Below are 72,089 nucleotides of genomic sequence, written 5' to 3'. Positions count from 1 at the left end.
TAGAATATGCATATAATTGACAGCTTAGGATAGAAAACACTCTAAAGTTTCCAAAACTGTAAAGATATTGTCTGTGAGTATAACAGAACTGATATTGCAGGCAAAAGAATGAAAAGAATCCAATCAGGAACGCAGCGGTTTCTAAATAAGAGTCCCTTCCTATGCTTCCCTATTGAGCAGTGAATGGGATATCAATGAGATTTCTTTTTCTATGACTTCCTTAATGTGTCTTATCACAAGACATAGTTTCAGGCTTTTATTTAGAAAAATTTGCCTGAGCGACAACATTGCGTCAGTGTCCACCTGATGGCTCTTTGTGTATTTCTTGCGCAAAAGACAGTACCCTGGGTACAGCCGGGAGAATATCGCCTCCCCAAGGTAGAGCTGGAGGCAGCGAAAGCTCAGTCAGGTAGGAGACCTACGCCAACTCCCCATGCTTACCGTGGAGAGAGGTGGACCAGGCAGGCATCGTGTTATGCCGTGAGGCACACGGTGTCCCCGATGCGCAGGCATAGCCCGGACGATACGAGGCACTGCTATGTAACGCACCGGGCTATGCCTGCGCACCGGGGACACCGTGCGCCTCACGGCATAACACGGTGAGAGTGGGCATCAAGCCAGGTGCCATGAAGCCGGCTCAGCACATCTGGTCTCCAGTGCGTCTCCTCGGGCCAGGGTACATGGCACCAGCCCTGCGCACGGTGTCCCCGGTTTGCCAGCACTGCCCAGTGCGGTCGATTCCACCTCTACGCACTGGCCTGGCTACGGGGAGCACCCAGCCAGGTAGGGTTGGGCAGGCTCGGTGCTCGGTGCTCGAGACCTCCAGTGCGCCTCCACGGTACGGTATATCCGATGCCTCCTCCACACACCAGGCCTCCGGTGGCAGCCCCCTGCACCAGGTGCTCCCGCTTGTCCAGAGCTGCCAGAGTCGCCCGTCTGTCCTGAGCTGCCAGAGTCGCCCGTCTGTCCTGAGCTGCCAGAGTCGCCCGTCTGTCCTGAGCTGCCAGAGTCGCCCGTCTGTCCTGAGCTGCCAGAGCCGCCCGCCAGTCAGGAACTGCCAGAGCTGCCGGTCAGTCAGGAGCTGCCAGAGCCGTCGTTTACTCCGGAGCTGCCGGAATGGCCCGTCACTCCGGCACTGCCGGAATCGCCCTCCACTCCGGAGCTGCCGGAGTCTCCCGCCTGTCCGGTGCTACCGGAATCTCCCGTCCATTCGGGACCCGTTGCTAGGGTCCCCAGTCCGAGGTAGGCGGCGAGGGTCGCCGCTCTAAAGAGGCCACGGAGGCGGGTTAAGAGGCGGACAAAGACTATGGTGAAGTGGGGTCCACGTCCCGCGAGAGCCGCCACCGAGGACAGACGCCCACCCAGACCCTCCCCTATAGGTTCAGGTTTTGCGGCCGGAGTCTGCACCTTTGGGGGGGGGGGTGTACTCTCACGTTCTGACCTTAGCTCCTTTGTTTTGTCTTTGTTTTAGTATGGTCAGGGCGTGAGTTGGAGTAGGCAGTCTATGTTCTTTTTTCTATGATTTGGGATTTCTGTGTTTGGCCTGGTATGGTTCTCAATCAGAGGCAGCTGTCAATCGTTGTCCCTGATTGAGAACCATACTTAGGTAGCCTGGTTTCACCTTCGAGTTGTGAGTGATTATTTTCTGTTCTGTGTTTTGCTTCACCGTTCAGGACTGTTTGTTTTTGTCATTTTATTATTTTTGTTCAAGTGTTCAGTATTCGTATTAAATACAATATGGACACCTACCACGCTGCACATTGGTCTGACATTTCTTACTCCTCATCTGAGGAGGACGAAGACAAGCATTACACCACGAGACAGTAATGAGTAATGTGATTGGATGTTCATTATTTGACTAGGCTGCCTGCATTTGACATTGTATTGTTATTTTTGCTGAACACTAGATTTGATTTTTGGCAGTGAAACAAGGCTACTTAGGCGAGAATGAAACCTCAACCAAATGTATTGCCCCATTGGAAAACATAAATGTACTGTTTGAAAATGTGTATTGTTATTTTTGCTGAACACTAGATTTGATTTTTGGCAGTGAAACAAGTCTACCTGTATTTGACATTGAATTGTTATTTTTGCTGAACACTAGATTTGATTTTTGGCAGTGAAACAAGGCTACTGTATTTGACATTGTATTGTTATTTTTGCTGAACACTAGATTTGATTTTTGGCAGTGAAACAAGGCTACTTAGGCGAGAATGAAACCTCAACCAAATGTGTTGCCCCGTTGGAAAACATAAATGTACTGTTTGAAAATGTGAAGACTTTTTACAATTAATTATTTTCAAAATGTTAATCACATTTTTATTTGGTGTACCACCGATGGCATTGCGCATATCCATGTGCGTCCCCCAGTTTGTGAATACATGCTCTAAGCCATTCTGGACAGGACCAGGACTGTATAAGAGACAGTCAGCCTGGCTCTGGGCTCTGCTGGTGGTTTGGCATTGTGAACGAACCAGAAGGTGGTTGGACCAGAATGCTGGTGTGCTGATCCAAATAAAAAATAAACTCAACTTGCAACGTCCTTTTTCCTTGTGTAACTAACCTTAAGGCACATGCCGTTCTTATTCACGCAAACATTTCAATCCAGTCGTCAGTTAGGTAAAGGCGGGCCGAACAGGCCCCCATTAACATCGACTGGGCTGTAGTGGAGGGGGTCAAGAGTCAACTTCCTTGGTGTCCAAATTGGCATGGGTCCCAACATCCTCAAAAAGTTCTACAGCTGCACCATCGAGAGCATCCTGACCAGTTGCATCACCACCTGGTAAGGCAACTGCTTGGCCTCTGAGGGTAGTGTGTACGGCCCAGTACATCACTAGGGCCAAGCTTTGTGCCATCCAGGACCTATATTATAGGCGGTGTCAGAGCCCTCAAAAATGTCTCCAGACACCCAAGTCTTAGACTGTTTTCTCTGCAACCACACGGCAAGCGGTACTGTAGCGCCAAGTCAAGGACCAAAAGGCTTCTAAACAGCTTCTACCCCCAAGCAATAAGAATGCTGAACAATTAATCAAAATGGCCCCCAGACTATTTACATTGACCTCCCTCCATTTATTTTCTTTGTTTTCAACCTTTGCTTAACCAGGAAGGGCTCATTGATATTTGAAATATCTTTTTCCAGAGTGTCCTGGCCAAGATAGGCAGCACCAAGTCATTACACAATTGAAGACCGACAACATGAACAATGACATGTACAGTGCCTTGCGAAAGTATTCGGCCCCCTTGAACTTTGCAACCTTTTGCCACATTTCAGGCTTCAAACATAAAGATATAAAACTGTATTTTTTGTGAAGAATCAACAACAAGTGGGACACAATCATGAAGTGGAACGACATTTATTGGATATTTCAAACTTTTTTAACAAATCAAAAACTGAAAAATTGGCCGTGCAAAATTATTCAGCCCCTTTACTTTCAGTGCAGCAAACTCTCTCCAGAAGTTCAGTGAGGATATCTGAATGATCCAATGTTGACCTAAATGACTAATGATGATAAATACAATCCACCTGTGTGTAATCAAGTCTCCGTATAAATGCACCTGCACTGTGATAGTCTCAGAGGTCCGTTAAAAGCGCAGAGAGCATCATGAAGAACAAGGAACACACCAGGCAGGTCCGAGATACTGTTGTGAAGAAGTTTAAAGCCGGATTTGGATACAAAAAGATTTCCCAAGCTTTAAACATCCCAAGGAGCACTGTGCAAGCGATAATATTGAAATGGAAGGAGTATCACACCACTGCAAATCTACCAAGACCTGGCCGTCCCTCTAAACTTTCAGCTCATACAAGGAGAAGACTGATCAGAGATGCAGCCAAGAGGCCCATGATCACTCTGGATGAACTGCAGAGATCTACAGCTGAGGTGGGAGACTCTGTCCATAGGACAACAATCAGTCGTATATTGCACAAATCTGGCCTTTATGGAAGAGTGGCAAGAAGAAAGCCATTTCTTAAAGATATCCATAAAAAGTGTTGTTTAAAGTTTGCCACAAGCCACCTGGGAGACACACCAAACATGTGGAAGAAGGTGCTCTGGTCAGATGAAACCAAAATTGAACTTTTTGGCAACAATGCAAAACGTTATGTTTGGCGTAAAAGCAACACAGCTCATCACCCTGAACACACCATCCCCACTGTCAAACATGGTGGTGGCAGCATCATGGTTTGGGCCTGCTTTTCTTCAGCAGGGACAGGGAAGATGGTTAAAATTGATGGGAAGATGGATGGAGCCAAATACAGGACCATTCTGGAAGAAAACCTGATGGAGTCTGCAAAAGACCTGAGACTGGGACGGAGATTTGTCTTCCAACAAGACAATGATCCAAAACATAAAGCAAAATCTACAATGGAATGGTTCAAAAATAAACATATCCAGGTGTTAGAATGGCCAAGTCAAAGTCCAGACCTGAATCCAATCGAGAATCTGTGGAAAGAACTGAAAACTGCTGTTCACAAATGCTCTCCATCCAACCTCACTGGGCTCGAGCTGTTTTGCAAGGAGGAATGGGAAAAAATGTCAGTCTCTCGATGTGCAAAACTGATAGAGACATACCCCAAGTGACTTACAGCTGTAATCACAGCAAAAGGTGGCGCTACAAAGTATTAACTAAAGGGGGCTGAATAATTTTGCACGCCCAATTTTTCAGTTTTTGATTTGTTAAAAAAGTTTGAAATATCCAATAAATGTCGTTCCACTTCATGATTGTGTCCCACTTGTTGTTGATTCTTCACAAAAAAATACAGTTTTATATCTTTATGTTTGAAGCCTGAAATGTGGCAAAAGGTCGCAAAGTTCAAGGGGGCCGAATACTTTCGCAAGGTACTGTAATCTAGTAAGAAAACAGAACTCACAAGAGTATAACAAAATCATAAAACAGCTAATTAAAAACATTACAGGGCAGAGAATCAGCCTCCAAATCATTCATCAATGATTTAAAAATGTGTTTTGTACACATTTGCTCTTCATTATCTATGCATAGTCACTTCACCGCTACCTACATGTACAAATTACCTCGACTAACCTGTACCCCCACATATAGCCTCGTTACTTTATTGTGTTACTTTAGTTTATTTTGTAAATATTTGATGTATTCTGCGCATGTAACAAAAAGTTTGATTGGAAGCATCAACTGCTTGATGACCTTTGCCTCACGTGACACCCAGGTTATGATTGTAACACACACACACACCCCTGACTGTCTCCCAAACAAGTGACCTGGTCCAGCCCTCCATCAGCCCAGCAGAATAGCAGCCCAGGGCCCGGTTATTCAATAACCCTAATCCCAGGGATTATACACACCATTTAATCTAACCCCACAAAATGTTTGTCCCCCGGCACGGCTAATCAGCCCAGCTAAGCACATGTACTCACTCCAACAGCCCTATTGTTTTTCTCCTCATCTCTTTCTCACACACACACACATACACACACACACACACACACACACACACACACACACACACACACACACACACACACACACACAACCCTATTCAGGGAAGCCCTCTGGGGCTCATGCACCCGTGCTCATGAGTGTACAGACAGATACAAAGTCAGTAAAAGAGACTGATACACACAGTGAGCATGGGCTGAAATGACGACTAGCATTTTCTTCATCCCCTCCATTGTTTGTGAATAGTGAGAAACAATCTGAGAGAAGACAGAGAGGGAGTGTCACACCCTGATCTGTTTCACCTGTTTTGTGTTTGTCGCCACCCCCCCGAACAGGTGTCTCCCATTATCTCATCTGTATTTATTTGTCTGTGTTTGTCTGTGCCAGTTCGTCTTGTTTTTTAAAATTTTATTAACCAATCCACCATCCCCTCATCAGAGGATATAGATATATGATTTTCTGCCACACGTACATTTGCATACATGGTACTTTTATATAAAGCAGTCACATAACAATACATTACCAAACATAAACTCTTTAATCCCAACCCGTCTTGTCAGGTTTTACCAGCATTTTTCCCGTTTCTCCTGCTCTCAAGTTAGTTTTTCTAGTCTTCCCGGATCTGACCTATCTGCCTGTCCTGACCATGAGCCTGCATGCCGTTCTGTCCATTTGACCATGCCTCCGCCTACCTCTCGACCTGCCTTTTGCATAATAAATAGTCTGCGTATCGAACAATCCGCCTCCGACTACCGGGGCCTAAATGATATCACGGTTAAAAACCCGTTACCACTCATCTTCTCAGCTTTTGAGCCTCTCCTGGGGGCTACCATCTTTTCAAAGTTCGTCCTTTGGGAATGCCTACCATTTGATTCAGACACAGGAAGGAGGCAAATGGAAGACATGGCATTCGGACTGACCAGCGCTCCCGCAGTGTTCCAGTCCCTGGTCAACGATGTGCTCCACGGCATGTTAAACCGGTTCGTGTTTGTCTACCTCAACGACATCCTCAGGGGGGGGGGAGGGGGCGGAACATCCATTCTTAGTCTGGACTGACCATAAGAACCTGGAATATCTCCACACCGCCAAGGGCCTCAACTCAAGGCAGGCTCGATGGGCCCTGTTATTCACTCGCTTTAATTTCACTATCTCCTACCGCCCTGGGTCCAAGAACGTCAAACTGTCATGTTCTCACGCCTGTATAGCCCCGCTGCTATACCGTCTGACCCCGATACTATCCTCCCTACCTCCTGTCTGGTCACTGCACTCATCTGGGGTATAGAAGGCCAAGTCCGTAAGGCACAGCGTTCCCAGCCGGACGCCAGGAGGGGGCCCGGTTAACCAGACTCTGCCCATTCTCCAGTCCTGGAATGGGCCCATTCCTCTAGACTTGGACCATGGCTTTCGTTCGACAATGTTTTTTGGTGGCCCACCATGGTTCCTGACATCTCCGAGTTCATTGCCGCCTGCACCATGTGTGTCCGCAGAATAAGACTCCAGCGGGCCTCCATCAACAACTGTTCCTCACCACCGTTCTGTCCCTGTTTGACCCTGCCTTTGAATACAAACCTCTGCCTGCCCTCGACCTTCCTTTTTGCATAATAAATATTCGGAGTATCAAACTATCCGACTCTCGTCTGCATCTGGGTCATGATAGGTAGAGACGTACACTTGGAGGGAGGGGAAGGTGGGACAAAGAGATAGGTCACAGGAAGACAACGTGACAAGGGTGAATCGAGAGACAGAAGGACGGATAGATGGAGGAGTAGTGCAGAGATTGCGGGAGAGAATGTGTAGAGGATAGACAGTGAAAGTGGGAGGGACACAAACTTCCAGTCTAATGAGGTCTGTAGGAATGCTGTCCAGCTGCCATCTGAATCCCATCCAACACCAGACAAAAAAAACTGCTATGTTATTGTCCCAGTCCCCCTCGAGCCCCTTATTCTCTCACTGACCTCGTTCACTCGCTCCCTAGTTCTTTACAGTTTGCACAATCCTCTTCCTGTCGTAGGTTCAGAGGCCCGGTAATGACGTGTGTTAGTGAAGGGGGGGGGGTTAAATAAGTTAAATAAGCGCTCAGCTTGCATGCTTCGTTTGGCAATGACAGAGAGTTTGAGACAACCGAGCATGATTTGCCATTCCACCAATCTTGGCAGTAGTAAAATCACTAAGAAACATACAGAGTATACAAAACATTAACACTGACCAGTTCAATCCAGGTGAAAGCTATAATCCCTTATTGAGGTCACTTGTTAAATCCACTTCAAATCAGCATAGATCAAGGGGAAGAGACGGGAAAAAAAACTTTAAAGTCTTGAGACATGGATTGTGTGCCATTCAGAGGGTGAATGGGCAAGACGAAATATTTAAGTGTCTTTGAACAGGGTATGGTAGTAGGTGCCAGGTGCACCAGTTTGTGTCAAGAACTAACACTGCTGGGTTTTTCACACTCAACAGTTTCCCTTGTGTATCAAGAACGATCCACCACCCAAAGGAAATAAAACAGAGGTGGTAACTCAATATTAGGAAGGTGTTCCTAATGTTGGGTATACTCAGTGTATACCCCTTCAACTGTTTCAGTGAATCAACTAAACTCCCAGCTAACAGCAAACATTCCCACAACTTTAAAGAACGTTCTTGTAAGAGTCTCATTAGGTCATTACCTAACGCTTTCATAGGAATGTTCCAGTGACATGCAAGGACAGTTTCCAAGAGACCATGTTTTCAGAATATATATTATTAATGTTCTAGACACGTTTCAAGAACATCACTGTATCCAGTTCTCAGGACAATGTTCCATCAACATCCCACCAAACTTACAGAATTTTTTTAATATTTTTTTTACCAACAACAAGACAGCCTACATGGGAGAGGTGAGTGTGGTGTCAGGAAAAGAACCTCACTCAACATCAACAAAACAAAGGAGATTATCATGGACTTCAGGAAACAGCAGAGGGAGCACCCCCCATTCCACATCCACGGGACCGCAGTGGAGAAGATGGAAAGCTTCAAGTTCCTCAGCTTACACGTCACTGACAAACTGAAATGGTCCACCCACACAGACAATGTGAAGGCGCAACAGCGCCTCTTCAGCTGTGTCTTCGTCTATGCCGCTCTGACGTTGCTCGTCCATACATTTATATATTCTTTAGTACATTCCTTTTACTTAGACTTGTGTGTATTGAGTATATATTTGGTGAAATTGTTAGCCATTACCGCACTGTCAGAGCTAGAAACAAGCATTTCGCTACACCCGCAATAACACCTCCACAACACGTGTATGTGACCAATAAAATGTTATGTTCGACACTTTCAGACCATTGCAAGAACATTCATGTGTCCAGGGTTAGGAGAATATTCCATCAACGTACCACCCAACATGATTGCCACATTCTCAGAATAAGATAATCATGTTCTAGTTGCGCTGCGCATTTAACCGAAATGTCGCTTATTTTCCAGTTTTTACAATTGACCATCATCAGTACAATTATTTGTGTGTGAGCTCGATGTGCAGCTCGATGTGCAGTTACTGTAGAGATAAATCAAATCAAGCCTGAACTGTGTGATGTAGTAGGGAGTTGTAGTTTCCAACAGGCCAATATTCTACATGGTTTAGCACAGGCAAAAAATTGTTATTAACTACAATGACCATAAACCATTGCGCGCCTGCTTAAACTTGTCCGGTCTGTGCAGAGCAGACACGGAGAGATAGAAAGCAGTTGAGGCAGTTGAGAAAGCAGTTGCTTCGTGATCATGAAAATGCATGATCTAAGTGATTGATTGTTGATATTCAGCAGTCATAAAAGTATACCTTATTTACTTTGAAGAACTACTAAAAGTCATTTTGTGAGACAGCATAGGCAACAGCTCTCTTTTATTCATCAAATTAAACAAATATTTTATTAAGTAAAGAAATGTGAATAAATTATGGTTAATAAGTGATACGCAGTAATGGGCAATATTCCCAGTAATGGAATATTGTCCTAACCCTCATAACGTTCCCCTAATGGAAAACTGGACATTCAAACATTACGGGTAACATTACAAAAATGTTCTCGCTCCCTGGAATTGAGCTCGGCTTAAGCCAAGATAAGTGAAAAGGCATTTTAGATTGCATTTTCAGTGGAACATCCATATGATAAATTAAATGAATAATTTGGGATTTTGGCAATGATGCCTGTTATATACTTCCCCAGAGTCAGATGAACTTATGGATACCATTTGTATGTACTGTATCTGCGTCCAGTATGAAGGACGTTAGAGGTAACTTCACCAGTCAACCCTAACTAGTGTTATCCAGTGGTGTAAAGTACTTAAGTAAAAATACTTTAAAGTACTACTTAAGTAGATTTTTGGGATATCTGTACTTCACTATTTATATTTTTTACAACTATTAATTTTCTTTAGGGATGTAGTAAAGTAAGTACTTTTTACTCCATACATTTTCCCTGACACCTAAAAGTAGTCGTTACATTTTGAATGCTTAGCGGAACAGAAATCGTACAATTCACGCACTTATTAAGAGAACATCCCTACTACCTCTGATCTGGCGGACTCACTAAACACAAATGCTTTGTTTCTGAATGATGTCTAAGTGCGCCCCTGGCTATCTGCAATTATAATTTTTTAAACACGAACAATTGTGCGATCGATCTGGTTTGCTTATGAATATAAGGAATTTGAAATTATTTACACTTGATGCTAAAGTACATTTTTGCAATTATGTTTACTTTTGATGCTTAAGTATATTTAAAACCAAATCATTTACAACTTTTACTCAAGTAGTATTTTACTGGGTGACTCACTTTTACTTGAGGCATTTCCTATTAAGGTAGCTTTACTTTTACTCAAGCATGACAATTGGGTACTTTTCCCACCGCTGGCGTTATCGCAATGACTGAAAGTCTACTTCCAGTCATTGCTCTAATGCTCGTTAGCAATTGCGCAAAAGCTAGTTAGCAACGACCTAAAAACTGCACGCAGATACACAAATGGTATTCACGAGTTCATCTGACTGCAGAAGTAGATAAAGCCAAAATCCCAAACTATCCCTATATTTGATTTTTATCATTCAAATTGATGTGCTGTGTAGTAGTCAGTGAACAGCTTAGTGGAAAGTTTTAGAACATCAGCCATTGGTCTGTACTCAGTAATACCCCATAGTCAGTGTTGTACAGTGGTTAGCAATATCACAAAAGTATTGAGCAGCAGCCTTATACTATACTATCACTGAAAACTAGCGATCAGTGGATGCTGGTAGTAGCCAGTTGAATCATGTTTGTGCAGCAGCCTGTCAGAGCTCCATTTTACAAAAAAAAAAACTTCCACGGGAATCCCCAGGCTTTGATCCCCTTTACTGTAGGTTGTGACAGTCTTACAGTAATGTCCATGTTGTTATGATGATATGGGAGCTTTACTGGAACTTCAACATGACTGGCTGGTCGGGTCTGACTGAGGGGAACTTGGATCGATCAAATGACTGCCCCTGCCTGTCCCCAACCCCCACCGGCCCCTAACCCCCACTCAGCTCAGCTGCCCTGATGTGTTACTGGGACAGTGATGTCTGAGTGAAATGTGTCTGCCCATCTGGCTGCTTTGTGGTACATAAGTGTTGTACTTACTTCCATCTATCATTTCATCCTTCTTTTCTTCCATCAATCACTCTATCCATCCTTGCTGATGTAGCTGTCAGATTGATAACGGTTGTCAGTGGGGTCAGCAGCAAGTCACCAGTCTCCTGTGGGATTGAGTAAAGTGGAACCTGTGGGATACAAAAGGAAAGATTGATGTAGCAGGATGTGGGTATGGAGTGTAAATGAAGGGAAAGGGGTAGCAGGAGACACAAAGAAAATCTAGTTGTATTGGGGATATGGCCTGGTCACCCCGTTACCATTGAGAAGGCCATAGACAGTACAGCTGCATCAAAGCTGAGACCGAGAGACTGATCATAGTTTAGGAGAGGTCAGACTTAAAACAGCAAACAACAGCCTGCCTAAGCCCAGTACCCTGCCCTGAACATTAATCACTGTTACTAGCCGGCTACTCGTACTCTACCTTACACCATAGAGACTGCTGCCACTATGTGCATAGAGTCATTGAACACTGGTCACTTTAATAATTTCTCATCCTACTGCTGTATGCACTTTTTCTATTCATATACAGTATGAGATTATATCTATTGGCTTTTTCAAGGGATATGAATACTTTCTGAAGGCATCACTGCTGTAACTTTATTATAAGAGATGCCATGAACTGTGGTGTCATAAATAATCAAACAAATCTGAATGACATCACCAACCTGTGACAAAGTTACCCCTGTCTAGTGTTCTACAGATGCCGTATCTTAATTTGATCATCCTGAATTCTCCTGCACCACAGGAAATGCAAACTTGTAGTGTATTCAAGGTTAAAAAAGTATTCTAAACGTTGTAATGTCCACTTTAAAATATCAGATATGATTTGCCCTTACGGAAAATGTATTAACACCTACAAAAAATATATATATATACAATCCGCATAACAATTCACATTCATGTTGCTGCAGGATTCTTTTCCTGCTGTGTGAAACTGTCTCATGGGTATTTTTTTCTAGTTTAAGTGGGGTGGCGCTGCTCTCTTCCCCCTCACACTTCAACAGGCCTGTGACCTCATGATCATCATGACCTCATAACAACTGGTTGATCTCTCTAGAGGGCGATGACAGCCTGGTCAGGACCACACAGACTCGACCGCAGTCCACTCACAACCACTCAGACCTCTCAGAGGGCTTACTGAGTTACACAAAGCACAGTTGCACTCCCCTAAAGGGACTTTTTTTAATGTTCACATCCAATGTATCTCCATCTCTTCTATACTGTATTCCCACACACACACACACACACACACACACACACACACACACACACACACACACACACACACACACACACACACACACACACACACACACACACACAATATTTAGTACTTAGTAGGATCCCCTTACTCTTCCTCAAATCAAAAGTTATTTTATTTGTCACATGTGCCAAATACAACCTTTCTGTAAAATGGTTGTAAACAACAATACAGAGTTTTTAAAAAGTACAACAAATTTGCTAAATATATTAAGTAAAAATAACAAGGCTATATACAAGGGGTACTGGTACAGAGTCAATGTGCAGGGGTACGGGTTAGTCGAGGTAATTGAGGTAATATGTACAGTAGATAGGGGTAAAGTGACTATGCATAGATAACAAACAGAGTAGCAGCAGCGTATATGAAGAGTGTCAAGGAATGTGAATGTGTGTTTTGTGTGTGTATGTCCGTGTGTGTGTTGGAGTGTCAGTGTACTATGTATGTGTGAGTGAGTGGTTAGAGTCCAGTGAGTGTACTTCGAGCCTGTGCCAGAGAGACATTGCAAAAAATATGAATAAAACAGGGAGGGGTCAAAGCAAATACTCCAGGTAGCCATTTGATTAACTGTTCAGCAGTCTTACGGCTTGGGGGCAGAAGCTGTTTAGGAGCCTTTTGGTCCCAGACTTGGCACTCCGGTATCGTTTGCTGTGTGATAGCAAAGAGAACCGTCTTTAACTTGGGTGGTTGAAGTCTTTGACAATTTTTGGGGCCTTCCTCTGACACCACCTGGTACAGATGTCCTGGATGGCAGATGTCCTGGGCCATTTGCACCAGCCTCTGTAGCGTCTTGCGATCGGATGCCAAGCAGTTGCCATACCAAGCGGTGATACAACCCTCTGTAGGATGCTGTCAATGTTGCAGCTGTAGACATTTTTGAGGATCTGAGGACCCAAGCCAAATCTTTTCAGCCTCATCAGGGGGAATAGGCATTGTTGTGCCCTCTTCACCACTGTCTGTTGTGTTTTGACCATGGTAGGTCCTTAGTGATGTGAACACTAACGAATTTGAAGCTCTCGACCCGCACCACTACAGCCCTGTCAATGTGAATGGGGGATGCTCGGCCCTCCTTTTCCTGTAGTCCACGATCAGCTCCTTTGTCCTGCTCACTTTGCGAGAGAGGTTGTTGACCTCATCCCTATAGGCTGTCTCATCGTCATAAATGATCAGGCCTACCACCGTTGTTGTGAAGTTGGTAGACTTAATGATGGTGTTGGAGTCGTGCTTGGCCACGCAGTAGTGGGTGAACATGAGAGTACAGGAGGGGACTAAACACGCACTCTTGAGGTGCCCCCATATTGAGGGTCAGTGTGGGGGATGTGTTGTTGCCTGCCCTCACCACCTGGTGGCGGCCCGTCAGGAAGTCCAGGATCCAGTTGCAAAGGGAGGTGTTCAGTCCCATGTTCCTTAGCTTAGTGATGAACTTGGAGAGCACTATGGCATTGAACACTGAGCTGTATTCAATGAACAGCATTCTCACGTAGTGAGTGTTCCTTTTGTCCAGGTGGGAAAGGGCAGTGTGGAGTGCAATAGCGATTGCGTCTGTTGGGGCGGTATGCTAATTGGAGTGGGTCCAGGATTCCTGCGGTCCAAACAGAGTTAAAACAGTTACATCACAACAACAGCCCACATCATAAATAAAACAATATGTTACATTATTATTCTAATATTACACATTTACAGTATAAAATCCATAATACCACAACATTACAGTGTGTGTGTTAGAGTGTGTGTGCGTTTGTGTGTGTGTGTCGTCACTGTCCACGTTGTGCCGTGAGGTGTTGTTTTATCAGATTTTACTGCTTGCTTGAGTTACTTGATGTGGAAGAGTGTTCCATGTAGTCATGGCTCTATGTAGTACTGTGTGTTTCCCAGAGTCTGTTCTGGGCTTGGGGACTATGAAGAGACCCCTGGTAGAATGTCTTGTGGGGTATGCATGAGCTGTGTGTTACCTGTTTGAACAGACAGTTTGTTCAATGATGCATGGTATGAAGGTTCAGAGTTTGTTGTTGGCATGTCATGCCTAAGCTTGCTAATCTTGCCAATTAAAAAGTCATTCAAGTAGTTAGCCATATCAGAGAGTTTTCAGAAGAATGAGCCATTGTATTGTGTAACATGAAGTCCTATGAGTGTCATCTGATGAAGATCATCAAAGGTTAGTGATTCATTTTATCTCTATTTGTGCTTTTTGTGACTCCTCTCTTTGGCTGGGAAAATGGCTGTCTATCCCTCTTCCTTTCTCGCTCTCCCACTTCTCTATCTTTCTATCTGATGAAGCATGAGGACCAGGAATATCTGTTGTGGGTTTTGTGGCCTGACCATTCATGCAAGGAGTAATCCTTGTGTATTCAAACACACACACACACACACACACACACACACACACACACACACACACACACACACACACACACACACACACACACACACACACACACACACACACACACACACACACACACACACACACACACACACACACACGTTGGTCAGCACAATAGCTGCAGGGCCTGAGGCTTGCAGCCAATGTAGGACATGAGGGGAGGATGTGGGAAGGACAATGGAGCTGAACCCACCAGGCACCTGTAGACTAGAGGATACAATGGCATCGTACTTCATTATTGCAGCTTCATTATTACATTTTTTTATTGTCTATAAGTCTATGTGCATACTACACACTGGGTTTCTTAGATCCCCCAGGGACAGTGTCATTTCCTCAACTTTATTTTGCTGACTTCTCTGTGTTTGAGATAGTAATAGCGTGGAATATTTTTCAAAAGGTCCATAAATTACTAAGGTAAATTGGTTATTTTAACCACAATAAACGATGGTGGTAAGACCATGAACTTCAGAGTGGGGATGTGAGAAAGAGGGGAATATACAGACAGACTCAACCATAACAACTCAGAAACCCTCAGACTTATTTTGTATATTTCCACTATATTTAGAGCACCCGAGATGATGGTTCCATTAGCTGAATCTTTTCATAAATATTATGGTCTGCCATTGCCTAATAAGACTGGTGTCCATCACTGCTGATGCCAAAGTGCTGTACAGAAACCCAGCCTAAAACCCCAAACAGCAAGCAATGCAGGTGTAGAAGCATGGTGGCTAGGAAAAACTCCCTAGAAAGGCCAGAACCTAGGAAGAAACCTAGAGAGGAACCAGGCAATGAGGGGTGGCCTGTCCTCTTCTTGCTGTGCCGGGTGGAGATTATAACAGAACATGGACAAGATGTTCAAATGTTTATAGATGACCAGCAGGGTCAAATAATAATAATCACAGTGATTGTCGAGGGTGCAACAGGTCAGCACCTCAGGAGTAAATGTCAGTTGGATTTTCATAGCCGATCATTCAGAGTATCTCTACTGCTCCTGCTGTCTCTAGAGAGTTGAAAACAGCAGGTCTGAGACAGGTAGCACGTCCGGTGCACAGGTAAGGGTTCCATAGCCGCAGGCAGAACAGTTGAAAGTGGGGCAGCAGCATGGCCAGGTGGACTGGAGACAGCAAGGAGTCATCCGGCCAGGTAGTCCTGAGGCATGGCACAGATGAGTGCCAGAAGAGTTGGTCCAGTTTTAGCCCAGTGGGCCTGTCTAACTAGTTTTTTTTGGCACAAAAATATAATTAAGCCAATAATGGGGCCTCTGGGCCTATGTGGGTGCCTCAAGAAAAAATATGGGCCGGTGTGTTAGAAATGCCAGGGCCAATTTGTGGTCCCAGTACGCCCCTGTATCCTTTAATTAATTCTGACACAGAAGACTCTTTGCTAATCCTCGCTTTATCATGTCAGGGAGAGTGGAAGAAGCTCAGAGACAAATACTGCCATAGGGTCTCTATTTTTGTTATTGTTGCCGTCAAAAAATGGTGACCATCTAGTCAATCTGTGCCTTCTGTTGTTTTCAGGTCAGCATACTTCACTTTGGTCCATTCTGTTCCCTTGCCAGTGTAATATTAAACTAAAAGGTAGAGAGCTCCAAGTCATTCGCTCATCAGTCTATAACCTTATAAACTTAACCTGGCCTGAACCCGCTGGCTTGTTTGACTTTGTTCCATGGCAGTTTTGCAAAAAGGATCAATGATTTATCATCTGCACATTCTGCTGTTATACCCCCTCCATTACCATGCACACACATACAGAAACACTAAACGCATGTACACACACACACACACACACACACACACACACACACACACACACACACACACACACACACACACACACACACACACACACACACACACACACACACACATGAATATAGGCACACAGACTCAAAAATACCACACAACAATGACCATAAACTTTACACCCTTCCAGGCTCACCACTATTCTAGAATCCTAACCAATAGTCCTACCACAGCAAGCACTCATCAAGGAGAGGCCATGTACAAGGGCAGGTGTCTTGAATACTGACCAGCAGTGGTATGCAAATTTCCCCAGGCACTGCATACGCGTGTCCTATCACCCCTCACACATACTGTATACTGTAGGCTTACATTATAAAGCAGTCTACTACCTGGATTGCTCTGTGAAGCAGTCAGTTTAGGACTACAAATCAAATTGTATTGGTAGCGTACACATATTTTTCAGATCTTATCGCAGGTGCAGTGAAATGTGTATGTTTCTAGCTCCAACAGTGTAGTAATACAAATCAATACACACAAATCCAAATTAAATAACTAAAGGAATTAAGAAATATCAGAATGAATACGATTACTCAACACTGGCAAACGCTGCTTTCAGGAGAACTGGGAACTCTACAAAAGAAAACTGGTCTAATAACGACGTCACCGATCTTTATGTCGGAGAAATCAGAGCTCTAAGATGATGCCTGAGTTTCTGAGTTGGATGACCGTTCAAAACGATTTTTCACAGTCGGAGCTCGTTTTTTTCCAAGAGTTCGCAAAATGCCTCGAACACACTGAAGTCTTGTACGCGGCAAAAGATACTAATCCATCTTTGAAAAGGGAAATGTCTAAACGGTATTGATATGTGTGGTACGACGTGCTGTTCGTCGTACTGTACGTTGTTGTTTACGACAGTTTGCTGCTTTATGGATGAATGGGTTGTCAGAATGAGTGACACATGTCATTAAATGAGAGAGTAATGTACAATGTGAAACTGTGCAGATGTGCGTTCTTTGACAGCTAAGCTATATATAACAGGTAGCCTTGGGACGTCCCAACACCGACGTCACTCCGTTGAATTTGACATTTAAAACTGTTAAGGTAAGGTTTAGGGGTAGGGGTTAAGGTTGTCCACTGCCCACTCGCTGGGGATTGTGGGCAAAACCAGTGTTTCAACAGGCAGGAGTGAATATAACTAGTTAACAGGTTCAAATAAAAAATGTAATGTTGGCCTACACAGTTTACGGCATGTATAAAAAGTGCAAGCCTCATTTGCTAGCTGCAAGGCTATGCACAAGACTAGCATATAACATCACATAATGTTCACAGGCCTGTCTCAATCAAACCTGTATAAATGTTCAATATGAGAGATCTTATTCAACAAAAAATTACAATAACAAAATGGCAGAACCCGTAGGGGAAAAAAAGATGCTTTCCTTTCGAGTAACCTTGAGAGTACACACACAAGTCCATGGGCACACCTTGTATCGACCGCGTACGTTCACAAAGCAGCAGCAATAAACAAGAAGAAAAACACAAAAAAGGCACACAAAAAAATGCACAAACTGAAGGAAATTAAACTGATAACTGGATCATTTGTAAGCCATATGGGTAGTATGTAACAGTCATAACACATGTTTAAAATTGGTATTCAAATCGGGGAACTTTATAATTTAGTGGAGAGTATAGCAGCACACAAGGTTGTGCGTGGGCCAATGTATGGCCTTGGGCCAATTGGCCTCGGGCCAATGTATAATTTGTGAACCAACTGTTTTAAACATAATCTCAGCCATACCGTCAAAACCAGAGGAGTGCTGCTATTGCACCATCACCACTTAGCTACAGTTTCAGTTGGTTGTCCATTGACTGTACCGAGGGAATTCATTTAACCTTTTTTTTCTGGAAAATTCTATAAGTAGAATCTGCTGAACATGAGCAGAATATAATCTTTAAGGGTCTATTGTAATACTACCATTCCCGTCATTTGATATTCAAAACTTTTCATAGAAACATATTTGCTTAATTTCAATAGATTAGACCTGATGATCATATATAAAACAATTACTTTTCATCCATCATAAATTGTTACATTTCCCATCCCAGCTGGGCTTTTACCTCTGTCGACATCACACAACAACGACAACACTCCTAAAAGAATGAGGGGTGATATACTAACTAATCACTTCATCAAAAAAAGTAAAGAGTGATCAACTACCCAGTATGTGTGGAACACAGATCATTAATTCCAGCTCCAACAAGCCCGGTTTCCTCCATGGACAAAGGCTACCTGGCTGTATTGAAGGAAGAGCATTGAGACTAAAAAGCTCATTAAGAAAACCACAGAGGAATCAGAAGAGGCATGGATGTATCGACAGCTAAACAGTACGTGTAGTACAATCAGGACCTAATGACACTAAGCACAGCGTTTGTCATCATTGTGGTGCACATTTTGAGATGTCAGACACATACTGTAGTCGTAAACCACTACATTTAAAATGGCAAATAACACTGGTTCTTCACTATGCAAGGCCTCAGTATGAATGTGTAATGTTGCCTATGTGTAATGAATGTTTTATAAAGTCTAACAATACTGAGATCTATCAAGAGAGAATCCCTCAGAGATGGCAGGATTCATTTCTACTTCTAAGTTCCTTTGATGTACAACTTAGTTGTAATTTCTTTCAGCTCGATGTGTCCCCTCAACCTGTTCCCTATTCAGCCAGTTAACACACAGTTCAAAAACCCATACATACCCCACAAGACACACAATTAGGGGTCTCTTCACAGTCCCCAACTCCAGAACAGATGCTGGGAGATGCACAGTACTGTATTGAGCAATGACTACATGGAATTCTCTTCTACCTCAGGTAACTCAGGCAAGCAATAACATCTGTTTAAAAAAACTGATAAAACAACACCTCAAGGAACGCGGAATGAGAAGAGACACACACACACTGTAACACACACACACACACCCACACATTATTCTTCTAAATTTTCTCTGTCATATTTTGTATTATCTGTTAGTCGTAGTGTTCTTACTTGAAATTTGTGTTGCTGTTCCTGTCCATTAGGGTTCTGTATTTTGTCATGTTCTATGTTTTGTGTGGACCCCAGGAAGAATAGCTACTGCTTCTTCCAAAGCTAATGGGGATCTGAATAGAATCATAAACCTAGTTTTACTGTTCCTGTGGTGGCAAACTGGTCCCATTGGGCTGAGGTATCTTAAGCTACATGTGGAACCACAGAGAGAGTTACAGAGTAGCCATACTGCTTTTGATGTAGTGTGAGTTATGAATTGTTTAAATGGTTCATGCACTATTAGTAAAAATTGTTTCAAAAGTTTTTGTAGGCTTTCCGCATAGGGTTCTACATGTAACCCAAAAGGGTTTTACCTGGAACCAAAAAGGGTTTGACAAAGGGTTCTCCTATGGGGGCAGCCCGAAGAACCATTTTATCGGATAGCTTCTATCTCAAGGCCATCAGACTGTTAAACAGCCATCACTAACATTGAGTGGCTGCTGCCAACATACTGACTCAACTCCAGCCACTTTAGTAATGGAAAAATTGATGTAAGAAATGTATCACTAGCCACTTTATACAATGCCACTTCACATAATGTTTACATACCCTACATTACTGATCTCATATGTGTATACTGTACTCTATCCCATCTACTGCATCTTGCCTATGCCGTTCTATACCATCACTCATTCATATATTTTTTTATGTACATATTCTTATTCATTCCTTTATACTTGTGTGTAGAAGGTTTTGTTAGGTTAGAAGTTTGTTAGGTTAGGTTTTGTTAGGTTAGGTTAGATTACTCGTTGGATATCGTTGAATATTACTGCATTGTCGGAACTAGAAGCACAAGCATTTCGCTACACTCGCATTAACATCTGCTAACCATGTGTATGTGACAAATAAAATTTGATTTGATTTGATAGCACCTTTTTTTCTTAGAGTGCGGGAATATTCTTTAACTCCCTGTTTGGGCTCCCGAGTGGTGCAGCGGTCTAAGGCACTGCATCTCAGTGCTAGATGCCTCACTACAGGCCCTGGTTCGATTCCAGGATGTATCACAACCGGCCGTGATTGGGAGACCCGCAGGGTGGCGCACAATTGGCCCAGCGTCGTCCAGGTTAGGGTTTGGCCGGGTAGGCCGTCATTGTAAATAAGAATTTGTTCTTTACCTGATTTTCCTAGTTCACAAACTGAATTATATACGCACCTGTACAAGTACAAAAAAAACTCTACATCACCTTTACTCCACACAAAGATACTGTATGCATACAAAGCCCTCCATTAGCCAAATCTGACCATAACTTTATCCTCTTGATTCCTGCTTACAAGCAAAAACTCAAGCAGGAAGTACCAGTGACACACTCAACACGGAAGTAGACCGATGAAGCGGATGCTGAGCTACAGGACTGTTTCGCTAGAACAGACTTGAATATGTTCCGGGATTCATCCGATGGCATTGTGGAGTTTACCACATCAGTCACCAGCTTCATTAAAACTTCCTTTGGACCACCTCAACAACATCCGGTGAAATTGCAGAGCGAAAAATTCAAAATACAAAAATCGCAATATTAAACATTCATGAACATACAAGTGTCTTACATCATTTAAAAGCTTAACTTCTTGTTAATCCAACCGCATTGTCAGATTTCAAAAAAGCTTTACGGCGAAAGCATACCATGCGATTATCGGAGGACAGCGCCCCACCCACAAAAGCATTAAAAACATTTTCCAAACCAGCAGAGGCGCCACAAAAGTCAGAAATAGCAATAAAATAATTCACTTACCTTTGAAGATCTTCCTCTGTTTGCAATCCCAAGGTTCCCAGCTATACAACAAATGGTTGTTTTGTTCGATAAAGTCCTTCTTTATATCCCATTAAAGTCAGTTTAGTTGGCTCGTTTGATTCAGTAATCCAACCATTCCACTTGTTCAACGTGCATACAAAGGAATCCCAAAAGTTACCAGTAAACTTTGTCCAAACAAGTCAAACAACTTTTCTAATCAATCTTTACGTACCCTAATATGTAAATAAACAATAACATTTTAGACGGAATGCAGTATGTTCAATACCGGAGATAAATAACGAAGTGCGCACCCTCATCCACGTGCGCCACAAGGCTACAGTCCAAAATGAGAGCCACCTTGAAAAACTACAATTACTAAGTCATTTTTCAAAAAACAAGCCTGAAAGCCTTTCTAATGACTGTTGACATCTAGTGGAACCTATAGGAACTGCAATCTGGGAGGTATTCCTTTGAATCTCCCATAAACAAGCATTTGAATGGGCTGTGACCTCAAAAATAAATTCTGGATTCAGGTTTTCACCTGCCATATCAGTTCTGTTATGCTCACAGACATCATTTTAACAGTTGTAGAAACTTCATAGTGTTTTCTATCCAATACTAGCAATCATATGCATATCCTAGCCTCTGGGCCTGAGTAACAGGTAGTTTACTTTGGGCATGTCATTCATCCGAATTTCCAAATACTGCCCCCTAGCCCTAAAAAGTTATTAATAAGTGCATCTACGACGTCGTCCCCACAGTAACTGGTCACGTGCACAGTGTATATCCCAAACAGAAGCCATGGATTACAGGCAACATCCGCACTGAGCTAGAGCTGCCGCTTTCAAGGAGCAGGACACTAATCCGAATGCTTATAAGAAATCCTGGTACTCCCTCAGATGAACCATCAAACAGGGAAATCGTCAATACAGGACCAAGATCTAATCCCACCACACCGGCTCTGGTGCTCATCAGTTGTGGCAGGGCTAGCAACCTATCATGGATTACAAAGGGAAACCCAGCCGCAAGCTGTCCACTGATATGAGCCTACCAGATGAGCTAAATACCTTCTATGCTGGCTTTGAGGCTAGCAACACTGAACCATGCATGAGAGCATCAGCTGTTCCAGACAACTGTGTGATCACGCTCTCTTTAGCTGATGTGAGTAAACAGGTAAACATTCACAAGGCTGAACTCAGAGCATGGCGTCCCTGTGACCAAGAACGCCAAGGTAACCAGTCCTAATTACCTCTGCCCCATAGCACTGTTTTGAAAGGCTGGTCATGGTTCACATCAACACCATAATCCCAGACACACTGGACCCACTCCAATTCGCATACCGCCCCAACAGATCCACAGATGACACAATCTCTATTTTACTTCACACTACCCTTACCCACCTCGACAAATGGAAGACCTATGTCAGAATGCTGTTCACTGACTACAGCTCAGCGTTCAACATTATAGTGCCCTCCTAACTCATCACTAAGCTAACACATGGGACCCTCAGGGGTGCGTGCTTAGTCCCTTCTTAAACTCCCTGTTCACCCACGATTGCGTGGCCAATCATGACTCCAACACCATCATTAAGTTTGTCGACGACACAACAGTGGTAGGCCTGATCACCGACGACGATGAGACAGCTTACAGGGAGGAGGTCAGAGACCTGGCAGTGTGGTGCCAGAACAACAACCTCTACCTCAACGTCAGCAAGACAAAGGAGCTGATAATGGACTACAGGAAATGTAGAGCCGAGCACACCCCCATCCACATCAACAGAGCTGTGGTGGAGCACATCAAGGGCTTCAAGTTCCTTGGTGTCCACATCACTAAGGAATTCTCATTGTCCACACACATCAGCACAGTCGTGAAGAGGGCACAACAACGTCTCTTCCCCCTCAGAAGGATGAAAAGATTTGGCCCTCATATCCTCAAAAGGTTCAAAAGCTGAACCAGCTGGCCGAGCTCCCTGCCATCTAGGGCCTCTATTCCAGGCAGTGTCGGAGGAAGGCCCTAAAAATTGTCAAAGACTCCAGCCACCCAAGTCATAGGCTGTTCTCTCTGCTACCGCACTGCAAGCGGTACTGATGCACCAAGTCTGGAACCAACAGGACACTGAACAGCTTCTACCCCCAAGCCATAGGACTGCTTCTAACCCCAAGCCAATATACTGAACAAAAATATAGAATGCAACACGCAACAATTACAAAGATTTTAGTGAGTTACAGTTCATATAAGGAAATCATTCAATTGAAATAATGTCACTATCAATTTCACTTGACTAGGAATCACATATACCTTAAAACAAAGTTGTGGTGTGGATCAGAAAACCAGTCAGTATCTGGTGTGACCACCATTTACTTCATGCAGCGCAACACATCTCCTTCGCATAGAGGGCATTGATTATGGCCTGGGGAAGGTTATCCTACTCCTCTTCAATGACTGTGCGCAGTTGCTGAATATTGGCTAGTTCTGGAACACGCTGTCATACACGTGGATCCAGAGCATCCCAAACATGCTCAATGGGTTGCATGTCTGGTAAGTACACAGGTCATTGAAGAACTGGGCCATTTTCAGATTCCTGGAAATGTGTATAGATTCTTGCGACATGTGGCTGTATATTATCATGCTGAAACATGAAGTGATGGTTGGAGATGAATGGCATGACAATGGGCCTCAGGATCTCTTTACGGGATCTCTGTGCATTCAAATTGCCAACGATAAAATGCAATTGTGTTCGTTGTCCATAGCTTATGCCTGCCCACCGCCACCATGGGGCACTCTGTTCACAACATTGACATCAGCAAACCGCTCACCCACAAACCAATCACCCACTCGCTATACATGTGGTCTGCGGTTGTGAGGCCGGTTGGAAATTCTCTAAAACGATGTTGGAGGCCTGCTTATGGTAGAGAAATTAACATTCAATTCTCGTACAACAGCTCTGGCGCACATTCCTGCAGTCAGAAAGCCAATTGCAAACTTGAGCCATCTGTGGCATTGTGTTGCGTGACAAAACTGCACATTTTAGAGTGGTCTTTTATTTACCCCGGCACAAGGTGCACCTTTGTCATGCTCATGCTGTTTAATCAGCTTATTGATAGGACACACCTGTCAGGTGGATGAATTATCTTGGCAATGGAGAAACACTCACTAACAGGGATGTAAACAAATTTGTGCACAAAATCTGAAAGAAATAAGGAACATTTCTGAATTTGGAACATTTCTGTGATCGTTTATTTCAACTCATGAAACATGGGACCAACACATTACATGTTGTGTTTTTTCCCCTCTGTATTGTTGGGAAGGGATCATAAGTAAGCATTTCACTCTTAGTTTACACATGTTGTTTACGAAGCATGTGACAAATACTATTTTATTTTATCAAATAATTTTATTTTAATTTGAGCGAAAGCGCCTAAGAAAGAGAGATAGACAAAGGGGCAAAGTAGAGAGAGACAAGGGGAAGGGGCCAAGAGGCTGATGATGATTAGTATTATCGGAGACTAAAGAAGTGGTTGATACGGTCTCTTAATGATCAGTACGAACAAATATGAAAATGTACAGTATGCACTGACTACTGTAAGTCACTCTGGATAAGAGTGTCCGCTAAATGACCAAAATGTAAATGCTCTCTGAGACTCTGGGGTCGTTCTATGTCATCAGCTGGACTGGTCACATGTTGGTGAAGGAGTCAATCCATCTGTTACTCACCATTTTAACACGTCATTGAGGAGAATGACAGTGTCATCTAGGTCTAGTAGGGTGTATTGGAGTGATATTTAATGTTGACAATAGTGTGCAAATATATCCTGAATTACAGTGTGAGCTTTGGTGCTGTGGTACTCCCAGTGTATTGAAGTGTTACCAGAGACCGGTGTAAGGGGGTGGGCTGGGCTGGGGGATGATCATTCATGATGTGTTATCTGCACATGGTTCTGACCTTAGGTATGACCATTTCCAAGTATCATAAAAGGGAAACATACCACTATTGTTTGTAAAAAACAAGAGACTTGGGTAGACCGTAGGTCGGCTGTTGGGTAAACGTTTTAACAGTTTTCACATCTGAACTCAAGGGGACATGGCACGTCTAAAGCATTGGAAGCCCTTGAGAAGACAGATAGTTCAACGCATACGTTCATATGCAGTGACGACGTATCGCATGTAGACCTTCCACATGACAAAACACAGGGGCATATAGTGTAGATTTGCATGCCCCCCCGCAAGGTCCAAGCAAGCCCCCCCCCCCCCCCCCCCAAAAAAAAAAATATATATATGTCATTGTTTGGATGGGGCAGAGAGAATCATGTGCAGTTTCAAAGCAAATTTTGGGTAATTCTAAACATTTATTTTATTGCTTATGTCGTGTTCATATGCTATCTAGGGGGCCCGACCTCCAGGGGGACTCCAACCCCACCCCTCTAAAAAAGAGTTTGTGGGTCCCCCGCCTATCGGCTACTTGAATTAAAAATTGGCTACTTCTAATTCAACTAATGACAACACATCTGTTCTTTTGTTAATGATAGCATCTAGATTTGAGGGAGGCATTACAATGTCTGGATACCATGGAAATTACTAAGATAGAGAGACAAATTACTGGTGCAGAGTAGAATTAAGCATCGTTCCCAAAATTAATATATGTGCACCAAAATTAAAGACCATGGATTTGGCTTAACTTTGAGCCAAATAGAACATCAAAGTTCAGTGTGTGTGTATATATATTTTCCTACAAATCGAATACGAATTTCTAGGTAGGAAAACAAGAAACCTTTTGAAAAGTCCTGAATTTGTTAAAATGCTATTTTAGGCATAAGGGTTACGTTTAGGTTTAGGAGTTGGGTTAGGGGTTTGGGGATTGGGTTTAAGATTAGGGTTAAGATTAGGGTAGGGTTAGAGTTAGGGTTAATGGTTAGGGAAAATAGGATTTTGAATGGGAATACATTTTCACGAAAACAAAGCTGTGTGTGTGCCTTTTGGCTGACCCACATCACAGAAAGGGAGAGAGAAGACAGAGAGGGAGGACCAAACGTAAAGGGACCTGTGTACCTCAACAGAGGCCAAACACTCTCGTGACATGTCTTGCACCTGGCTGGGTGCAATGGGGGTAACTGGGGCTTTGCATCAGTCTTAGTAAAGAGACAACAGAGTCCAGGCAGATTTAGTCACGGGAGTTATCAACACACAGCAAGCAGGGTTTGTTTAGCTTTAGCCATGGTCTCCATGCTACTCACATGACTACAATGCACTGGACTTCTTGTGCTGCTAACAACAACCCTTCCCCTGAGCAAAGGGGGTGTATCAAATCCTGCTGTAGGACTTATTGCAACCAGCAGGTGAAACAAAGGACTAACATGAACGAGTCACTCACAAAAACCAATCATGACTCGAGTCAGTAAAAAGAGTAGTTCAAAAAGAACGAATTGTTCGCAAACTGCATATCACTACCTTGAACATCATTGTTGCCAGTTTTAAAGGTTTTGAAAAGGGTAACATAAGTGCATGTGACAGATGGGAGCAATATGTTGCAATCATCAGTTGGCTCCTATTTCATATATCAAATTAATTGGAAAAGTTTGGTATTTTGATGTCACTTTGCTTACTGGGAGGTGACTGAGTTTTACAGAGGAACTAAAAGTGGAACTGTGATGCAATGCCAACTAGCCCAGTTTGGTTATGATGCTACAGTGTGACCTGAGATACTATGTAGACTGTTAGTTGTTATATAGATAGTCCATTATGACTTGTTTGCAGGTGTCATAAATCTTGCTGTCCGTCTCTCCGACATTTGCAACATTGTTTCAATATTCAAATTCAATCTCCAGCTGTCCCATAGCAATGAACGTGTCAGGAGTCAGGACAAGACAGGCAGGCAGGCAACGTTTCTCAGCCAGTCGAAATCATGAATTAGCTGGCGTAATTTTTATGGATATATACAAATAAATGTCATTTGAAAAAAGGTCAAACCAAGTGCAGCTAGTTTGCAGTCTTTCCAGCTTCAGTTTGAAGTGATTGTGTTAGCTGTGTTGTTGGCTAGCTCCTCTGAACAACAGTGTCCTGACGAGTGAGCACATTTTCTTTGCCAGGCAAAATCGCACCTCATTAGCTCATTGTTATGGATGTATTCAAAATGTCACTAGAAACAGCTTAAACAAATACAAATGCAGCTACTTTGCTGTTATTCTGGCTGCACTTTTTGACGTGAATGTAAGTTAGCCGTACTTAGCTAGCTAGCAAGCAAGGGATAACAACGTTGCAAGCCAGTATGACAATGGAACATTTAGAACGAACGACCATAGATACAGAACAAAACGTATGGGTTGCGTCTCTGGCAATAGAACGAACGACCAGCCGGGTGGGGTAGCAATCATAGATTTGTATCGGAACTATATCTTGTGGAAGGATGAAATATGAATAAATTCATCAAAGTAACATTTTTTTTATGAAAATATGTCTATCGTTATTTGAATATTTTGGTAACCCTTTGTATAAAAGTGATAATGCTTTCGACGCTGGTGTTTGGAGGATATATTGACAGGGTTCGGCAGCCCTCGACTTCATCTCAGGCCTAACAACACCCATGCCAATATATCCTCCAAACACTGGCTTCTTGGGCATTATCACTTAATCGTACTGTGATCAAGGCTCTAAGTCATACTGGCTTTTGACTCAACTTTTAGAACTATAGAAGATCAGGCTTTACTTATTTCAGAGTTAGCACTTAAAAAAAAATATGTATAAAATATTTCACAAAATATAAAAGTGGATGGATGAAGAGTCAGAGACTTCTGTGACGGTCACAAAAGTTCAAAATGTCCAATAGCTACACCATTAATATTGACACTGTTAAATGAATGAACACGTTGCTGGGGCAACAGACACCCTTTCGCCATGGTCACAGCATAATGAGCAAGTTGACAGTCACACTTTGCGTTCCATGTGGCTGCTGATTTTAACACCAGTGTGGAGAATAGGATAGGATTAACTTTAAGTTGACATAAGGTACTATTCAATGGGGAAAACTCATACAACCTGGCAGCGCCTCTTAAAAGGTCTAAATGTTGTCACTCTGACCCTCTGGACCATAACATTTCAGCACATCATTTGTACATCCAACTACTTTTACTTTGAAAGTAAGTCATTCCAACTTTGGAGCAATGACCAGAGAAAGATACACAAACCCACTGCCTCATATTTATTAAGGTTATATGGTGCTATAGTAATGTGTGAGAAAGTTTGTCACAGCTTATCAGATGTGACTTCGCTCTTGTGACACCCTTCTCATATTCCATTCCATTTCTCCAGACACAAACATAAAACACTTGGCCAGTTCTAGAACAATTTTTTTCCTGATACTTAAAAATGAATCTTTACCACTTCTTCCTTCAGCAGACGTTCCCCCCCAAAATCCAACATTATAAAGTATGTAAGGGTTGGGATAAAGTACAGCATAATTTTTCCTTGCATATGTGCCCCATAATATCCATCATTTAGTTTATTTTATTTTACCTGTAAAAAAAAAAGCAAAATGTATTGATTAAATGTCCAGACACATGTTACCCCCAGGGCGAGGCTCTCCAGCACTCTGCTCAGCGTTCGGATCTGAGTTTGTCTTCCGCTGCACTGTGTCTTAACTTCTTGATCAGCTCATACCAGTAGCACAGTCATCAGCACTTGCCACCTGTCAGAGACAGAACACGACATAGCTGAAATATTCATAGGGGAGAGTCGGGTAAATTGAGCAATTTTTTACATTCAGCATCACTCTGTCACGGAATGTAGTATTATTATAGTATTATTTCTGACAAAAAATATCTACATATTCAGTACCAGTCAAACATTTGGAATCATGTAGTAACCAAAAAAAGTGTTTTGTATTTGAGAATCTTCAAAGTAGCCACTCTTTTCCTTGATGACAGCTTTGCACACTCTTGGAATTCTCTCAACCAGCTTCACCTGGAATGCTTTTCCAAGAGTCTTTAAGGAGTTGCCACATATGCGTAGCACTTGTTGGCTGCTTTTCCATCACTCTGCGATCCAACACATCCCAAACTATCTCAATTGGGCTGAGGTCAGGTGATTGTGGAGGCCAGGTCATCTGATCTAGCACTCCATCACTCTCCTTCTTGGTCAAAAAGCTGGAGGTCTGTTGGGTCATTGTTCTGTTGAAAAACAAAATGATAGTGTCTGTGTCTGTTACTTGAACTCTGTGAAGCGTTTATTTAGCCTGCCATTTCTGAGAGTGGCAAACTGTAATGAACCTATCCTCTGCAGCAGAGGTAACTCTGAGTCTTCTTTTCCTGTGGCAGTCCTCATGAGAGCCAGCTTCATCATAGTGCTTGATGGTTTTTGCAGCTGCACTTGAAGAAACTTTCAAAGTTCTTGAAATGTTCCAGAATGACTGACCTTCATGTCTTAAAGTAATTATGGACTGTTGTTTCTCTTTGCTTATTTGAGCTGTTCTTGCTATAATATGGACTTTGTCTTTTGCCAAATAGGGCTATATTCTGTATACCACCCCTACCTTGTCACAACACAACTGATTGGCTCAAACGCATTAAGAAGGAAAGAAATCCCACAAATGAACTTTTATCAAGGCACACCTGTTAATTGATATGCATTCCAGGTGACTATTTCATGAAACTGGTTGAGAGAATGCCAAGAGTGTGCAAAGCTGTCATCAAGGCAAAGGGTGGCTAATATCAAACACTCTTTTGGTTACTACATGATTCCATATGTATTATTTCATAGTTTTGATGTCTTCACTATTATTCTACAATGTAGAAAATAGTCAAACAAAGAAAAACTCTTGAATGAGTTGGTGCAACAAACTTTTGACTGGTACCGTATTATCAGGATGTTGTGTATCAATGGAAATAATCAGTATTCATGTAAACATTACAGTTTTAAAAACATAGCTAGTCCAAAAAAAGTGGTCCCTAGGCACACATAACCTGGGTATGAGTATGTTAAACCGCCTATACATTTCTGTACTGAATGAAATATTACCACTACCTTTATTAAACTATGTCAATCTTTATTTGCCAAACACAATTCAACACATTCACAATCAATTTTCTTCTTTCAATCATTTTAAGCATCTTTTAACACAGCCTTAACACCTAACATGCCCGTTGTACTTTTTTAAACACTCATTTTCTTACCACGTTTTCCATATGACCTCTTCCTAAATATTTAATAAAATTATTGAATTGGTGTATGGTTTCCTTAAAACAAGGGTGGCTCAACTTAGACCACTCCCCCCCATGCTGCTCTTGTCAGGGCTAATCTTTGAAGCCCCCCTGAACATTTTGGGAGCTGCAGAGAGCTGAGACCTGGCTTGGCTGACGGAGGGAGGGAGAGGAGGGGAACTGTGGTGCTACAGGCAGTCTAAAACCACATTCCAATTCTCCACAAAAGTCCATGTTCACGTACCCTACATGATTTAAAAAGCATTGGGTTTATGGTAGATAAGACTTTATGCACATCAATGCAACCCTTTTTTAATCCTAAAGGGGGTGAATGAGTGTACACTTCAAGGGCGGGGGGAGTGTTTAAAAATATATGCCTGAAAGACAGGAGGAGCTATCTGTGTGTGTGGTTATGTGTGTGTGTGTGTGTGTGTGTGTGTGTGTGTGTGTGTGTGTGTGTGTGTGTGTGTGTGTGTGTGTGTGTGTGTGTGTGTGTGTGTGTGTGTGTGTGTGTGTGTGTGTGTGTGTGTGTGTGTGTGTGTTTATTCAGGAGATAGTGAATAGTGCTTGTTGTGGATCTGAGACTGATTCAGGCTGAGGATGCTGGCTGGGAACATCTCTCTGACTGAGCCCAAGTCACCACTGGCTCTTAGCTTCTCTCTGAGGAGACAGAGTACTGCCGAGGGAACTTCATTCACCTCTATGACAACCTGACAAGTGTCCTCTGCTGCAGCAATGCTCTTGTTCTGTTATGAGGGGAATCTCACAGGAATGGAGAAGGGACACGTTATTTGCAAATAATGACACACTCACCTCAAGAGTAGAGTTGATACATATCAATGGCTGTTAATTTCAAACCACATTCAAAGTCTTGAAAGGAGTTCAACTAACTGTGGACTATGTTCTCAATTATAGTTCTGTCTTTCCCTGCCAAGGTTCAGGCCATTATGCATACACACAAAAGGGGGAGGAATCAGGTGAAATCTGATGCAGGCACCTGTTGTTTTTCAGTGATACACAGAGACCATTGACCAGACTGCCTAGCTAGCAACAGGTCCTCTGATGCCCCTTTAAAGAGCATGTCCAACACAAACACATTGTCTGAGACCCAAATGGTACCCAGTTGAGTGCACTATGGGCCCTGGACAAAAGTAGTGCACTAATTGGGAACACGGTGCCTTTTAGGATATACACATTCACTCAACCAGGAATGTGAGGTCTCCCCCACGTTGGTAACAGATAGAGTGACAATGACAATATCTCCATGCATAAATACTAGCCAGCACAAGTAATGTTCTGTTCTGCCGTGATTCCTTGCTTCATCCCAGCCAGAAACCATACAATACTGTGTTGACAAATCTGATCCGTATGTTGATTGTCCCACTGGGCTTGATTGTTAGGTTAGCTACATACAAAGGACAGACAGAGCTCTCCTACAGTAGGGCTTTGGCTCAACACTATTGTGCTGTAACTGTCACTGAATAAGTAGGCGGGAGGAGTCATGTTACAGACACTGTTGGTATGACACTGACTAACACTGACTAACGCACATCAAATCAAATCAAATGTATTTTATTTTTCAAATCAAATTGATTTATATAGCCCTTTGTACATCAGCTGATATCTCAAAGTACTGTACAGAAACCCAGCATAAAACCCCAAACAGCAAGCAATGCAGGTGTTGAAGCACGTTGGCTAGGAAAAACTCCCTAGAAAGGCCAAAACCTAGGAAGAAACCTAGAGAGGAACCAGGCTATGAGAGGTGGCCAGTCCTCTTCTGGCAGTGCCGGGTGGAGATTATAACAGAACATGGCCAAGATGTTCAAATGTTCATAAATGACCAGCATGGTGAAATAATAGGTCTGGAACAGGTAGCACGTCCGGTGAACAGGTCAGGATTCAATAGCCGCAGGCAGAACAGTTGAAATTGGAGCAGCAGCACGGCCAGGTGGACTGGGGACAGCAAGGAGTCATCGTGCCAGGTAGTCCTGAGGCATGGTCCTACGGCTCAGGTCCTCCGAGAGAGAGAAAGATAGAGAGAAAGAGAGAATTAGAGAGAGCATATTTAAATTCACACAGGACACCGGATAAGACAGGAGAAGTACTCCAGATATAACAAACTGACCCTAGCCCCCCACACATAAACTACTGCAGCATAAATACTGGAGACAGGAGTGGTCAGGAGACACCGTGCCGTCATCCGATGATACCCCCGGACAGGGCCAAACAGGAAGGATATAACCCCACCCACTTTGCCAAAGCACAGCCCCCACACCACTAGAGGGATATCTTCAACCACCAACTTACCATCCTGAGACAAGGCCGAGTATAGCCCACAAAGATCTCCGCCACGGCACAACCCAAGGGGGGGCGCCAACCCAGACAGGAAGATCACATCAGTGACTCAACCCACTCATGTGACGCACCCCTCCTAGGGACGGCATGAAAGAGCACCAGTAAGCCATTGACTCAGCCCCTGTAATAGGGTTAGAGGCAGAGAATCCCAGTGGAAAGAGGGGAACCGGCAGAGACAGCAAGGGCGGTTCGTTGCTCCAGAGCCTTTCCATTCACCTTCACACTCCTGGGCCAGACTACACTCAATCATATGACCCACTGAAGAGATGAGTCTTCAGTAAAGACTTAAAGGTTGAGACTGAGTTTGCGTCTCTCACATGGGTAGGCAGACCATTCCATAAAAATGGAGCTCTATAGGAGAAAGCCCTGCCTCCAGCTGTTTGCTTAGAAATTCTAGGGACAATTAGGAGGAGGCTCATGAGGCTCATGTGGCCTTTTGGGGGCCCTAAACCAGATTTGGTTGGGGAGCCCAACCATTTCATGCAATTATACACATTGTGCCAAGGAGCAGATACATTTTTGCCATTTTAAAGCAAGTTTTCTGGAGTTCTACATATTTTGCCCTTGGGCGGAGACAAAATGTGAAATACATTTTTGCTGTTTTAAAGCCAGTTTTCTGCAGTTCTACTCGTTTTGCCATGGGGCAGAGATACATTTTTGCAGTTTTAAAGCTACTTTCCTGCAATTCTACACATTTGTTCCATGACTTATGCCATGTTTATGATAACTGAGTAAGAGTGGCTAACAAAAAAAATGGGGGGCCCCTGGGGATCAGGGCCCTGGAGTCGTTATTCGGCCAGGATTACTACTAAGTTTAGATAACTGGCTAAACTAATTTACATATCTAAAAATTGTTAGTTTACATGGCTAATTGAGTGACAGTCACTGATAAAACAAGAGAAAAACTGCTTATGCAAAACCAAATTTCAAACTTGCACCTTATGTATTCTACTACTCTAACTCTCAACAGTAAATTTAGATCACGACTTAGATCACGATTTTCTGCTGGGGCAGCCAGCAGAAAATACAGAGCATAGCGGTTGGTAATGACTCAGTGTGACTCAGTGTTCTGTCATTGTGCGACTGCAAAATCTACAGGGGAGAACTCAAAAATAGATTTACATTATAAGTGCCCATTCAAGAAGGCTCAAGTTCATTGGCCACAGATAAAATTATGTCAAATCACGTTATATCTACCATAGCTGTGACTGGACTGATCATGTCAACATCATACTTTCAATATCTTAGCTAGCAAGCTAAACAAGCAGTCATCATGAATCTAGTCGACAATCTACTGGCAAATCCTTCTCAATCCTTGTCATATGAGCAGAAATTATAGATAAAAACTTATTGGTGGTCATCGGCCATTGGACATAAACATTACACAACAATTTGGAAAACGAATATTCAGCAATGAGTGGTTTAGAAGGAATCAGTGGCTAACTGCAAGTGGAGAGGGTGTGTGGTCTTATTCTGTGTTTAAGGGTCTCTTTTCCAAGCTTAAAAATGATAAACATTCACATGCAACACCATGGGCCAGAAAAGGTTGAATATACTAGCCATTCTGTCAATCCAGCATGACTTTTGCCACGTTCAAAACTGTCAGCTTCATTAAAAAGTATCTGCAAAACACCAGACTCAGCGTCAACAGTGAAGAGGCGACTCCAGGATGCTGTCCATCTAGGCAGAGTTGCAAAGAAAAAGCCATATCTCAGACTGGGGCTAATAGAATGAAAAGATTAGGATGGGCAAAAGAACACAGACACTGAACAGATGAACTCTGCCTAGAAGGCCAGCATCCCGGAGTCGCCTCTTCACTGTTGACACAGACTGGTGTTTTGCAGGTACTATTTAATGAAGCTGCCAGTTGAGGACTTGTGAGGTGCCTGTTTCTCAAACTAGACACTCTAATGTACTTGTACTCTTGCTCAGTTGTGCTCCGGGGCCTTCCACTCCTCTTTCTATTCTGGTTAGAGCCAGTTTGCGCTGTTCCGTGAAGGAAGTAGTATGCAGCATTGTATGAGATCTTCAGTTTCTTGGCAAATTCTCGCATTGGAATAGCCTTCATTTCTCAGATCAAGAATAGACTGACAATTTTCAGAGGAAATGTATTTGATTCTGGCCATTTTGAGCCTGTAATCAAACCTACAAATGCAGATGCTCCAGATACTCAACTCGTCTTAAGAAGACACATTTTATTGCCTCTTTAATTAGCACAACAGCTTTCAGCTGTGCTAACATAATTGCAAAAGGGGTTTCTAATGCTCAATTAGCCTTTTAAAAATATAAACTTGGATTAGCTAACCCAACATACCATTGGAACACAGGAGTGATGGTTGCTGATAATAGGCCTCTGTATGCCTATATAGATATTCCATTTTAAAAATCTGCCATTTCCAGCTACAGTAGTCATTTACAACATTAACAATGTCTACACTGTATTTCTGATCAATTTTATCAGGCAAAAGCAAAAACCAATTGATTTTCTTTCAAAAACAAGGACCCCAAACTTTTGAACGGTAGTGTACATACATTTTACATACACATGTCACATAACAATAATACAATACCAAACAAACTCTTTAATCCCAACACTCAGCCCATCCCACCTATCACCATACACCACCCTCGTTTGGTTTTCATGTACATCATATTTTTTTTAAATTGTGTTTTGAGGTTTTACAAAAAAAATTTGCCTTTCTAATCGTATATTATCCACAGACTGTGAGCTAAATATGAAATCCTTTCCTATGAGTATTATTATATTATTTATTGACTGACTATGGCTTTCCAAATCGTCCAACAGTGCTATTTGTAAGGCTCATTTTAATTGCATGTTGTGATTTTTTAAACCATTCCTGAACCTGTGACCAGAAACAAGCTACATAGGGGCAATACCAGAATAAATGACCTATTGATTCTGTCTCTTCGCAGCAAATCTACAGAACTGTGAATGTTGTATGCCCAATAGATATGGTATTCTGTTGGTGGCAAGGATTTTATATAATAATTTAAAAACTCTAAGTGTTGAATCAGGTGTAGTTTTTTTGTGCCAGTTCAAAAACCATATGCCATGGAATTGGTACATCGCAAATCTCTTCCCATTTATTTTGCAACCTGTTTGGCGCAGCTGTCAACATTTTTGTCCTCAGAAGAAACGGGTATATTTTCTAATTATGCCTCAGAAGAAACTGGTATATTTTCTATTTATGCCAGTTCCTGTCAGCCAATTTGTAGCTTTAATATATGGCAGGCAAACAAGTTCCCTATCTTCTCCCTTTTCCACTTGCCTCCTCCATTTGTGATAGTGCTGCAATCAGTCGGTTGTAAATTTTGGATTGAGCAGATATTCCCATATATTTTCGATAACTGCATATGTGACATAACTCCTCCGTTTCTATTCATATTATCTATTTTATAACATATTCATGTTTTTTTTTTATTAATCAGTATATTTGAATATAACCATAACATTTGTTCTATCTTATCTGGAGGATAAAACTGAAATTATAATGAGCTTTGTATGGCTTGTTTCAGAAAAGGCGATACCTTAAAAAAAAAGTTGTAATCTGTATAAAGGCAAAAATGCCTTAATAATCTACTGGAAAAGCCTTTTGAGTTTAAGTATAATTTATGTATGAGTGAAGATTTTAGTGAGAGGTTAAAAGCTTTAATATTTAATAATTTTAGCCGCCCAAACTCATATTCATTATATAAATAGGCACCTTTAGTTTTGTCTCGCTTAGCATTCCCATTTTTTTTTTTTAAGTATTTACCTCTCCATGATTGCAGAATCTTATCTATTTGTGCTAACTTTCCATTGAAATGAATTGTGGTAAGATCATTTATATTTTTTGAGATGTGAATACCAAGTATGCCTGCCTGACCATTCAGCCTGCCCTGACCTCCAGCCTACCTGCCGCCGTGTACCTTCTGGACTCTGACCTGGTTTATGAACTTCTGCCTGTCCTCGGCCAGCCTCTTCCTGCCCCTTGTTTTTCAATAGATATCAGAGACTCGGACCATCTGCCTCTGGTGTCTGCATCTGGGTCTCACCCCGTGTCATTATTCCAACGGTTGTAGACCTTACAGTGAAATGCTTACTTACAAGCACTTTTAACCAACAATGCAGTTTTAAGAAAATACGTGTTAAGTATAAAATGAAAATAACATCATTAAAGAGCAGTAGTAAAATAACAGTAGTGAGGCTATATACAGGGGGTACCAGTACAAAGTAAATGTGCAGGGGCACAGGTTAGTCAAGATAATTGAAGTAATAGAGTTAAAGTGACTATGCATAGATAATAAACAGAGAGTATCAGCAACGTTTTTATTTACCCATGTAAGTTGACTGAGAACACATTCTTATTTACAGCAACAACCTGGGGAATAGTTACAGGGGAGAGGAGGGGGATGAATGAGCCAATTGTAAACTGGGGATTATTAGGTGACCGTGATGGTTTGAGGGCCAGATTGGGAATTTAGCCAGGACACCAGGGTTAACACCCCTACTCTTACGATAAGTGCCATGGGATCTTTAATGACCTCAGAAAATCAGGACACCCATTTAACATCCCATCCAAAAGACTGCACCCTACACAGGGCAGTGTCCTGGGTATTGGAATATTTTTTAGACCAGAGGAAAGAGTGCCTCCTACTGGCCCTCCAACACCACTTCCTGCAGCATCTGGTCTCCCATCCAGGGACTGACAAGGACCAACCCTGCTTAGCTTCAGAAGCAAGCCAGCATGGGGTGGAGGAACAATACAAACAGTTTGGGTAGCCATTTGATTAACTGTTCAGGAGTCGTATGGCTTGGGGCTAGAAGCTGTTAAGCCTTTTGGACCTACACTTGGCGATCCAGTGCCGCTTGCCGTATGGTAGGAGAGAGAACAGTCTATGACTAGGGTGGCTGGAGTCATTGACAAGTTTTAGGATCTTCCTCTGACACCGCCTGGTATAGAGGTCCTGAATGGCAGGAAGCTTGGCCCCAGTGATGTACTGGGCCGTACACATTACCATTTGTAGTGCCTTGCGGTCAGATGCAGTTGCCATACCAGGCAGTGATGCAACCAGTCAGGATGCTCTCGATGGTGCAGCTGTAGAACCTTTTGAGGATCTGAGGATCCATGCCAAATCCTTTCTGTCTTGTGAGGGGGAATAGGCTTTGTTGTGCCCTCTTCCAGGAACTGGAAGCTCTCAACCTGCTCCACTACAGCCCCGTCGATGAGAATGGGGGTGTGCTCGGTCTTCCTTTTCCTGTAGCCCACAATCATCTCCTTTGTCTTGATCACGTTGAGGGAGAGGTTGTTATTCTGGCACCACACGGCCAGGTCTCTGACCTCCTCCCTATACGCTGTCTCATCGTTGTCGGTGATCAGGCCTACCACTGTCGTGTCGTCAGCAAACTTAATGATGGTGTTGGAATCGTGCCTTGCCATGTAGTCATGGGTGAACAGGGATTACAGGAAGGGACTGAGCAGGCCCCCCTAAGGGGCCCACGTGTTGAGGATCAGAGTGGAAGATGTGTTGTTTGCCTACCTGGCCTGTCAGGAATTCCAGGATCCAGTTGCAGAGGGAGGTGTTTTGTCCCACGGTCCCTAGTTTAGTGATGAGCTTTGAGGGCACTTTTCAATCTTAGTCCTGTAATGAAGCTTTACCTGTTTGATGTTTCGTCAGAGGCCATAGAGGGATTTCTTATGAGCGTCCGGGTTAGAGTCACGCTCCTTGAAAGCGGCAGCTCTGCCCTTTAGCTCAGTGCGGATGTTGCCTGTAATCCATATGTTCTGGTTGGGGTATATACGTACCGTCACTGTGGGGGCTATATCATCGATGCACTGATGAATTGATGATGCCAGTGACTGATGTGGTGTACTCCTCAATTTCATTGGAAGAATCCCGGAACATATTCCAGTCGGTGCTAGCAAAACAGTCCTGTAGCTTAGCATCTGCGTCATCTGACCACTTCTTTACTGAACGAGTCTCTGGTGCGTGCTGCTTTAGTTTTTGCTTGTAATCTTGAATCAGGAGGATAGTATTATGGTCAGATTTGCCAAATGGAGGGCGAGGGAGAACTTTGTATGCGTCTCTGTGTGTGGAGTAAAGGTGGTCTGGAGTGTTTTTTCCTCCGGTTGCACATTTAACATGCTGGTAGAAATGAGGTGAAACGGATTTAAGTTTCCCTGCATTATAGTTCCCGGCCACTAGGAGCCCCACCTCTGGATGAGAGGTTTCCTGTTTGCTTATGGCCTTATACAGTTCATTGAGAGCGGTCTTAGTGCCAGCATCGGTTTGTGATGGTAAATAGACAGCTCTGAAAAATATAGATGAAAACTCTCTTGGTAAATAGTGTGGTCTACAGCTTATCGTGAGATACTCTACCTCAGAGAAAAACCACGTTAATATTAGATTTTGTGCACCAGCTGTTGTTTACAAATATACACAGACTGCCACACCTTGTCTTACCGGAGGCAGCTGTTCTATCTTGCCGATGCAGCATAAACCCGCCAGGTGTATGTTATCCGTGTTGTTGTCCAGGCACGACTCAGTGAAATATAAGCTATTACAGTTTTTATGTCCCGTTGGTAGGATTTTCATGATTGTAGCTTGTCTTTTTTGTTAGTCAATGATTGTACGTTGGCTAATAGGACTGATGGTAGAGGCAGATTATCCACTTGCCGTCGGATCCTTACAAGGCACCCCGACCTATGTCCTCGATATCTCCATCCCTGTCATTCGCATGAGAAAGAGATTTTGGCCTTGTCGAGTGTCTGAAGTAAATAATTTGCGTCCGACTCATTAAAGAAAAAATCTTCATCCAGTACGAGGTGAGTAATCGCTGTCCTGACATCCAGAAGCTCTTTTCGGTCATAAGAGAAAGTGGCAGAAACATTATGAACAAAATAAGTTACAAATAACACAAAAAGACACACACAATAGCACAATTGGTCAGAAGACCGTAAAACGGCAGGGATCTCCTCCGGCGCCATTCTCATGTTACCTTTTTAGTTACATGGCTTTTCTAGCACAGATAGAAACTGCAACCATGTTTCTACAAAGGCAGATATCCTACCTGATGATCTTCCCTGATGTTTGCGTGAACTTTCCAAATCCTTTTGAATGCATATAACAAAAATCTAATAATTTTATATATTTTCTTATTAGCCTATGAATAAACGTGATTGCAATTTCTATCTTTCCTAGAAAAGCTATAAAATTAAAAATGAAATAGGATATTGGTATTGGCCCTCAATATTCAAATTGGTGCATCCCTTATTGAATGTATAAAACTTGATAGAAAGTATGCAGACATTGGCCTCCCCGGTGGCGCAATGGTCTAAGGGAGGGTTTGGCCGGCAGGGATATCCTTGTCTCATCGTGTACTAGCGACTCCTGTGGTAGGCTGGGCACAGTGCATGCTGACCAGGTCGTGTGGGAGTTGTAGCGTTGAGACAAGACAGTAACTACTAACAATTGGATACCATGAAAAGGGGGATAAAAAAGTATGCAGAAATTATATTATAATTATATTATAATGGCCTATACATTTTTAAATAACTGCCTTGACCTTGTGGTTAAAAAGTACACCCCGAGATTCAATGCCTAGTTGAGAATTGGATATGATGCCACTCTGCTTCACACTCAGCATTAAAGAAAATTAAATCCAAAAACTATATATTTGGTATGTGTTTCATTATTGCATTGTTGATATAGTCCTAAAATGTTTTGCATGTCAGCAATCAAGTTTTGAAGATATATAAATACAGAAATACAGTCGGTATGATGCATAATAGATCAGTTCAAAACCTCTCTGCCAATAAAAGCTTGTTTTCAGGTTAGGCTACATTTCCCTCTCATTAGGCCCTTCTGTTCTGGTGGATTTTCCCACACTGTGGTTTATGTACCACTTTGGTGCCCTTCCCACTCAGATCATACATACAGTCCTAGAGACATTTTTACTTGAAAAATATTTTTTGGGCTTAACAAACATGATTATTTTCTTTTTGACCACAACTACTATAGTAAGGTACATCGTTGCTACCCAGAAATGATTTGATAGAGATTTATTTTATTTTCTTACAGTTGCATTGGGCCTTTAAAATGCAGAAAGTCATTTTCAATTTTCTAAATGGAAACCTTTTGTTTGATGTATTTGATGTCATACCACACATTCTGCTCCAGCCATTACCAAAAGTATTTCCTCCCCAAATGAAGGTGCCACCAACCTCCTGTGTCTGGAACGCAACCCATCTCTTACCCAACTGATTGCGCCATCTTGCAGTTGTAATTGTCTTTAGGCAGGCTAGGCTATATTAACCAAAGACTTTAATAACTGACCCAAGATAGACCACCGCCTGTCATTTCCAATCGGAACAAAGTAGTCATGGTGGGCAGAACAAGCAACGAGGGAGGCAGAGCCAAGCACAAACTACTGAGATCTTACAAACTAGTTCACACTGTTTGTAACAGATTTTTTTGGGGGAACAGAAAACTGTATTGATATCAAATGTTTCATCATTAAATAAGAGAGCATAGGGCGGCGCACAATTGGACCAGCGTCATCAGGGTTTGACCGGTGTGGGCCTCCATTGTAAATAAGAATTTGTTCTTAACTGACTTGCCTAGTTAAATAAAGGTGAAATAAAAAAAAGTTAAAGAAATTACATCCCACTGCCGGCCGCTGGGCTTCCTCTCATCATCATATTTGGTAGTGTGGAAACGCCAACCGGATGCTTCACAATTAGACATCCGGTGGAATATCTGGCTCCTTACTCCATCTTGGGTATTGCTACATGTACCATGTGGGGGAGAGTGACACCCTACTCGCAGTTCTGATTCAATTAACTAAGTTGACCAGACCTATCTGCTATTGCACTGGGTTTTATGGGAGGCACACCCAGTTAGGCAAACCAGAACGAACCTTTTATTTTTTTCCCCAAATGGTAAACGGTCTGAGTGAACTATCGTCAGTTTTCCACCTCCATTGTTGGCACTTCGCCCTTGCGAACGTGCTCGAGCCGCCCCTGTTGTCGCGCCTTGTTCGGACTTGTCTGCACTTCAGTCGCATTTGAGAGAGAAAAGAGCGGGACCTGTCCAAAAACTGAACCGTATCCACACAACTCTGAATTTACATTAAATATGTCTACCACCTCCAGCTGTCAAAAGCCCCAGGTAAGGTTTTATTTCTTTCGAATTTTGCGTATTGTCATTGTTGGTAGATGTTGTACTGTAACGTTCCGTCGTAGGCCAATGCTAGCCCACTGGGAAATGTGTAACGTTACATTTAACACGAGGTTGCTTGCTTGGCTGTTTTTTAAAACCATTTTTACATGCTGACCTCTGTCGGGTAGTTTTTCTAAATGTAGACGGGTTTTACTGCACTGTAGCCTACATGTTTTACATTGAAGTTTGTTAAATAGCATATTCCCGCATTGTAGTGAGTGGCCAACCGCAGAATGAATATCTACAATTTGTCGTTGGCTGCAGTGACAGATGTAGGAGCATCATTACATGTCCGAGTTCTTTCCCGAAACCACTGTTAAAGTTGCAATTGAAAACGCTTGAAATTTACCCACTGCCCCAGACCATATGAGGAACGGCTAAGTGCGCCGTTAGATTCCCCCCCCCCCCCCCCCCGCTTTAAACCTTTTATATGCAGATCTCCGCTAAACGTGTAATCAAGATCTCTCTGACTGCTGATAACTTCACAAACACGAGGAATCTGACAAATACAAAGTTGCCAATGTATTTGCAACTGCTACAAATAAGCAAAGGATATCAATATGCTTCAAATGAAAACTGAGATGACTGCATTAAAATATGAATAGGTTACATATGCCTATATAATTAAATAATATTGAAATACATTTCATATTCATTTAATTGAGTTCAGCTACTCGCTGTAAATTTTGCTTCACTATATTTTGATATGTAACAAAATGTCCACAATGTTTTGCAAATCTAGTGCATTGTTATAGGGTAAGCATTAGTTTTAGACCCCCTCAATATTTGCATCCATATGTGATCTCTCTAGGAGCTGATCCGTCATCAGTATTGTGAAATAATTCTAATGTTAAGATTTTAATGGGGGAAACTGATCCGAGAGAAGCGCTGCTTTTCTTTCGATCCTATCATTTTCGGCTCAAACTCCCAATGATGCACTTAGCGAACTTTCTCTCTGTTAAACGTATATGACTTTTTCGGCTGTTGTGGGAAAGATGCATCGTTAAAACGCTAAGTTCCATCGCTAGCGGGAAACCAGGCCCTGGCAAGTATAACAGGCAGGCGACCAAACAAAAATAGCCTTTTGTGATGTTTTCCTAGTGCGGCCTCTTTCGTAATACACTGTAATTGCCATGTCCTTCGTGTTTTGTTTTTGTGTGTGCATAGTTGGTAGTGTGTAGTTATGCCATCTTTTGAGGCTTTGGCTCCGCTGACCTACATGCTTGTGTTATGGGACTGGGGTAGACTGACAAACTAGTCACAGCGCTGTGGTCTGATGTCTCGTGCAAGCATGCTCCACTGTACGCTATGCGCACGCCCAGACACCAGTCTCAGCGACAGACAAGTTGAGCCAGCCAATAGAACTGCTTCAGATTGGGTGTTGGACCCATCATCTGCGAGGGGCGGTGGTTACACTCGTTGACACTGCCCACCAACTGGGTCAGCAGCATGGCAACACGGGTAGGTCTACAATTTGTCTTTTTGCTTTTGAGATTGATAGGTGGCTACAATTTATCATGGCTTTCTACATTATTACTATTAAATGAAAGGTACAGTTTACTGGTCTGAACCTTTGACAAATGTAACTCGATCCAGGGATGGAATGTATCATTGCATTCCTAAATCATCCCGAAATGATGAACGGTGAATTGAGGAGATTAGTAGTATTTCAGTTTTTAATTAAACTTCTGTTTTTGTCAGCATGCTAGGGGGTGGCATGTAGCATAACGATTAGTATTCTGCCAAAAGGTTCCTAGTTTGAATACCAGAGCCAACAAGGTGAAAAATCTCTGGCACCATACTACAATGTCCGACCCTGTAAAACAGCACATTTCAATGCACCTATCTGGTGTATGTGACACTTTTTAAAATGCTAATGGTGAAGCAACCCGTTGGTTTCAACACTACTTCCGGTAGCTACTCACCCCAATGCTAGGTGTCGCATCCAATGGGCTGTTATAACGTTAGTTAGCCTAGCATTCTGGCGAATACTGAACCATTGCCATTTTTCTTCAAATCTTTAGAGATACACAACAAAGGATCATCAAACCCACCAGCTCAATCTTAGTATTTCCAACCATTGAGATTGAGGGACATTTATGTTGTACGATGTGGCAGTAGCTAGTTGTCCTGTCCCTGGCATAGGTTAGTTTTTTAGGCCTAGGCTTCTTCTTGGCATCCCCTGGTCAGATGTTCCTCACTCCCCCAAAATCTCTTTGGAGGTCTGGGGTGTACATGTAAGTCTTTATTTTCTATGCCTAGATCCTAAAATAAGATGAGAAAAATACATATTTGGTGAAATATTACATTTGATCATGAGAAAAGTAAATAACTTCCTTACAAACACACATTATCTCTTTACAGCATGGTTTATTAAGAACCCTGTTAGCTACTGTTTATGGAGTCCACATAAAATGTTCAAATATATGACGAAGTACAAAACGGTTATAGAAAAGAACAATGTAAGATATTACATTTAAATTCTAAATACAATTTGAGATGTATTTTGCAATAAAGGTTTCACACCCCTTTACTTTTCCCATATTTTGTTACGAAGTTGGATTAAAATAGATTTGTCTTTTTTGTCAATGTTCTACACAAAATACTCAAGTGGAAGAAAATGTAGAACCTTTTTTAATTCTTGGAAAATAAAGCAATAATATATTTGGATAAGTATTCAACACACTGCTCAAAAAAATAAAGGGAGCGCTAAAATAACACATCCTAGATCTGAATGAATGAAATATTATTTTTTTCTTTACATAGTTGAATGTGCTGACAACAAAATCACACAAATTATCAATGGAAATCAAATTTATCAACTCATGGAGGTCTGGATTTGGAGTCACACTCAAAATTTAAAGTGGAAAACCACACTACAGGCTGATCCAACGTCCTTAAAACAAGTCAAAATGAGGCTCCGTAGTGTGTGTGGCCTCCACATGCCTGTATCAAATCAAATTTATTTATATAGCCCTTCTTACATCAGCTGATATCTCAAAGTGCTATACAGAAACCCAGCCTAAAACCCCAAACGGCAAGCAGTGCAGGTGTAGAAGCACGGTGGCTAGGAAAAACTCCCTAGAAAGGCCAAAACCTAGAGGAACCAGACTATGTGGGGTGGCCAGTCCTCTTCTGGCTGTGCCGGGTGGAGATTGTAACGGAACATGGCCAAGATATTCAAATGTTCATAAATGACCAGCATGGTCCAATAATAAGGCAGAACAGTTGAAACTGGAGCAGCAGCATGGCCAGGTGGACTGGGGACAGCAAGGAGTCATTCGGCTAGGTAGTCCTGCTGCATGGTCCTAGGGCTCAGGTCCTTACCTGACTACTTCTTATCCCTTGGCAAATAGCCTACAGCCATCTGTCTGGAGCAGGAAACTTGAGGGCCCAGAATATTTTATACAATGTTGCAAGTTTGCTAGCATAAGATTTAGGCCAGACCAAGTTATTTGTTGATGCAATGTTTCAAACAGGCCATGCATAGCCAATGGGATTTTATAGGATATTTATTTTTATCAGGATATGTTATACCTGTGGACTGCAATGTTTTTATGTGTTGGCATTATGTCGGCAACTTTTATGTATCGGCAATGGCACTAGATGTTACTTTTACATAGCGTTTTGATTACCCACATGACATTGTGTTTTTTATTTTATTTTTATCTATGACTTTATTATGAATTAAATGAATGTGCTTTTCTTTTCTTAAGTAACTGGCACGCAGATCAGTAGAAATGGTATTATAACTTGGATTTCTAAATGGATAAGATTGCTGACTGCGGGTGTAGTCTTACTGGCAACCTAAGGAACTTAAAGGCACAATGTGAAGACCAGTGGGAGGAGAACCATCTGGACATTTATTTTTCTGGTTAGGCTATATCAATCTGACTCCCTCTTCAGTAATTTGTCTATTTTTTAATCGCAGTGCTGAAACCATCAGACAAGCTCTAGTCTACATATAGTTTTAGTTTATTCAAACGTGTGGAAAATATGTGAGGGGGGGGAATATGCAAACCGACCCTGTCGACCAACATTTCTTTTGTCGGAAATGGCCCTAAATCGATTACTGAAATATAGACTAACTGGTCTCTACCTCACTGTGGTTTATGAAGACTTTAAATGTGCCTCTCCTCATTCACCTTTTCATTGGCCTTTGTAGAGCAGCCCTGATAGCATCAGTCAAAATGCATATCAGAATCAGGAAGAGTGTCTCTGATTGGGAAAGAAAGATATGGAGAGGGGGATATAGAGGAGAGAAGAGTGTGGGGGGACCTAAAGGAGCAGAGAGCCAGTGGAGCATTCAGAAGGATCTTCTGCCAGATGTTATGTTTTATAACCTTCTAGTAAAGTGGGCCAAATGACCCACATATGTACAGTACATACAGGGGCTATGGCTGCTGCTCTAACACACACACACTGGCCTAGAAACATCCTTGATTCAACTCTTGCTTACATACTTATGCAAGGACACACACATACGTAGTTGGGCACACATTCAATTTTATAACCCGCCTGGCCAACTCTGTCACTTCATTCTGCCATGCAAGCTATAGCATATCCGCCCCATACACACACACGGAGTAGGCTGGAGACACACCCAGATTCAAAAACACGTTCCAGATTTTAGTAGTGTAGCGTTAGTCATGTGACATTCTGTTCTGTTTCACAGCAATGCAATACATTTTTCGTAGTTCCCTTTGTACTTCCCCTTTCTCTCCCCTCCTTGCCTACAGTTTGTCCTTACTCCCCCTCTCTCCAGTCACTATGCTGTTGTGTAAGACTTGTGTAAGGCATGTGATCAACAATAGTGAGGGATCATTCATTTTATTACGAAGGAAGGCAGGCAGAGAGGAATCTGATCTGTGTGTTCTTTCGTCTTATGCCTCTGGGGTCTGGCTGCTAAACAGAACTGCACTTGGATGCTTCTGGCTGGAGTGTCATTGATCCCTAAACACACTTCATAATACTTATTCAAGTTTTCTGTTGTGATGCGTCTGTTTAAAAGACTTGGTGGAGAAATCTGCTTTGCATGTTTGTGTCCTCAGGTGCATCCTGTTTCCCTTAATCATCCTTGATTGCAGTCCACCTGTGGTAAATTTGTTAGACCAAAGATTGAACTCTTTGGCCTGAACGCTTAAAACCTCTTTGGGATATGTGGGACGCTAGCATCCCACCTGGCCAAAAGCCAGGGAAACTGCAGAGCGCCAAATTCAAATAAATGACTATAAAAATCTAACTTTTATCTTCTTGACGCTACCTATCCCATTAGCGGGATAATTGTCATCAACAACCGCAGAATTTCAGTGTCACATTCAAATAATATTACAAAAAATATTTATATTCATGAAATCACAAGTGCAGTATAGAAACACCGCATTTTGTTAATTCATATGTCTTGTCAGATTTTGAAAATATGCTTTACAGCGAAAGCAACCAAGCGTTTGTAAGTTTATCGATCACTAGATAAAACATTATGAACACCTAGCATCAAAGTAGCTTGGACACAAATCAGAAAAGCAATAAAAATGAATCGCTTACCTTTGATCTTCGGATGTTTTCACTTGCGAGACTCCCAGTTACACAATAAATGTTCCTTTTGTTCCATAAAGATTATTTTTATATCCAAAATAACGCGCCAAACAAACATATGTTCAGAAATCACGACGACGCAGACAAATTCCAAATAGTATCCGTAGTGTACACAGAAACATGTCAAACGTTTTTTTTATAATCAATCCTCAGGTTGTTTAAAAAAAAATATATATATATATCAACTGGCACTGTCTTTTTCAGTAGGAGAGGGAGAGACGATGGCTACCCAAGCTCTGTTGCGCAAGCAAACATTGCGTCCGGTGTTCGCATGAGTTTATCTTTCTCACTCGTTTTTCAAAATAAAAGCCTGAAACTATGTCTAAAGACTGACACCTTGAGGAAGCGATAGGAAAAGGAATCTGGTTGATATCCCTTTAAATGGAGCGAAGGCAGGCTATGGAACATGGAGCTCTCAAAATAAAAGCCACTTCCTGGTTTGATTTTCCTCAGGTTTCGCCTGCAATATCAGTTCTGTTATACTCACAGACAATATTTTGACAGTTTTGGAAACTTTAGTGTTTTCTATCCTAATCTGTCAATTATATGCATATGGGCCTGAGAAATAGGCCATTTACATTGGTTTACAAACTGTCCTTTTGTTGATTTAATTCCGTCGATTATATATCGAAAATGTCCATTTATTTGGAGTGGTTGATCCAGAAACACCGATTCCAACTTGCTCAACGTGACTACAAAATATCTCAAACGTTACCTGTAAACTTTGCCAAAACATTTCAAACTACTTTTGTAATACAACTTTAGGTATTTTTTAACATAAATAATTGCTACAATTGAAGACTGGATGATCTGTGTTCAATACAGGAAGTAAACAAACTGAAGCATGCTTTCTGGTAACGCGCCTCTAACAGTACACTTCAAGTGACCCTTGTTCAAGATGGCTGTACTTCATTACACAAAGGAATAACCTCAACCAATTTCTAAAGACTGACATCCAGTGGAAGCGATAGGAACTGCAAGAAGGTCCCTTAGAAATCTGGATTCCCAATGAAAACCATTGAATAGTGACCTAAAAAACTATCTGAATGGTTTGTCGTCGGGGTTTCGCCTGCTAAATAAGTTCTGTTATACTCTAACAGTTTTAGAAACGTTAGTGTTTTCTATCCAAATCTACTAATAATGTGCATATCTTCTCTTCTGGGGATGAGTAGCAGGCAGTTGAATTTGGTCATGCATTTAATCCGTACGTGAAAATACTGCCCCCTGTCACCAAGAAGTTATGCGTCACGTCTATGCGTTCATCCTTGATGAAATCCTTGATGAAGACCTCAGACTGGGGCAACGTTTCACCTTCCAACAGGACAATGACTCTAAGCACACAACCAAGACAACGTAGCAATATGTTTGTGTGTTAGGTAGAAGATAGCGGTCTGTCCTGTGGGTAATATTAGTATTGAGATCCCAGACACATTTTTCTTCAGATGAAAGTTGGCTGGTTTTGAAGTCCGCCAGGGATATTAACTAAAGAGCTTTCAAAGAACTACCGGGTGGTGGCTTGGCTGCAATTGTGCTATCATGATACGCCAAGGTTAACAGTTTAATTTGGCAAATGGCACCTAATTTAATTAGTTGGTATTTGATTAAATGGTGGAAAAGCAATGCCTAAAGTGTTTGCTAAACTAAAATGCTACTTTGCCCTGTACCAGGGGCAGGCAACTAGATTTCACCACTACCAAGCCCAAGAAGAGTTACTTTCAAATGCAATATCACTTAATTTCTTGACTATAATGAGACAAGATCAGGTCTTTTTTGTTGGAATGCCGCGGCCCGATTTATCGGGCAGATGGTTGGGTAGCCGGAAAATAATTATAATTTATACACTACAAATTCACCGCTACCAAGCCCAAAAAGAGGTACTAGCAATATCACTTAATTCCTTGACTATGAGACAAGATCAGGTCTTTTTTTTTCTATTTGTTGGAATGCTTGGGATCAGATTTCCTAAATGCTAAAATGTTTGGGGGGCAGTATTTCTGGCGATGTTAGTATTTTTGGACCAATAACTAAAATCTAAAATACTCTAGGGGGATATTTTTTGGCCTGTTGCTGACCCCCACCCCTACATACAAACTACACATTCACACTCCTACAGTTTCCAAACCAGCTGAGCACAAGATGCCCGAAACAGAAAAAGTTTGACAAAAGTCTCTTTCACACATGGCCTTCGTGGTGGTTTTAAGAATGTGAGCGTGTGTATTGTTTCTTCTGTCTGCACCGTCTTGGACTGGAGGAAGGCATGGTCGTCATTATTTCCAGCAGCACACAAAGAGCAGTTTGTCTGTCGGTTTGTCTGTGTACAATTTTGAATAATGTGTCTCAATAGGAAAATAGTGCTTTTACACAATGTAGAAGCCTAATGTTCCACAAATGACTTGGTAATTTCAATGCCTGTTATTTGTTCAACATCTTAGCTCTTATAATAAACTGAAGTGCTGAAGTTTCATATGTGCTTCAAAAGTAGCTTGAATTCATGTAGTCTGTATCTCAACCAAATAAAAAGAGATATATATTTTCTGGTGCTCCTAAATTTAATGTGGTGCGCCTAACTTTAAGTTGAGACTACCAGTGCTACCAATGAAAAATGTATTTAGATCCCTGTCTGTGTTTACAGGAGAATGTCAGGTCATCAAGTCTGTAAACTGAAGCACAGCTGGGTCATGCAGCAAGACAATGATCCAAAACACACAAGCAAGTCTACACCAGAAGGAACAGATGGAAAGTTTTGAAATGGCCTAGTCAAACGTCCAGGCCTGTTATGTTAGGAGCTTAAATGAACAATTTCCCACACCCACATTTTATTAAATAAGTATCCAATTTGTATTCATTCACTCAGGTTCCCTTTATCTAATATTAGGTTTTGGTTGATGATCTGGTATTCAGTGACAAATATGCACAAATAGAGAATCAGAAATGGGGCAAATACTTTTTCGCGGCACTGTAGCTGTCAGCACCAGTGACAGCAGTTAGGTTGGCTATAACATTGTATGTACACTAGTAAAATAGCAAGGGTATTTGGAACATGTTGCCTTGTGAGAATCTCACACATCCCCCACATAATGGCAGATTTCCTGGAATGGTGACAGTTTCTTCCTTCTCTTGTTATGTATTAAGACAGGGATAGTCCTAGTGGATGAGGGATAGTCCTAGTGGATGAGGGATAGTCCTAGTCCTCGGCAAAGCACATCCACGAGTTTGAGCCGGATTCAGCGGTAGTGTCTGGGCTGGGTAGCCGGTGTGGAGGGGGCAGGGATCAGAGGGCCTGTTCTTAAGACTTTAGAGAGGGACACTGAAGGAGTGGAAAATGGGAGGGTGGGGTTTAATGCTACTGAGAGACTATTTTAGTGACTGGACTGTCAGTGTGCTACTTGACTGCAGCAGTCACTCTGCTTGCCTGCTATAGATGCCATGAAGTAGCTTAGTTTAAACACGTGGGTTAAATTCAGACCTTGTTCTGAGCATGTGCTTCTATCCTATCTATTGATCTCACTGCAGTTTGGTGTAATTTAGTTGTGACAAACTTTCTCCTCTCTCCTCCAGGTTATAATGTACGCCCAACACAGAAAAAGTTTGACTCTATAGCCAACGGGATCCTGAGGACTTGATTACAGTCGCTTCAAGCCTGATAGTTTGCACCGGTGCGGCTGCCCCCCTACCCCCGGCTCACATCCCTTTGGTCAACTGGCATTACTTCTGACAGCCCCCTTCCTCCTCCACTGGTTAATAAGACTTGGGTTCCCTTGTGGTCTCTGTCTACTTTGCCTGCCTTCTCTTCCATCGGTCCCTGCCCTCTACGGACACCAGTAGCAGTCCCTGGAGTTACATAATCCTGTATTAGGTATGTTTATTTTTATTATTAATGCAAGGGGCGGATTACACACGCACAATGCACATGTGCCTAATCCAAGTCATTGTGATCATGAATTAAGCTTTTATGAACGATGCCAGCATCATGCCACTCTACTCTGTGTGGGACTGATGGTTGACGTGTAGTCATATGGGGATAGAAATTTAGATACTTTTTTCTTTCATGTTCCCCCTTTCTCCCCTCCATCCCTCGCTGGTCAGGTTCAGCCCCCAACATTAAACAGTGAGATGATTCCAAATGGTTATCTGCTCTTTGAAGATAAGAGTCTCTTGGATTCCACCGTAGCCAAGATGAATGCCCTGAGAAAGAGTGGACAGTTCTGTGACGTGAGACTGCAGGTATGTGTTTTTCCCCCTGCTCTCCCCCCCCCCCCCCCCCCCCCCGGTCCATCTTTTGAGAAATGACACCATTACTGAGTCTTGAACTATGAGAATAGAAAGGTTCAGAACTTTTGTGAAAGAGCACTGTTGAAAAATATATGGCAAATAGAAATCAACTGGATGGTGTTCAGAGATGGATGGAAGGGGTTGAATGGAGCTGAAGGATGGGACTAAAAATAACAAACATGTTCTGATGTGTCCAAATTTGAGATTTTTGGTTCCAACCGCTGTCTTTGAGATGCAAAGTAGGTGAATGGATGATATCTGCATGTGTGGTTCCCACGGTGAAGCATGGGGGAGGAGGTGTGGTTCTGCTTTTTTGGTGACACTGTCAGTGATGTTATTTAGAATTCAAGGCACACTTAACCAGCATGGCTACCCCTGCATTCTGCAGCGATACGCCATCTCATCTGGTTTGTGCTTAGTGGGACTATCATTTGTTTTTCAACAGGACGACCCAAAACACACCTCCAGGCTGTGTAAGTGCTATTTGACCAAGGAAAATTATTGAGTGCTGCATCAGATGACCTGGCCTCCACATTCACCTGACCTCAACCCAATTGAGATGGTTTGGGATGAGTTAGACCGCAGTGAAGGAAAAGCAGCCAACAAGTGCTCAGTATATGTAGGAACTCCTTCGAGACTGTTGGAAAAGCATCCCAGGTGAAGCTGGTTCAGAGAATGCCAAGAGTGTGCAAAGCTGTCATCAAGGCAAAGGGTGGTTACTTTGAAGAATCTAAAATATATTTTGATTTAACAATTTTAGGCTAAGTTTTGATGACTATTATTCTACAATGTAGGAAATGGTACCCCCAAAAAACCTTAAATGAGTAGGTGTCAACTTTTGATTGGTACTGAAACTATTCAGTCCCTTTTCCATATTTTGTTACAGTACAGCCTTATTCTAAAATGGATAAAAACATTGAAGAAAATAATCTACACATAATGCGAAAACTGGTTTTTAGAAATGTTTGCAAAAATATATTTTTTAAACTACCTTTATTTATATAAGTATTCAGACCCTTTGCTATGGGACTCAATTGAGCTTAGGTGTGTCCTGTTTCCATTGATCATCCTTGATGTTTCTACAACTAGATTTAGAGTCCACCTGTGTTCAATTCATTTGATTGGACATGAGTGGGAAAGGCACACCTTTTCTATATAAGGTCCCACAGTTGACACAGCATGTCAGAGCGAAAACCAAGCCATGAGGTCGAAGGAATTGTCCGTAGCGCTCCGATGAAGCGTACCAAAAAATGTCTACAGCATTGAAGGTCCCCAAGAACACAGTGGCCGCCATCATTCTTAAATGGAAGCAGTTTGATCCACTAAGACTCTTTGGAGAACTGGCCAACCTGCGCAATCTGGGGAGAAGGGCCTTCATCAGGGAGTTGACCAAGAACCTGATGGTCACTCTGACAGAGCTCTAGAATTCCTCAGTGGAGATGGGAGGACCTTCTAGAAAGACAACCATCTCTGTAGTACTCAACCAATCAGGCCTTTATGGCAGTGGCCAGACGGAAAATCACATTTTATTGGTCACATACACATGGTTAGAATGTTATTGCGAGCGTAGCGAAATGCTTGTGCTTCTAGTTCCGACAGTACAGAAATATCTAACGTAATCTATTTGTAATATTTGATTTCACCTATTCACCCTCTAGTAACCTTTGTAATAAAAACGCATATCCTTCAGTACAACACAGAACATACTTTTAATGTTATTGTTTTATAAAAAGCTATATTAAATAAGAAAAGTAACTATTAGCTTTATAGGTCAAGGTCGTTGCTTTTTATGTGGCCAAGTAACATTTAACAAGCAGTTCATGTATGAAATCTATCCTTTAGTATCACGCTTTTGTCCTACGGCACAGCAAAGGTTTCATGTCACCCATTATGCTGAATGACAGTAGCTTTGTTATCCCATGTAATCATGCAATTCATATTTGATATATGAATACTGAATATTATCATTTTAAACTAATATTATGGCCTTTTTAACTTTCCATAAATTCAAAAATATTTTTCAGTGTAAGGCAGGACGTTTTTGTAAAAGACCAACAAATTTTGAGTTGTACTTGTGACACTATGTGTTATTCAAAATAAAATGTCATTTTTCTTTCTGGGTAGTATTTCTGCCATCTAAGCATGGATATATAACCTTGTGATTATGAAAAATTGGCTTTAAAAAAAAAAGACATTTTACTAGGGTACATTCATATGAATTATTGGCTTTTCTTGAATAAAACTAATGGCATAGGTGACACTCAAATGAACATAAAGCCTTTTAGGGAATTGTAATTGCTGTTTTATTTTTTTTGCTACTTTGAAAACCTTAGGTCTTTGACCCATATAAACTCAGCAAAAAAGAAACGTCTTCTCAGTGTCAACTGTGTTTATTTTCAGCAATCTTAACATGTGTAAATATTTGTATGAACATAAGATTCAACAACTGAGACAAACTGAACAAGTCCCATAGACATGTGACGAACAGAAATGGAATCATTTAAAAATAAGATTGTTGTGCATATGGAACATTTCTGGGATCTTTTATTATGGCTCAGAAAACTTGGGACCAAAGCTTTACATATTGTGTTTTTTAAATTTTTGTTCAGTATAAATTATAGCACCTCTGAAGAATGGTCTCTCTGGTTTTAGCCCTGACCTCTGATCTATCTCTGTAGGTGTGTGGTCATGAGTTGATGGCTCACCGTGCCGTGCTGGCCTGCTGTAGCCCCTACCTGTTTGAGATCTTCAACAGCGACATCGAACCTCACGGCATGTCCCACGTCACCTTCGATGACCTTGACCCAGAGGCTGTGGAGATCCTGCTTAACTACGCCTACACTGCCCAGTAAGTGCCATGGCCTCTACCCTCTGACCCCTAAACTATGCCTACGCTGCCCAGTGAGTACATCTTCTAAGACATGCATTGCGCAATGAGTCCTAGGCTTTGTTAGATGTCCTTCAACTTTCACCACTACGTAAGTTTTTTATTAAAAAATAAATAAATGTACCTCATGCTTTGGCCTGAATGTTCTTATTTTGGTAAGGATCAGAATATAAATAATTGACTGAATGAGTTGTAACTTCCAGAGCTTTTAGTTGTAAAACAATAACTTAAACATACTTACATGCCATAATTTTGACTTTCATTATAACCTTGTTTACAAGGTGTGTAAATAAAATAAAACTTATCCATATCACAATGGCGCACTTGACAATTGAGAACTGTTGACAATAAAGAACTGAATATCTGAATCTGTTTATTTGATGTAAATAACTGAAGAGAATGCATGAAGAATAACTTCATTGCAGTCTGGTTTCTTTATTTACCTTTAACAGCCGAATTCCAGTGTTTAACATTTGAAATGTTATAGACACTGATATTTTCTCAAAATGATGAAATGGACTGTAGATTATACCATGGGCCATTGCCTCTGAAGCGTAACACAGCAAGTAATAATAAGTATTACTTGCTGTGTTTGGCCTCTGCGACTCAGCCTATAGTCGGCCCTGTATATAATCGTGGTATTCTGCAATAAATAGACGGCAAACAAGGTATAGGCCAAGATGGTCCACCATGCAAACAGGCTGTTCTGGTCCTGAATCTTCTGTTTCCCTATTGAAAACAGTACAACAACGATAAAGAAAATGTAGATGCATTATGTATGCCTTTTTGTTTTTAAGAAAGTAGCCTACAGACGTGTGACAGTTCGCTACTTTCACGGTGCAACTCTAGCTCCAACTGACAGGTCGAATACCATGTGCCTTTGTTTTTTTGTTTTTTAAAGGGGCAAGGGGGTGGGCTCTAGACCATCCTGTTAGCCATTCCAGCTGTGTAATTTCATATTAAATTTTGTTTCCTAACACCCACACCATCAGACTGAGCGTTTCAGTGGCCCTAGGAGGCACAGGGAAATATATTATGAAAACATGTATATATTGGAGTTATATAAATAATATTAAATAAGGGATTTAGAAGTACAATTAAAAAGACTGCATGGGTTTTAAAAAATATATTTCCTGGACCCTTCACCGCTCTCTCTGCTCGGCTTTCATCACCTGTCAGGCATGCGTACAACTCCTGTCTGTGTTTGTCTGTCTGACGAACTAATGGTTCTGTCTTGCAGGTTGAAGGCAGACAAGGAGTTGGTTAAGGATGTCTACACTGCAGCCAAAAGGCTAAAGATGGAACGAGTAAAGCAGGTAGGATCTTACTCTGTTTTCAACTACTGATATGCAATACTGTATGTTTAAATGCAGTCCCAATGTTAAGCTGTTTAAACTTCTCTCCTCTCTGATTGGTCAGATCTGTGGTAACTACCTGCTGTCGAAGATGGAATCCCATAGTGCCATCTTCTTTCGTAACTTTTCCAGCTGCATGGGAGACGGCCGCATGCTCTCCAAGATCGACATCTACATCCAAGAACACCTGCTGGAGGTCTCTGAGCAGGAGGACTTCTTCAAACTCCCCCGCCTCAAAGTAAGCCTACCCTGAGCAATGTTCTACCTCAACCTTAATGGGGCAGTGCAGTTAAACACGATTTTTCAGGTCATTATGACATTTTTGGCCGATATCCGATATTTTCCTTGTAATTTTTTTTTTTTAAACGACACCCATATAAAAACATGTTATGGCCTTTAACACGCATACGGACGTAGTGGTCAAAGCCACTGTATCGTAGTGCAAGAGGCGTCACTACAGTCCCTGGTTCAAATCAAGGCTGTATCACACCCGGCCGTGATTGGGAGTCCCATAGGGCGGTGCACAATTGGCCAGCATCGCCCAGGCCGTCATTGTAAATAATTGTTCTTAAATGTAACTAGGCAAGTAAGTTAAGGTTACACACACAGGGTTATTTTGTTGCCATTTACTCCCCCTGAACAAGGCAGTTAACCCACTGTTCCTAGGCCGACATTGAAAATGAGAATTTGTTCTTATGCCTAGTTAAATAAAGGTAAAATAAATTACCGGTAACATAATCAAAACCTATTTATTTCACTTACTTGCTGTTTCATTCTTCAGATGTTTCATTCTCAACCAGGATTTCTATGCAATGCCGTTCGGGTCTTCTCGTGTGAAAAATAAAAAATGCATGTCTAATAACACGATTTGACCAATCAAGACGTGAATATGACTGCACGTCAAATAATTTAACGCTTTCATGAATCTTTTACGTAGTTATTACACTCGCTCATATTTCATATGTTACAACGATATTACATCGATTACATCTATGTGAAGCTAGCCACAACAAGGATTAACCACAATAGGGACTTTGGTTAGCCTTCAAAATAAATGTATGAAATGATTCTACTATTTGTATTCATTTGCATCACTGTCAATGACATTATTTTGATGGCAAACTGCAAATTCCACTATTGTGGCTAATCCTTAATGTGGCTATCTTCACAACCCGGTCCGGTTAAGCCTCACTAGCCAGATGAAGCTAGGTGCTTATAAAGTTAGCTTTGGGCAACAGAGGTAAGTTGCTGACTAGCTATTCATTTTCATGAACTGAAGTTCAATTTCAGTAGGCAAACATCAAGTGGCAACCTAGTTAATACTTACAAGGATTCCTAATTCATTGCTAAGAATAATGAAAATGATTGCAGTTTCTACTGGTCATTGTTTTCAGGCTGGTTATATTGGTGCTAACTAGGTACCAAACTAAAGCTAGCTACCCCTGAAGTTGCGGTCGAACAAATGATGCTTTATTACTAATGCGGTATTGTAAACACATCGTTCGTGGCCAGTATTTGCTTGTTTGCAGACTGTTTTGAAATGCTTTGACAGTGCTACTGTATCTTTGACACGCAAAGACCCAAACTGCATTCCATAGCATGTATCTCGTGACGCTATTACTGTGTAACTCCGGTAGGGCAACATCTGGGAAAAATAGCGCGCTTGGTATTGTGTACCGGTGCTCGACCAGTCGGCGAAAGCCAACATCACCCACGACAGAGAACGGTGGAATGTCAAGGACAATGAATTCCATTATCTTGGCTTTAATGGATGTCGCCTTTTGAGTTGTCCCACTGAAATGTTCTTACTCTTTCAAATGACTGCTTGATCTACACAGCAGACATTGTGGGCTAGGTTAGAAATTCTGTGTTGCACGTGTAAGCGCAAAATGTGACCCAACTGGTTATTTATGGCCTTCAAATACACTTAGTTTCATTATTAGTTTTGTGCTACAGAATTCACCAGTTACTGATTTTGATTGAATAGTCTTTGTCTCCAGTTAAGGCAGAACGCATCATAACCCTAGCTAGGCTATGATGGTTCAATAAGAATCAGTGTCTTGTGATTTATGATTTGACCCTAGCCATGGTTGATCCTAGCACCTCTTCTGACTTGTCTCCTCTTATGTCTCTACAGTTAGAAGTAATGCTGGAAGACAGCTTGAGCCTGCCCAGCAATGGCAAGCTCTACTCCAAGGTGCTTAACTGGGTCCAGCGCAGACTGTGGGAGAATGGAGACCAACTGGATAGACTGATGGAGGAGGTCAGTACCGTAGCTGGAGACTAGCTTGCACTCATCCGCCCCATGTGCATCCCTCCCCTCCTTTCTGCGCTTTCCTCTAACAAGTTAAGGCACTGTTCACAACTCAACGTGGCATGATGTCATTTCACACACTGTTAGGACTGTTTGTTTTTTCGTTCTTTTTTTAAGTGTTAAGTTATGCAGTACAGTGTACCTGGCCATACTGCAAACTAGAGGTGAGCAGAGATACAGCCGTGTGGCTGTTCGCTCTTTGATATTTATGTTTTAGTGATCAGTTGGTTCCACCCACAGTATTGACTTTTGGTCTCTTTTGCATTGAAACAAAGTGAGTGAGCAGGTCTTTGACTCTGTTCTGTCTCACCGATGCCCTTCTCTTCCTGAGCAGGAGTGTGTGTGCGCATTAATTGTGCGTGTGTCAGTGAGCGCTCCAGTTCTAATGACTGTTCCTCCCCGTTGATTTCTCTGTCCTCCAGGTTTATTAACAGCAGCAGGAGACGACTGAAGAGCCAAGACTGAACCACCAGGGTAATGAGTCAGAGAGCGAGAAACAGGGAGAGAAAAAGAGGGAGGAGAGAAGCACCTCCCTCTCTCTACAGCCGGATTGATCATCCGGATATACAAATTTACTCAAAGAAACCCATATCCACTGAACAGTACATCTGCTTAGCACATAACCATGATTACCCCAACCCACCCCCCCTGAGACTCGATACACCCCTCATAATTCACTGATCTAACCCCTTATTTTGGAACCGCATTTAATATGAACCATATTTATCCAAATCAGTGATTGCACAGTACATTTTAAGAGCTTTGTCCTTTAACGTGGGCAAGAGCGGAATGACGGCCATTTAAACCAACTTTTGAAATGCTTCTCTGCTCAAGCATATTCCACACACATCTCAATGCCCACATCATAATCCAATCACTTATTTCAACAGATTTTTGTCATACTAACTTTGATTGAAAACTTTTTTGTTTTTATTTTATGACTACTTGAATGAAACGTCAATGTATGTTGAAGCTTTGCCTTCACCTGCTGTATGAAAGCATACCTCATGGTTTTACATCAGGAAACTGCAGTGCCTTTTAAAAAAAAAACAGTTTTCCTATTATAATTATAATGACCGACTTCAGCCAGCCAGCCAGGAGCGTGGTTTCTGGTTTCCAAGCAGCCTGTGAGGTCATGCGGACTGAAGACGTTTCCAAATGTTGCGTATTTACCAAACCCAGACTCCTCCTTTTTTAGATCTTATGGAGAGAGGGCAGCACAGAAGCAGAAACTGCTGATTTTGTGTGGACCCCTACATGTCCTGTGTCCACCTCTGTTTGTTCTGTGTGTCTATGTTGATAAAGAAGCATTGGCTCCTACCAGTGACAACAGATCAGCCTTCCTCCCTCACTGTCCTCCTTCCTCCCTCACTTTCTTGTTACCCGGGATGCTGCTCTGTTGCCATGGAGACAGCCTGCCACATGGGTGATGTCGCTGTGTGTCTTGCAGGTGCAAACGTTGTACTACTCAGCCGACCACAAGCTGCTTGATGGCGCACTCATCATTGAGGAACATGGGATGTTTGGGGTTGGTGCGGAGGAGGACCACATGCAGTTGGTTCAGGTACACAACCCACCCCTACCTGGACCTTTCCTGGGCCTACCTGAGTGTCGCTTGGCCCAACTTGGCTTTTATCCCACCTTTATGTAGCCTGGCAACAAGGCAAACAATTTGTTTGTAGAACCTGGTGATACTACAGACCTGCTTGCTTAGCTCATGTTGCATATTAGACTGGTTCTCAGATCAGTCTTTTGGCGATTGGGTCGTGATTACTACCTTTTTGTGTGTGTTGTCTCAGTATGTAGCTGCTTCTGCATTTGTAAAAGTCTTCCCATTGTCTGTGCTGTCTTTCAGCTTGTTCAGATGGTTTAAAATTTGTTGTAGGCTGGTGTGAAACATTTCAGGGGGACTGGCACTGCTAAAAGAATGTGCTTGGATGTATTTCTATGCAGGTTTAAACCCAGGTTTAGTCCATTTTCAGGCCAGATTGTGGAGTGTGTGCTCTGCAGCCAGCTGGTGTATTAGGCAGTGGTGGGATGATGTGGCTGTTGCCTCTGGCTGGGCTTCTGTAGCTGCTTTCTGCCCTTGCAGAAGAAGCCCCCCCGTGAGAACAGCAACACCAAGAGACAGCCAAGCTCTTCCACCTCCGGCAGCTCTTCACCCTCCGGCTTGGCCTCCAACACACCCAAACCCTGCAGGAGAGAGTGGAAGTACATCGCTTCCGAGAAGACCACCAGTAAGTGACTGTGTCGAAGAATGTTTGAAGATTTCGATGTCAAGGAGTGGGTGTATAGCATAATAATGTGTATGAATATCCTAATGTTTAAGATAATAACATTAAAGTTTTTTATTTAGTTATTAACATCCCCTCCGCTCATACATCACCTCCCTCCATCTCTCTTCCAGACAACACCTACCTGTGTCTGGCCGTACTGGACGGGGTGTTGTGTGTGATCTTCCTGCATGGCCGCAACTCTCCTCAGAGTTCTCCCTCCGCCACACCATGTCTGATGAAGAGCCTGAGCTTTGAGGCTCAGTCTGAGGAGCTGGAGGAACACCCGCTGACCTCCATGCACTACGCCCGCTCTGGCCTGGGCACTGCCAACCTGCACGGCAGACTCATCGCTGCAGGTATGCAGGGTTAACCAACCAATGGGCCTCTCTATCTGGAGACTGGCACTGACAGGTCTCAAATCTTAGATTGTCCAAATCAACCTTTTCCTGTTACTGACCTTGTATGTTCCATCCAGGAGGGTATAACCGGGAGGAGTGCCTGAGGACTGTGGAGTGTTACGACCCCAAAGAGGACCTCTGGACCTTTACTGCTCCCATGCGGACTGCCAGGGCTCGCTTCCAGATGGCCGTGCTCATGGTACAACACACCCCTGTCCTTTGAACCCGCATTTCTTATGATTGACAGGTGCCTGTCTGACCCTGACTGATCAATAGTTTTCTGACTTAAACCTGCCTCTTTGTCTCTTCTGATCTCTTAGGGTCAACTGTATGTGATGGGTGGCTCCAACGGTCACTCAGACGAGCTGAGCTGTGGGGAGACCTACGATCCCCACACTGACACGTGGGCTCAGGTGGCAGAGCTCCGGACCAATCGCTGCAACGCAGGTGTCTGCTCGTTGAACAATAAGCTGTTTGTGGTGGGAGGGTCAGACCCCTGTGGGCAGAAAGGACTGAAGAACTGTGATGCTTTTGACCCTGTGACCAAGACCTGGAACAACTGTGCCCCCCTCAACATCAGTACGTACCAATACCACACTTCCCTACGTATTTATTTGAATTTGGCTTTATACTCCAGCATTTGATTTGAGATCAAATGTTTTTTGAGGCGACAGTACAGAATGTCACAATTATTTGAGGGGTTTTCCACATTAATGTAGAAGTGTTCAGAAACATTCTGTTCTTATTTACAATAAGTGACTCAAAAATGACAAATGATTTCCCATTCATTGGGCGCAACATAATTTGAAACACAACCAAACAAACTAAAAATAAACCCAACAATTTTGAAGAGTCACAACCTTAGTCATTGCATGCTAGGTAAATGGGACCAAATACTAAACTTTTGACTAAATTGAATACACAAAGTACATTTGTCAAAGTACTTGACACCTTAAAATGGGCGACTAGATGCATAAAGTGCATTCATTTATAAACGGTAAAACAAATGTGTATTAAAATACCCTCACGTAAAAGGCTAAATTCTTTACTGTCACCTCAATATAAAACATTTTATATAAAATCCCAAATGCTGAAGTATAAAGCTAAATTAAAAGTTTTAGCTTCATTGTTCAAATACGATTGTACTGTACACATGCTGTACCAATATCACACACACTAAGCAAAAAGGGTTCCAGATTATACCAAAAAGGGTTTCTTTGATCTGTCGCAGGACTGAATGCTTTAGTATGGTGCTTATGTACAGTGCATTCGGGAAGGTATTCAGACCACTTGAATTTTTCCACATTTTGTTAGGTTACAGCCTTATTCTGAAATGGATGAAATTGGGGGTTTTCCCTCATCTACACACAATACCACATAATGACAAAATAAAAACGGGTTTAGACATTTTTGCAAATTTATAAAAAATGAAAGTGAAATATCACAAGTGTTCAGACCCTTTACTCAGTACTTTGTTGAAGCATCTTTGGCAGCGATTACAGCCTCAAGTGTTCTTGGGTATGATGCTTGATGCACCTGTATTTGGGGAGGTTCACCTACTCTTCTCTGTAGATCCTCTCAAGCTCTGTCAGGTTGGATGGGTAGCGTCGCTGCACAGCTATTTTTCACGTCTCTAGAGATGTTCGATCGGGTTCAAGTCTGTGCTCTGGCTGGGCCACTCAAGGACATTGAGAATTGTCCAGAAGCCACTCCTACGCTGTCTTGGCTGTGTGTTTAGGGTCGTGGTCCTGTTGGAAGATTAACCTCTCTGGGCTAAAGGGTTTATACTATTTTCTGCATTATAGAATAATAGTGAAGACTGCAAAACTATGAAATAACACACATGGAGTCATGTAGTAAGTCTTAAATCAAAATATATTTTATATTTGCCTTGATGACAGCTTTGCACACTCTTGGCATTCTCTCAACCAGCTTCACCTGGAATACTTTTCCAACTGTCTTGAAGGAGTTCCCACATACTGAGCACTTGTTGGCTGCTTTTCCTTCACTCTGTGGTCCAACTCATCCAAAGCCATCTCAATTGGGTCGAGGTCGGGTGATTGTGGCGGCCAGGTCATCTCATATAGCACTCCATTATTTATTTAATCTATTTTAGAATATGGTTGAAATGTAACAATGTGGAAAAAGTGAAGGGGTTTGAATACTTTCTGATTTCTCTGTATCGCATATACTGTATTCGTGAAGAACTGGAACAGCTTTGAGTTCTGTGAAAAGTGACTAATGTGCAGTGTTTACTCTGTTCTCCTAGAGAGGCACCAGGCTGCGGTATGTGAGCTGGATGGCTTCATGTACGTGATTGGAGGTGCTGAGTCGTGGAACTGCCTGAACACAGTGGAGCGCTACAACCCTGAGAATAACACTTGGACCCTTATCGCCCCCATGAACGTAGCTCGCAGGGGGGCTGGGGTGGCCGTCTACAATGGTAAGACTACTCCATAGAAATGAAATATTCCAATTCTATGGTTTGCTCTAAACGGGGGCGGGCTCGAGGATTACCATGTATAGGGTAATCAGTTCGGTGTAGGAATGCAGGTTTCTGTTGTTGCAACCTTGGAATTTGGCAGAAATGTCCAAATCATTACTCCTCAGATGAAATCTGATTTGTGCTGACCCTTTGCTCTTTCTTTCTCTGCTCTCTCTCATCTCCTTCTCTTCCCCTCTCTAGGGAAGCTCTTAGTGGTTGGTGGGTTCGATGGCTCCCATGCACTGCGCTGCGTAGAGGTGTATGACCCAGTCCGTAACACGTGGAGGATGCTGGGTAGCATGACCGTGGCACGGAGTAATGCGGGTGTGGCTGCGCTGGGTGACTTCATCTGTGCCGTGGGCGGCTTCGACGGAAACAACTTCCTGAACACGCTCGAGGTGTACGACCCTGAGACGGACGAGTGGAGCGACTGCGCCGAGGCCCTCTCCTCTTCCGTCTGAGGGTCAGGGGTTAAGGGGCTGTTATGGGGGGGGGTATCAAACTAACATGCGTAGTGCTTTTAATTGTGTTTTGTGATTTTCTGTACGTGAGCGGGAGGGACAGGGGAATAATTTTTGGAGGGTTGCCTAAAGCAACATCAAGCCTTTGCATATTGCATTACAATGTTTTTCATGCTGTATATATTTAGATTGCTTTTTTTATTTTTTGTATTAAGAATGCCAACATCTTTAATACATTTTTGTGCAATTGAGTTTCTTGGAAAGTTGTGTATTGTTTTCTGAGGGTTTACAGAGAAACACCTACTGTTTTGGTCACCAAGACTACCTTGGACTTACTGGTGTGTTCAGAATAGGTGACAGTACTGGAAAACTTTGAGTTGACTTGTTTTAGGAAAGTGATTCTGAATATTTTTTTCCATTTTGAACTGTCATTTTAGCTCACACATTTAAATATCTGCAATTTTGAAGCCTTATTCAAAGAGGGTAACTCCCATGGCATTTGTGTAGTTTAGACTGAAGCTGGATTGCTTGATAAATCTTTAATGCCCTTTTTTATATTTTTATACACTGCTGATTTACCAATAGAGGAAGTAGTGGACGCACATGTCATCAAACAAAACCAGTGCCAGTTTAGTAACGCGTAACACACACGCTAACCAACACTTTTGTTGCTAATCTACTATTATGGACATGCTGTTTTGGTGTGTTGAGCGTTTTTGAAAGGGGTTCAGACATTTGGCTTGGATTTTCTTTTGTGAGTTTAGAATGATTCAGTTTGAAAGTGCTGCATCACATTTGTAACAAGCTGATATTTCTTAACTAATAAACCATTTCAACCTGACTGTTTGTCCTCTTTTAGTTTTCCAGTTCAATACAGTACTAGAACTAAGAGTCAGGTTTGACTGGTTTGTTAAAGTGGAGTGACTTGCTGTCTTTGAGGTAGCATTGGGAAATTTCCACCCCGGGGTTCTAATGAAATAACCTGATTTATACACATTCAATAAACCTTCCACCAATTGGATTTTGCATATAGCCATAGCTCCTCTCCCAGTTAGTTTCCACTGGGACCAGATTACCTACCTCCCTAATGGCTGGATTCAATCAGTATTGCGGAAGAGCAGCATAAAAAAATTAAGAATTTCCGATTGAGCCAACATGTTTAGTGTGAATGCAGTCTCTGCGACCGTGGGAACAATGTATTTTAATTGTCAATTGCGCTATAAAGCTACGGCTTGAATAGAGCCCTAAATCCTTTCTCTGTTCCTATTGGGGTGTAATTTGAAGGATTACACTAAATGTAGTTTGCCTGCAGAGCAGGGAGGGAAGGATAGAAGGACTCAGTCAGTCTGGGTCACATGATCTCGAAAAGGTGGGTGAATGGCGCAATACCTGAGCTGTACCTGCAATCCCTTGAACTACCCTGTCCTTGGACATTGGCTACCTTACCTAACACCTGTCTGTCAAAGACCACTAATTCCTCCCCCTCTACGTTCCGTCAATTCACTGTAATAGCCTCCTGTAAGCTGTAAGCTGTGACTAGTCTAACGGCATACCTGTCAATCACGTCGCAACCTGGCTGAGGGAAGTAGGTCACAGAAGGTTTGAGGGTAGCACTTCACTTTCTGCTGAGCAGTCATGGCTTTTGGCCAGGCCATGTCAAACAATTACCTACCCATAGAAATATAAGTATACTTCTATGGAATTATAATTGTCCCATCTGCTCTAAAAATGAACAGTCAGAATTTTGTTTCACTGAATCAGACACTGTCAGAGACAGAAAATATAAAATGCCTAGGGTCCCATAGGGACATGAGCTTTAGCCAGGATCAGGGTCACATGCATGGTAAAAGCAAAGGGAGGTTAGGAAATTAAACATGTTCTGTGACAAATGTTTCACCAACTGTAAGATTAGTCCAATCTTCAAATCTACGCATAGATCAGATTAAGCGTTAACCAGTGATAGCCGACACCTAGCCACTCTTGTGTAGGCTATATAGAAATATTGCCGCTCAAGTTGAAAATCATTCAACCATAAGAGTCTAAACTGGAAGGGGTAATGCTAAGCTGTATGGAATTGTTTTAAGGTCATACCAAGGATAATTTTGCTATTTGATTTGGAATTTTAAGACCCCTTGAAGTATCGAAAAAATATGAATAAATATTTGATAAATGAATTTTTGGACTTAATGCTATTAGCTCATACAAACACATTGAATAACAGATTCATGACATGGAACAGATAGTCCCCACAAAAATAAAGTTTGTTCTGAAGTGGAGGTCTTACAGTGGGGCAAAAAAGTATTTAGTCAGCCACCAATTGTGCAAGTTCTCCCACTTAAAAAGATGAGAGGCCTGTAATTTTCATCATAGGTACACTTCAACTATGACAGACAAAATGAGAGAAAAAAATCCAGAAAATCACATTGTAGGATTTTTAATGAATTTATTTGCAAATTATGGTGACAGATTCACTACATGGAACAACAGACATGTTCGTGAGCGTCTCACCTTTACACAGAGGGGTGTGAGAATGCCAATGGCGTTTTCTGTTTTGCTCTACGACCCCCACAAGCTCCTTGGGACTTGCATGAACTGTCACATTGGTACTGTACAAACTTAGACTAACAGTACACACGATCAAATATACATATGCATGGACATAGTCACATATATCGATATATCGGTAAAATGGCAATATCAGCCGAAAATATTGGTGAAACGATATATTGGTCGGGCTCTAATTATAATATATTAATTGGTTGTTCATTACATATTTTTTCCACTGCCCCTGTTTTGATACAGGTTCATGATAATGGTCCATTCTAAATCAAAACAAATGTCACACATACAGCATCAGTAAAAAGTTAACCGCTCAGCCAACAAGTGCTCAGCATATGTGGGAACTCCTTCAAGACTGTTGGAAAAGCATTCCAGGTGAAGCCGGTTGAGAGAATGCCAAGAGTGTACAAAGCTGTATTCAAGGCAAACTTCTTACTTATATTTAGATTTGTTAAATACTTTTTTGGTTACTACATGATTCCATATGTGTTATTTCATAGTTTTGATGTGTTCACTATTATTCTACAATGTAGAAAATAGTACAAATAAAGAAAAACCCTTGAATGACATAGGTGTGTGCAAACTTTTGACTGGTACTGTATATTATTTAGTAATTGTAAAGACAATATTAAATCAAGAATAGTCTGATGGATGGGTGACAATATTAGCATATCACTTGTGAATGATGCCCAGCATAAGAAACAATGCCTTTTTTTTGCACACCTCATGTAGCCCATAGCCCTATAGGTTTCTATCACTGAAGTGGCCAAATAACTTCTTAAAATTAAGCACATTAATCCGCTTTACAAGGGGTGTAGAGCCTAAGTGGCATACATAAGCGGCACGTGAGTTTCACGTTTGGGGAAGATAATTTCACCATAAAAATGCACCTTTATAATCAAAGCATTACATCCATAATTGCATTTACAGTCACTTTTGATAATATTTTTTTCTGCTATTGGAACATTCAGGCTTATAGCCTGCTACCATGTGTGCATTGCTGCGCTTATAATGTGAAGAAATAACCTAATAGTTTATCAACATGTTAAGCTAAAGGTTCTGATCTGTTGTGTCAGCCACATTGCATAAAAAAGTTTTGATGCTAGTGGTTGTATTAATATGGGATCTATCGCATCCCACAACTGTCCCAGACTATGTTTGGAATATTTATTTATTGCACAGAATAGGTCAACCTTTGTACTGTGGGGAATAGTAGATTGAAATAGGCGAGTGCTTTTGCTGTTTGTTAGGCCTACTCATTTTGTTGGCTGATGATATCTTCAATATGCACCTCGGGAATTGGATAAGGATGCATACAGATGTGTCTGCCTTCACTTGTAGCTTGTGAGAAAGACCCAATCACATGATGGAGCGCGCAGCACTCAGGGAGAAGGGCACACCGGCCACTGGCTGCAAAAGGCCTGGATTTCTTTAGGGTGCATTACGGCCACACAAAGGGGATGCCAGCATTAAATTCTAGGCATTATCAAGTTCTTCTCAAATTGTGAATGAGTGACTGCGCAAAAACAAAGCAGTGCTCATGCACTCATCATGCGCTCTCTCATCATGCAGCCTTACAATGTATTAAAAATCTAAACATATAGCCCAATGTTTGTAGAACAACTAAAGTTACATTAATTTAAAAACTCTGGGGCGGTATTTCATTTTTGGATAAAAAAACGTTCCCGTTTTACACGGGATATTTTGTCGACTATGCATATAATTGACAGCTTTGGATAGAAAACACTCTAACGTTTCCAAAACTGCAAAGATATTGTCTGTGAGTGCAACAGAACTGATGTTACAGGCAAAACCCAGATAAAAATCCAATCAGGAAGTGCCCCATATTTTGAAAGCGCTGCATGCCAATGACTCCTTATATGGCTGTGAATGGGCTACGAATGGGCTTACGCTTTCTACGTATTCCCCAAGGTGTCTACAGCATTGTGACGTATTTTTACGCATTTATGTTGAAGAATAGCCGTAAGGGACCACATTGAGCAAGTGGTCACATGATGGCTCCCGCAGAAAATCTTGCGTAAAGTACAGAGGTAGCCATTATTCCAATCGCTTTTAATGAGAAACCAATTGTCCCGGTGGATATATTATCGAATAGATATGTGAAAAACACCTTGAGGATTGATTCTAAATAACGTTTGCCATGTTTCTGTCGATATTATGGAGCTAATTTGGAAAAAAGTTTGGCTTTGTAGTGACCGCATTTTCCGGTCAATTTCTCAGCCAAACGTGAAGAACAAACTAGCTATTTCGCCTACAAAAATAATATATTTGGAAAAAAGGAACATTTGCTATCTAACTGGGAGTCTCGTGAGTGAAAAAATCCGAAGTTCTTCAAAGGTAAATTATTTAATTTGATTGCTTTTCTTATTTTCGTGAAAATGTTGCCTGCTGCTAGCAGGGCATAATGCTATGCTAGGCTATAATAAACTTACACAAATGCTAGCGTTGGCTGTAAAGCATATTTTGAACATCTGAGATGACAGTATGATTAACAAAAGGCTAAGCTGTGTCTCAATATATTTAATTTGTGATTTTCATGAATAGGAACATTTTCTAGGGATATTTATGTCCGCTGCATTATGCTAATTCGTTTCAGGCGATGATTGCGCTCCCGGATCCGGGATGGGTAGTATCAAGAGGTACATTAATAACTCTAAATTAAGCGTATAGGAATAACTATTACATTGTTAACCACTCAACACAGAATAGCAGCTTGTGCACGCACACTGCCTCAAATTGTTTGGAGAAAATATTATTTCTATTTTATTCAGCTTTGTTCTATTGTATTCTTCATATTATTAAATAATGCCACGGAATTCTAAGCAAATCGTGTCTGCTAAATGAACTAGTGTAACCCACAGCCATATGGCATAGCCAGATCAGGACCTAACATATGGAAATATCAGAGTATGCTATTCTGTTCTTCTGAAATAGACTACATTTTCTTCATATCATGCTTCTTTAGACCTGTCTAAAATAAACAATGGGACAAGGATATCCCTACCGGCCAAACCCTCCCTAACCCGGATGACGCTAGGCCAATTGTGCGTCGCCTCACGGACCTCCCGGCTGCGACAGAGCCTGGGCACGAACCCAGAGTCTGGTGGCACAGCTAGCGCTGCGATGCAGTGCCCTGGACGACTGCACCACCTGGGAGGTGGCCCGTTCTACTAGCATTTAACCTTTTCACACGTACCAACACATGGGTGTGGTCATTCTACAGTGGTCCCTGTAGCATACGATCAAACCGGGGTGATTAGAACACTTACTTAGAATGTCCAGTTTCGGTATGAAGCAACAATCAGCATTTGAGCTGGCCACACTGTTTTTTTTCAGAAACATTTTGAACAAACACAGTCCTTATTTTTGGATGCAATGTAGCTAGCATAACACAATCATCCAAACCGAAAAAATGTAGGCTACATTTTTCCTAGCTCTAACTGAGGTAATATTGGCATAACACAAGAGGTCATATTTTTATAACTCTCGGCTGACTGTCACGACTTCCGCCGAAGTCGGTTCCTCTCCTTGTTCGGGCGGCGTTCGGTGGTCGACGTCACCGTTTTTTTAGCCATCGCCGATCCACCTTTCATTTTCAATTTGTTTTGTCTTGTTTTCCCACACACCTGGTTTACATTCCCTCATTATTTGACGTGTATATAACCCTCTGTTCACCCCATGTCTGTGTGTGGAATTGTTTGTTGTAAGTGTTTTGTGCATTTCTGACTGGTTGGCAACGGGTTGTTTCAACCCGTATTTTGCTGTTCTGGGTGACGTTTGTTTTTGCATCATTAAAGTGCTCCGGCTGTTTCCCATTTCTGCTCTCCTGCGCCTGACTTCCCTGCTGCCAGTTACGAACCGCTTACACTGACATAAAGTACAATATGTATGATTTACTATTTACAATTAATCACATCACTGGTGAGCTCACCATTCATCGAAATAACTGAGTAAAACACTATCTAGGAATTCTGAGGATGGGTAAATCAAATCTAATCAAATCAAATTTATTTATATAGCCCTTCGTACATCAGCTGATATCTCAAAGTGCTGTACAAAAACCCAGCCTAAAACCCCAAACAGCAAGCAATGCAGGTGTAGAAGCACGGTGGCTAGGAAAAACTCCCTAGAAAGGCCAAAACCTAGGAAGAAACCTAGAGAGGAACCAGGCTATGTGGGGTGGCCAGTCCTCTTCTGGCTGTGCCGGGTGGAGATTATAACAGAACATGGCCAGGATGTTCAAATGTTCATAAATGACCAGCATGGTCGAATAATAATAAGGCAGAACAGTTGAAACTGGAGCAGCAGCACAGTCAGGTGGAAGTTGAAACTGGAGCAGCAGCATGGCCAGGTGGACTGGGGACAGCAAGGAGTCATCATGTCAGGTGGTCCTGGGGCATGGTCCTAGGGCTCAGGTCAGTTGAAACTGGAACAGCAGCATGGCCAGGTGGACTGGGGACAGCAAGGAGTCATCATGTCAGGTAGTCCTGGGGCATGGTCCTAGGGCTCAGGTCCTCCGAGAGAGAGAAAGAAAGAGAGAAGGAGAGAATTAGAGAACGCACACTTAGATTCACACAGGACACCGAATAGGACAGGAGAAGTACTCCAGATATAACAAACTGACCCCAGCCCCCCGACACATAAACTACTGCAGCATAAATACTGGAGGCTGAGACAGGAGGGGTCAGGAGACACTGTGGCCCCATCCGAGGACACCCCCGGACAGGGCCAAACAGGAAGGATATAGTGTTGCTCATCGAATGATTACACGTTTCTAATTGCGTGATTAACTGAATCAAGCAATTATTAACTCATTAACCTGGGGCACCATGGGAAAACAAGTTTTTATTGAGTTTCTATTTCCCAAAGTAACTCAAAGAATATCAGAATATCGATATTACAACAGACGCTAATTAACCAGTTACCTCTACCAATCTCGTTCTGAACGTCGTATAGCCCGTGAATCTGCACGAACCCGGGTCTCACTAATGAATTCGTACCACACCAATCTTAGTTCAATATTTATTTACTAAAAAGCTAAAATGATGATAAAAGATACACATAGACAAAACACATTATAGGTTATTAATTAGAATGGGCCAAAACACTATGGCGCATATTACCCACAATGAGGATTTCAAAAGAGAGAGAAAAAAGAAAGTACACAAGAGAAATATACATTTGGGTGAATTTGTCAGCTATGCTATTCTAACCCTAGCCTTGCCCCAAACTGCCACTCTTATGGGTCAGAATATAATGATGTAATTACGTGGGGATGATCTCCGAGGATTCTCTGTGTGGACTGTTCCGCTGTTCGAAGACGCACTTCTCCTGCGCACCTCCCTGCTCGACCTCCCAATGTCAGTGTCCTTTTTGGCTTAGGAGTCTGTTCCCTCGCCCTTTTCTCTGGAAGGGGTCTTCTGAGGGCAGACAGCTCTGTAGCTCAGAGCTCAAAGCATAGG

At 42.2% G+C, this 72,089-nt stretch overlaps 1 protein-coding gene across 1 annotated transcript; it reads left to right on the top strand.

Annotated features, from left to right (window-relative positions):
- Positions 1–41,552: 41,552 nt before the first annotated feature.
- LOC109898160 (influenza virus NS1A-binding protein homolog A) lies at positions 41,553–64,888 on the top strand. Its single transcript, XM_020492997.2, has 14 exons — positions 41,553–41,953; positions 51,158–51,455; positions 51,686–51,823; positions 54,550–54,719; positions 55,999–56,074; positions 56,178–56,351; positions 58,251–58,376; positions 59,878–59,991; positions 60,520–60,664; positions 60,835–61,059; positions 61,179–61,300; positions 61,422–61,680; positions 63,371–63,544; positions 63,788–64,888. The coding sequence occupies exons 3-14, from the start codon at positions 51,713–51,715 to the stop codon at positions 64,045–64,047; spliced, it is 1,956 nt and encodes a 651-aa protein (XP_020348586.1). The 5' UTR covers positions 41,553–41,953; positions 51,158–51,455; positions 51,686–51,712; the 3' UTR covers positions 64,048–64,888.
- The last annotated feature ends 7,201 nt before the right edge of the window (positions 64,889–72,089 follow it).

Source organism: Oncorhynchus kisutch, linkage group LG10, assembly GCF_002021735.2.
Source record: "Oncorhynchus kisutch isolate 150728-3 linkage group LG10, Okis_V2, whole genome shotgun sequence".
Lineage (NCBI taxonomy): Eukaryota > Metazoa > Chordata > Actinopteri > Salmoniformes > Salmonidae > Oncorhynchus > Oncorhynchus kisutch.
This window is presented reverse-complemented; position numbering and strand designations above follow the sequence as displayed.

What these genes read in the sequence shown, in the direction of transcription:
- LOC109898160 (XM_020492997.2), top strand. Translation starts at nt 51,713, where the DNA reads ATGATTCCAAATGGTTATCTGCTCTTTGAAGATAAGAGTCTCTTGGAT. An exon ending in TCAAACTCCCCCGCCTCAAA is followed by an intron (nt 56,352 to 58,250) that starts GTAAGCCTACCC and finishes ATGTCTCTACAG; the next exon opens with TTAGAAGTAATGCTGGAAGA. An exon ending in TGGGGTGGCCGTCTACAATG is followed by an intron (nt 63,545 to 63,787) that starts GTAAGACTACTC and finishes TCCCCTCTCTAG; the next exon opens with GGAAGCTCTTAGTGGTTGGT.